General features: G+C 39.4%; 1 protein-coding gene and 2 long non-coding RNA genes across 6 annotated transcripts in view; 2 read left to right on the top strand and 1 right to left on the bottom strand.

Annotated features, from left to right (window-relative positions):
* Positions 1 to 28,157: 28,157 nt before the first annotated feature.
* Positions 28,158 to 57,500, top strand: LOC18423405 (polyadenylate-binding protein 3). 4 transcript variants are annotated; one of them, XR_016053376.1, is made up of 7 exons: positions 28,158 to 28,299; positions 28,460 to 28,562; positions 35,430 to 35,500; positions 52,771 to 53,310; positions 56,466 to 56,657; positions 56,753 to 56,880; positions 57,033 to 57,500. XR_016053376.1 is itself a non-coding variant. In XM_011628296.3 (6 exons), the coding sequence occupies exons 1-6, from the start codon at positions 28,180 to 28,182 to the stop codon at positions 57,067 to 57,069; spliced, it is 651 nt and encodes a 216-aa protein (XP_011626598.1). In that variant the 5' UTR covers positions 28,158 to 28,179; the 3' UTR covers positions 57,070 to 57,500. The 4 variants fall into 4 exon arrangements, 2 of the variants coding, with proteins under 2 accessions (XP_011626598.1, XP_006828070.1); XR_016053375.1 differs by having other exon boundaries at positions 57,078 to 57,500; XM_011628296.3 differs by lacking the exon at positions 52,771 to 53,310.
* Positions 57,501 to 60,191: 2,691 nt separating this feature from the next.
* On the bottom strand, positions 60,192 to 65,285 carry LOC148782347 (uncharacterized). Its single transcript, XR_016053377.1, has 2 exons — positions 64,884 to 65,285; positions 60,192 to 60,748 (listed from the first exon to the last, which is right to left on the bottom strand). It is a non-coding gene; the product is annotated as an uncharacterized LOC148782347 (long non-coding RNA).
* Positions 65,286 to 69,773: 4,488 nt separating this feature from the next.
* LOC148782348 (uncharacterized) overlaps positions 69,774 to 72,089 on the top strand; it is a 12,455-nt gene continuing 10,139 nt past the window's right edge. The window contains exon 1 of the long non-coding RNA XR_016053378.1: positions 69,774 to 72,089. This exon is cut by the window's right edge and continues 5,370 nt beyond it. This is a non-coding gene — a long non-coding RNA (uncharacterized LOC148782348).

A 72,089-nucleotide genomic window follows, 5' to 3' on the forward strand; every position in this document is an offset into this window, starting at 1 on the left:
AATACTGCTAGATGACGAGACTACCATGACAGTGTTTGACTTAGCCTCCCTTGGTCAAACGAGAGAGAAAGAAGAACAAGAGAGAGAAGAAAGAGAAAGGGAGACATGCACAGTACTACTAATACTGTGCAAGTGAGAAGAAGAGAAGGAAGAGAGAGAGAGAGAGGAAAAGGAGAAGAGGGGAGTAGTGAGAAAGAAGAGAAAAAGGGGAAAAAAGAAAGAAGGGAGAGAAGGAAGAGGAAGAAAGGGAGAGATAGAAGAAAGAAGGGGAACATGGACGGCGACGAGCTTCCGTCGTCCATGACAGAGGAGAGAGAAGAGAGAGAAAACATGTACTGCAATGGGCTTCCGCCGTCCATGACATAGGATTAAGAGGAAAGAGAAAATATGGACAGCGATGAGCTTCAACCATCCATGACAAAAGAGTCAGAAGAGAGAGAAAATATGGACGACGATGAGCTTCCACCATCCATGACAGAAGAGTCAGAAAAGAGAGAAAACATGGACGATAATGAACTTCCACCGTCCATGATAGAGGAATCAAAAGAGAGAGAAAACATGGACGGTGATGAGCTTCCACCATCCATGACACAGGAATAAGAAGAGAGATAAAACATGGATGGCGATGAACTTCCGCAGTCCACGATAGAGGAATAAGAAGAGAGAGAAAACACAAATGGTGATGAGCTTTTGCTGTCCATGACATAGGGATAAGAACAGAGAGAAAATATAAATGACAATGAGCTTCTGTCATCATGACATAGGGATAAGAAGAGAGAGAAAATATGGATGGCGATGAGCTTTCATTGTTCATGACGTAGGGATAAGAAGAGAGATAAAACATAGACGGCGATGAGCATCCATCGTCCATGATAGAAGGATGAGACAGGGGAACTTTGACAGAGGCCCGGCCTACCACTTGGGTTAAGGTCCAGCTCACTGTCTATGTCCCAAAAGTAGGAAGACATCACACCTGGTGATAGGCTTTGCCATGCATGAACGGAGAAGAAAGAGAGAGAATAGTGAAAGAGAAGAGAAGAGAGGAATAAGAAAGGAAAGATAGAAGAGAGAGAAGGAAAGTGAATAAATAGATTAGGAAAGAAAGAGGAAAAGAGAGATAAACGAGAGGAGAGAGAAAGAGATAGATGAGAGGAGAAAGAAAGAGATAGATAAGAAGAGAGAGAAAGAGAGATGAGAGGAGAGAGAAAGAGTTAGATGAGGGAAAGAGAAAGAGAGAGATGAGAGGAGGAGAGAAAATTACCTTCATCAATAGGTATCAAACCTTTTCTTCTCTTTCCTATCTTTCTCTCCAAGACGTGCCCATGGTTTCAACGCAAAAAACTCTCAAATTTTATTGATGAGATTGAAAAATCAAGGGGTCCTTTGACAATTGTGTTTAACATGTACTTATAGAATTGGGTCCAGACATGGGTGTACGCCCAAAAACTCTTTAAATTGATGATAATTACAATTTAATTGAATTAAAAGAAATTCTAAAAATGGGTACAAAAGGATCATTTTGCTCCTGCCCAAGAATACATGAAATTTCAAAACAGTCTCTACTGCTGCCCTATAACTTGTGTGATCTTCCATGGATGATTCGGGATTGCTCCTACGTCCGTTTGGCCGAAAGATGATTGCTTTCTTGCCGGACTCGGCATGACGATCCATTTGATATCAACTTCGAGCCATAGATCGTGTTTTTATGCCACGATCATGCAACTCAAAATTTGCATAGATCTTAAAACCTTCTTATCGATAGTGTACTTGTTTCTTGATATTTTTCTTTGATTTCTTTTCTAAGTTGCACTAAGCATGCCGTCACGATCACGTTGCAATGAACACAGCTCAAATTCGTGTCCAGACAAAGATTTCGTCGTCTTAGGTTTTTAGCCTGATTTTGAAATCCGACGGTTAGAATCTACATCAATTTTGATGCCTTCATGTGCCAAATCCAACTGTTCATCGTACGTAAGGTTCGTACCAGACATAGTCTTGGACCTTACGTACATAATGCAATTGGTTTCATGTTGATCGGGTACGCGAGCATCGGGATATGACCGCTCGAGTGAGGCATGCTGTTGTTGAATTTTCTGCAACTATCTTCACAAATTGTCAACTTCTCTCTAGTTTTTCTCCCTACTCGGGTATCGTCACGGGACATGCTACATATCAAAATGCTCGTCTTGACAAGACGAACACGCTGACCAATTTTCAGCGTGAATCGACTCAGAACAAGTGAGATACAGGTCTTTGAAGTTGCTGCTCGGGACCGTGCACACCGATGTCTTTTAATGGAGATTGGTGTAGGGAGGACGCACGGGAATAGCGTGCGACCTATGCGTTTTTAATGTTTCACCCTTAACTTTGTCCTAGAACATCTGTTTAAGCCGAAACTTGACTCCTATAGGTTTTCGACGTGCCAGATCCAATGGCGATGGTCCCATAACTATTTGATGCACTGAAAATAGAGTTCTAGTCACAGGGTCCATTTCAGGGTGCTAGAGGCTGATGTTTCTGAAATTATTTCTTTGTCTGTGCTTCCTTAGACATGTCAGATTACGACGAAACTTGGCAAGTGGCTTTTTGGAGTGCTTAGGAAGATTCTGACCTTTTCTGGGGAAATTCTGAGACTGTTAAGAATTCCATTGTATGTCAAGGCTTTATTGACTGACTTCTCTTTTTATTTCGCATCAGGACCCAAGGTGCTAAAAAATGTGTTCAAATAGCTTGCCCTATCGAATGTTTTGCTTTGAGAGAAGAGAGAAGGGCAATATTTGAAAATTTTCCTTCGGCTTTATTACTTTTTTCTTCCTAGCCATGGGATCACGTGAACGTCGAGGAGATCCACGCAATGTTGTAACTAGGATGCTCAGAAGTTTGGACACAATGTACAGGTCCATCCGTGGAGACTTTAGGGGGAGAAGATAATTTTTTTAGGGATCTTATCAAAATCCTCACCATCGTGTGGACTGTTTGTGATTCTGACAGCTAAGTATTTTGTACGAACCTTGTTGGTCAGAATCAAGCCCATCTAGCAGTCGAGTGATGTTGAAGGGCATTTTTTCCATTTCGTCTGGGTTTTTGTATCCTCTGGTGTTGGTCCACGTTTCGAGGATTTTTCTTTGTTATTTGTTTTGGATGATCTGTTGTAGGGCCTTTGCTTGGCATCCGTCTGCGTTGTGCACTAAATATTCCTTGGTGGGCAGGGTACCTTAGTTTATCGAGGTGACCGGCTTTGGGTATAACCCTGTTCACTACTAGCAGTTTCAAAAATCAAGATACCTCTCTTCTTTGTCCGCATCATAGGTCCAAGGTCATGGCTGACTTGGCTTTCTTGGGGCGTCTTCAGCATTTTGAAGTGCGTTAACGACCTGATGGGAATACTGCTTTTCTTCATGAGACTTGTCTTGCCTTCTTGGTGAGTTTTCTATCTTTCGAGTCCTTTTTGCAAATGGACTCAAACTGTCGGAATCTTTCCTTGAAGCTTGTATTTTTGGGTCCTAGTATTGTGACACTAGGGATTTTTCTCTTTAAATATGGTGATGAAGCCGCCTATAGAGGTGAGTGCTGCATCAACCTGTTTATTGATCCAAAGTGCCCTTTGCAGATTTTAACTTGGACTTGGGAAGCGGCACCATAGAGACGGCTTTCACCAACTTCCTTTTATTTGGAGCTCTTTTACCCATGATCTTTCAGCCATGTCCACCCTTTTCTTCCATTTTTACTATGGCGCCCTTTGAGGTTTTCACCATGCCCGGGTTTTTATTTTCACAAAACTCTTTTACTCATGATTTCATGACCATGCCCATCCGTCATTTTTACTCATGGTGTTCCCTTGTGCAGGTATACACCATGCATGTTATTCTCACTTTTTTCTTTTGTGAAGGGGTGTTTATGGTCATGCATTTGGGACCTTTGCGAAGCCTTTTATCATCATACGACCAGGATGTGCACTACATTTTAGGGTCATACAGCTGGACCATGGTGGAGATGGGTGGTAGTCTGTTCAGGCCATCGAGTGAGTATGGTGGTGGTGTTTACTCACTTTGCGGAGATGGCACGAGGCTACCTATGAAAAGTTGATTATGCATGAATGGTGGGTGAAATGTGGTGACCCACTAGCTGACGGCGAGTATGAATGGCAAGATGGCTTGTCGTTTTGTGAGCAAGGGTGATGAAAAGATTCACTGGGTAATTAATGAAGGTGTTGCACGCACATGGATGGGTCGGTTAGGGAAGACATGTGTGAAGATGCACGTAAAGGGCATGTGCACGCGTGTGTGTGGGGGTGTATTTTAAGGTCATGCCTCCTAGACCTGTGCAAAGCAGTCTAATGCCATGCGGCCAGGATGTGCACTATGTTTTAAGGTTATATAGCTCGGACCGTGGTTATCCAATTTAGAGTCCTGCAACTAGGACCATGCAGTTTTGGGTCGTGCAACTAAACCTCTGCTATAGTTTAAGGTCATGTCGTTTGGACCATGGTGCTAAGCCTTTTAACATCATGCGGCCAGGACGTGCACTACAGTTTAAGATCATATAGTTTGAACCATGGCTTTGAATTTTAAGGTCAAGCAGCTAGGACCATGCAGTTTAAGGTCATGCAACTAGACCTCTGCTACAGTTTAAGGTAATATAGTTTGGACCGTGGCTGTGTAGTTTAGGGTCATGCAGAATGGACTGTGGTGGGCTGCCATGTAGTTGAAGCTCCATGGGGAATAAGCTTGTGGATGGTAATTTAACTCCCTGAGGATAAAGTAGTGTAAGCCATATACAAGCAGAGGGCTTAGATGGAGCTGGTGACCCAATAAGGAGTGGCTAACAGAAGTGGATTTCATTGGGGATTAGGGTGTGAGTGTGACTCCCAAGGGCAAAAAGTGAGACTCCATGGAGAATAAGCTTTATAGAAGGTGATCCGACTACTTTGGGGATAAGATAGCAAAGAAATGAGAACTTAGTGTCAACAGACCCATGGGGGTTTAAGAGCTAAGAATGTTCTTAACTCCGCTGAGGATAATGAGTTGCAATATGGGTGTGACTTTACTGGGGCTGAGGGACAGTGACCCACTCCTGACTCTATTGGGGATGACAAATCATGGCCTGAAAACAACTCTACTGGGGAACATGAATCACAGCTTGGGTGCAACTCTAATGGGGATGACAAGTCAAGGCTTGGGTGCAACTCCATCGGGGATAGTGGTAAGACACACATGTTGGTCACTAGGTTCTAGCACGCGCAGCGCTAGCACATGCGTGGCACTAGCATGGGGTGGTAACACACATGGCGCTAGTGTGCGGAGTGACAAAGCACGTGTCGGTAGACTTGAAAACACAGCCGGTGCTGGGCACAGCTAGTGTTGAGCTTTCGATAACACAGTCGGCGCTGGGGTTTTGAGAACACGGGCGCCATTGTACCTTGAGGATGCGACCGGCGCTATGTCTTTGAGAACATAGCAGGAGCTTAGGCTTTTGAGAACAAAGTCAATGCTAAGTCACTGAGAACACATCCAATACTAGGTAAGGCTTAAGTTTTCATGAGCGGCGGTAAGCCTCCGTTCAGGCCTTAGGTCAGAGGCCAACCCAGTCCAGCCCATCGTCGTTAAGCCTCCAAGGGCCTGACTGGCATTCCTTGTTTGTGGGGGGCACTTCAGGGAAGATTCGCCTATATAAGGGGGTGAACCTCATTTTTACCGTTTTACCGAAGGTAAAACGACTAAGGAATTTTGTTTAACAGTAAGAGAGAGCTTCTAAGAAGTATGGCGAGCAACGATAAACTTTGGTTGAAAAGAGGAAACACCGACAGGAAAGCATAAGGGCCTTCACGAGGGTTGTTGTGGCCGGAGTCGAGGGAAATAGGGAGTTCATTTAGAGTTTGTCATGATTCCGACAATGGTTTTGGAGGTTCCAGAGAAGGAGAAAAAGGATGGTAGTTGTAGTAAGGGCCTGCTTGGGAACTTCCACCTGTTTCTGGTAGCTTTTCGACAGTGTGCAGAAAGGGCAAAGGTTTTGCAGTGAATTTTCGATGGGAGAGGGGAGTTTCCAGTGGGAAATCGAGAGGTCGCAGGGACGTGAACATTCACTTGGAGACGAACAATTGCTTGGAGGTGAATGGTTGTGGGGAGACAAAGGGGAATTGGATCCGTTGCAATAAGACAAGGGGTCTCGGGAAGGTGCACAGTCACCGGGGAAACGAAAAGTCACCGGGAGGTGAATAGTCATGGAGAGGTCACCTGCAGCGAACGGTTACCAGAAGGTGAAGAGTGGCGGTAGTGAGGGGTCTTGAGGACACAGTCGGTGTTAGCCTTTAGGAAGCGCAACCGGCACGGGGTCTCAAAAACATAGCCGGTGTTAGCCTTCTAGAAAACGCAACCAGTGCTGGGTCATTGAGAAACATAGCCGGCGTTTAGTCTTTTGAATACACAGTCGGCGCTAGTCTCGTGTAACGCTAGTCAATGCCTTTGTCGCACGCGGCTAGCAACATGACGCGCCTAGTTTTAGTCGTACGTGGCTATTGTTTGCTTGATCCTTTGATGAACAGCTGTGAATCGTGTTCTGCTGTGATCGTGCACTGCGATGACTTAGGTTGGCAAAAGGCAGTAACCAATGGTGAGGCATGGTTTATGAAGCTTGTTGTAAGTCAAGTCCTCCAGCACAATTTTGAACTCCATGTTGTTCTATGGAAGGGCCTTCACTGTGACAGGGGTATTCTCTCCATCATATGTCAGTTCCTTGCCAGAGAAGTCTGATTTGTATGTCTGGTATACTCCATCAAAGCGCTTCCGCCTTTTCCTATTATCAGGGCCACTTTTGGCCTGTAATTGTCCTCTCCTCCTCATATGCAAGAGCGATGCTTCTGATGGCGAGATTAATTTTTAGCCTGTAACCGTCCTCACCTCATATGCAAGAGTAATGCTGGGGTCAACCGTCTTCTTTTCCTCAGATGCAAGACTGACATTCCACCGTAACTATTTTCTTTGCGAGAGTAATACGGCATAATAGATTTGTAACCTCCCTAATAATGGGCTTTTTTGGCTTGTAACTCCTTTGAATGCAATAAAAAGATTTAAACGTTGTTTGAACTGCCTTTCTTGTCTTCTTTTTAGTGTCCTTCTTTACTATTGCGCATTGAGTCTTTTCGAGTATAAATCATGGGTAGTATTTCTTTAAATGTTGCCCATCGATAAGTGGCATTGCTTCCTCTCCATCAGGATGTGTCAGTATGTAAGCTCCATTTGGCAAGACCTTCTTGACTATAAACTTCCCACTTGGGTTCAAACTTCCCACTTGGGTTCAAACTTCCCTTTGTGCCGCTCACGCATGACAATTGGCCTCGTGACAGCTAGGACTAGATCCCCACGAGTGAATGAGCGAACCTTGACTGACTTGTCAAAGGCCCTCTTCATTCTCCCCTGTTGAGTTTGAGGTTCTGTTGAGCCTCTAACCTCTTTTCATCGAGTGCATCCAATTCTTGATACCGAAGTTTGACTCTCTCATCTTCGGTTAGTCCTTGATGTATATCAACACGCAATGAAGGGGCCCACAAGGCTTCAGGAAGCTTCTTGTGCCAGTTCTTTTTCGTCTTTGATACTGATTTCCTTAAAACGTTGCACAGGGTCTTATTGAAAGCTTCAGCCAATCCGTTGGCTCGAGGTTGGTACATAGTTGAGTACTTTCACTCGAAACTGAACTGGTTAACCAAGCGATCAATGTGATGACTTTTGAACTTAGGACGTTATCATATATAATCCGATCAAGCACTCCAAACCGATATATAATGTGATGTCGCACAAAGTTAGCCACCGTGGTCCCAAGAACTTTCTTGAGTGGGACCACCTCAGCCCACTAGGAGAAATAATCAGTTGTAGCCAGAATAAAGATATGGCCCATTGAGGAAGGAGGGTCAATAGGCCCTACAATGTCCATACCCCATTGTGAGAAGGCCCATGATGCCACTATAGGGTGTAAGGGCTCTGGAGGCTGATGAACAAGGCTCAAGTGTATTTGGCACACCTGGCACTTCTTAGCATAATTTATGGAATCGGCAATCATCGAATGCCAATAGTACCCCAATCTGTGTATCCGTACATAGAACTTAGGGTCGAACTGATGCAAACCACAGATGCCCAAGTGTACTTCTTCCAACACCTTATTTGCTTCTAGTGTGTCCACACATCTAAGAAAAGTATCGTCAAATGACCGTCTGAAGAGAGAATCTCCTTTTGTAGACACCCCATTTTAAATCTAGAAAATTCTATGATTTCCTAGACCTTTAGGATCATACTTAACCTAGTAAACCTAAATCTATAGTTCACACAACCTATCTTGTGACCCAGAACCAATCTGCCTGCCTGGAACCCTGCAGAAACCATGTTTCGACCCAGAATCATGTAAATTCTATATTTTACAAAAACAATCATTAAAAATAAAAAAACAATTATGTTTTGACCCAAATTTTCTCTAAGAGCTTCACAAGAGGCTGAGAAACACACCTGAAAAGAAAAATTTAATTTGGATCACTCTAGAGTTGGGCGGCACTAGCAGTGTCGCTCAGCCTGGACTGGGCAACATGCCTAGTGTCACCCAGATCCGAGACCCTCAAAACGTGTATTTTTTAATAGATACTTGTTGGTTACGTGAGTATATCCTTCCCATCCGATTTTGACCCCTATAAAGCCTCTTTTTGTGGCCATTTAACGGGGAATAGAGATAAAAAACCTAAGCGAAAATCAAAAACCCTAGAGATAGCTTTAGAAAACCCTAGCCTCCTGAAACCGTAACCCCTAAGCCTGAGAAAACCTAGACCTAGGGCACAACAACCCTAGATCAAAATGAGACCTAGGGCACAAAAACCCTAGATCTAACTCTTCTACACCAAAGATATGCTGGTCAACATCCAAATCAAAGAGGCAAAGAGGGCGCTAATGCTGATACGGGCGAGCCCTCGAAGGCTCAGAAGTCTCAGGCCATCTGGCCCAGTTTGGTATTGTTTCTTCACTTTTCCTTCTTATTATTTTTAGTGTTTTCATATTATTTTGATCTTATTTTATTTAGTTTGCTTTAAAAATCTTGTTTTAGTGTCTTGGATCATGCCAGCACTGCCGCAGATCTGCTCGTTTCCTGGCAGATCTGGCCTCAGATCTGAATTCTATTTGTCCACTTTCTTTACCACTTATTTTACTGCATTTTCATTAGTTTAAGGTGTTAAGATCCGAGAGATCTTCATCGGAAGATCTGTCATATATTCATTGTAAACAGTTTGGCACCCACCGTGGGGCGTTTCGAGCTTGATCCAAGCACCAAAATACAATTTTTATTCATTATTTTTCACTATTTTAGGTCACAAAAGGTCCTAGAAGTCAGTAATAACCAGGATCCAAGGTTTCATTGCTGTGAAACCCTGATTTTTCTGGGCGACATCACTAGTGCCGCCTAGATCTAGGGCGACACTCCCCGTGTCGCCCAAATTCAAAAGTATCATAATCTTCTAAAACTTTTCATATCTATTCTGGGGTCTCTTTTGTGATTGTTCACAAAATTTCAGAGCAAAATAAAATTTTTAAAATACCAAAAAATATTTTATTTTTCTGTTTGCAGTATTCTACTTTACTCCGTTTTAATTTATTTCATCATAAATATATTTTTTTCCTGCTTCTTCCAAGTTTAAAGTAGTCTTATTTTATCAATATTAACAAGAAACTCATAACAAAAACATAAATATATATATATATATATATATATATATATATATATATATATATATATATATATATATATATATATATATATATATATATATATATATATATATATATATATATATATATGCTAGTGTTGCCCACTCTGTAAGGCGACACCAGTAGTGCCGCCTTGGCGACACCACCCATGTCGCCCAACTGCAAGTGTCCCAAAAAATTCTGGGACCCCACAGGCTTATTCCAGGGACCTTTTTCTCCATGTTGACCAAGTTTTGACCTAAAATAAATTTTTTAAAAATATAAAAAAAATATTTTACTTTAGATAGGTCTATGTTGTTTTTGACTTTTTTATTTTATTTTAGTTTGTTAATTTTGACTAAAACCATGTTTTCCCTACTTTCACCATTCTTATTTTAACTATGTTTCATCAAAGTTAAAAATATAAAAAAAATAAAAAATAAAAAAAATACATTGAGGGTTGCTTACACCCTCCCTGAACCGTGTCCCGTTCGAGTCACCCTCGACTCGGGCCGCGCTCGACTTAGCATAGATTGTGTCTGGTCTCACTGTTTTGACTTCACCTTCTTAGGGGTTTCTTACCCCTCCATCTACACTGTGCTTCGAGTGAATTTCTCTCACCTTGAAGAGTGCATCGCTAGGCACGATCGATGCCGAGCTCTCACTTATTTCCTTTATTGTTTGTGTGCATTGTATGCTTGACTTTATTTAAATTTCATGCTTCTTTACACACTCCAGCACACACTGGACTCGGAGTGCCCAGGAAACCAGCAAATTAATATTTTGAAAACCCCCAAAATTCGCGTTAACGGCGTGAGGCGAACCTAGCTTTGAGAGTCGAGGTGGTTGGGATTCGTGTAACTTTAATTGTAAGCGCCCCTCCGTAATCCTTTGCCAGGAAACAACTCCGCGTATAGTAGGACCTAGTGAACATCCTATAACAAGAGGCCAGGACCTTTGTGGGTACCTATATCGGCCTAGCCATATTTCAATAATTAGGAACCCACTCTCATGCCAAGCCTACCTATAATACTATTCTAGATCAAAAGTTTTTGTGCGCTTGCTTGCTTATTTTTATTGGCTAGTCTTAGATCTCAGTCCAGACCTGCTTTTGGTCTAAGATGAACCCTCTAGGTCCAAGTTCAGGCTTGGACCCAGTTTAGCTCAAGTCCGAACCAGGTTCACACCCAGGTCCGAACCTAGGCCCCCTTTTGGTTTGAGCCAAGGGCTCGTGCCTAAACCAACTTTGATCCAGTCCGGGTCCATACTCGGTCTGATTATCACAACCCTTTAGGTCCAAGCCCAGGCTTGCACCCAGCTCAGTCCAGGCCCGAACCAGGTTCACAACCAGGTCCGAACCTAGACCCACTCTTAGTCCGAACCAAGACTCGAATCCAACTAGTCTAGATCTTAAACTAGGTTCTAGCATAGGTCTAGTCATAGAGTTACCTCTAGATATAGACTAGGCCTACCTTAGTTCAGGGTCTAAACCAAGACCAATTGAGTCTAGCAAGTCTAGGTTCCCGTCTAGTCCTAACCTAAGTCCCAGTCAAGGTTTCAACCTTAAAGTACGACTAGGTCTGCCCTAAGTCATCAAGTCTAGATTCTAGAACCCAACCAAAGAGAGTCACCATGTCAGTCACTCAAGGCGACTGTGATGATCACTCCACAACCTATTCTAAGCCTAACCTGCCCAAACCAAGGGATCAGTATGCTGCAATCCCTTGGAATTATCAACAGACCTTAACCCAATCCATTATCCAAAGCCCAAGTCTTCAATTAGAGGAAAATTCCCAACGTTCCACTCTTAATCTTGAGATTTGTGTGACCCGAAAAGCTGGTTCAGCTCAAAAAACTTTAATAGTCAAGGGGTCCGACCGGGTGCCGTCCTACATGGGCTTTTAGGCAACTAAAGTAGAAGTCAAGTGAGGGAAGAATTCACGCAGTATCTAACGCCAATTACCACAAGTCGAACGAGCAACGATCTCAAAACCAAGACCCACCTAGGTCTAGGGAATCCAACCCAACCTCAAGCCACCATAGTACTGCTCATGATGTCCTGAACACTGTACGAAGCCGAGGTATCAACCTAGACCAACCCTTAGGCAAAATAGGCATCCAAGCTGCCCTTAAAAGTCTAGTTGACCTAGGTTACACTATTCATACCTCAGCTTACGGGTTGAACCCAAACCAAGTTAGTGGTATTGGTCAACCCCTAGCACAACCGAGTTAGCTGATTCTTCAATCGGTCCCTCTAGTTCATCTGGTCCAATAAACCATGCAATTTCATCAACCTGTGGCACCACCTATGGGTTAGTATGCCCCTCAGGCACAAATGTATCAAACCACCCTGGTGACTGTGGCTCATCAATCTCAGGCTCTTGCAAGCCAACATTTACCCCAAATCTCAAAATACCAATCTACACTTGGGAACCCATCGACCGGTGGGCCTTCTGTCATGCCAAATACCCAACAAGAAGGCACCTTAAAAGAGATGCATGATATGCTCGTAAGAATGGGCATGCATGAAATTCTACCCCTAAAGGCCTATGTTCAAGAGACCCTTGGAGGCATGGAGGACCTTCCCCTGGGATTTGTTGTCCCAAAATTTAGAAACAAGCTTAATGGGAAGAGCAATCCAGATGCTTATGTCAATGTGTATCTCCTCTCCTTGAGAGCTTTGCGAGACAGGCCTAACTAACTGAAGGCGATATTTTCGCAAACCTTTACCGGTGAGGCCTTTAACTGGCATCGAAGATCAATGTCTGCTCAACCGCACATCCCTCCAGATGAAATGTTCAACCTATTCGTCTCTCACTACCGCAGGTCGACACCAAGATCTCTCTCCTTGAGCGAGCTCAATGCAACGAAGTAAAATCCAGGAGAATCCATTGAGAGATTCTACGAGGCAGCAATTCAGGTCGTAGAATTCCCACTGACAGACCCAGCCAAAATCTCTATGGCTTTGAAGAATGCTGCTCCTGAATACAGGACCTTTTTCAGCTAAGGTCTTATCCCCCATTCCTTCGACTCCATGATCGAGCGAGTGGCACGACATGAAAGGGCTAAAGGGACACCTTTCAGTGCCAAGCCCAACAATAAATCAATAACGACTCCCCAAAATAAGAGCAAAAGCAATAACAAGGGGAAGGCTTCCGGTCAGGTTAATGAGATTGTCATTAATGGACAGGCTCAAGGTTCTGCTACTCAACATAACAATCAAAATCAAGACCCAAGGGGTCAGCATAGAGCCAACGCTCAAAATAATAACCAAGCCTAGAGGATAATTACACTCCTCTTAAAGACCCACTAGAAAAAGTGTTGGAATTAATTCTGGCTCGAAATATGGTTTATCTCCCGTCACCAACTGAACCACCATTTCAAGTCACCGATAAGAGCAAGTGGTGAAAATGGCATCAAAACCATGCTCATGATACTCAAAACTTCATATATTTGAAACCGGTGATTCAAAGGTTAATCAATAGTGGGGAGAAAGAAGAAGAAGAGAAAAGGAAAGAAGAAGAAGAGAGGAGAGAGAAAGAGAGAAGAAATAAGAGGGAGAAAGAGAGAAGAAATAAGAGAGAGAAAGAGAGAAGAAATAAGAGAGGGAAAGAGGAGAAAGAATTTGGGATGGTAGCAGACCCTATTGTCCTAGTGAAGTGCGAGAAGAGGAGAGAGAAAGAAGAGGAGAGAAAGAGAAGAGAGAGAAAGAGGGGAGGAGAGAGAAGATCACATCAATGGGGCCCAGGGGTACCAGCCAAAGTTTTCTCTCTCCTCTTTCTCTCTCCAAAAAAAGAAAACGTGACCCAAAGCTGAGCACAAGCCAAAAAAATTTAATTCATCAAAAGTTTTTTAGATGTTCTCATCACGTGTATATATAGAATTTCAATCCAAACATAGGTGGATGCCTAATTTTTAACCTAATTGTCAAAAAATGGCATTGAAATTATTTAAATAAAAATAAGAAAATAGGGGTAAAATGATGATTTTGCCCCTTGCCTATAATTCCATAAATTTCAATTTAGTCCCTATCATGGCAATGCAACTCTTACGATCTTTCGTGGCTTGTTCGAGGTCTTTTTGGCCTCTATCTTGCTAAAAGAATATTGCTTTCTTGATCAGGTCGGGGAGACAGTCGTTTTGGTATGAATTGCGAGCCGTGGATCGAGGTTTTAGGCCGCGATCATGATATGGGAAAAATATGAGAAACGTGTAATCTTTGATTCAAGATTACGCCCATTTCTTACTGTTTTTCTTCGATTTCTTCTGTGCATTTTGACGAGCATGTCCTCATGAACATTTGGCAATGAACGTGGCTCGATTTAGTGCCCGAACGACCGTTTTCCAAATTATGTATGTTGACAAGAATTTAGTCCGGTGGCTGGAAAGTGCAGCAAGTTTATCCCTGTCGTGCGGCGAATCTAACCGTCCATCACGAGCGAGGTTTGGCTCGGGTGAAGCCCTTAACGCTGTGGTCACAACAGATATGGTTTCAGGTCTATCCGATGTGTGAGCATCATGATGTAGCTGCTTTATCAAGAAGCACGCTTGCTGAAAATTCTGTCACTTCACTTTGAATTGTGATCTTCTCTCTATGTTTTCTCTCGGCTCAGGCTACACCAGCGGGCGTGCCATATATCAAATCAAGCGAACCGACGAGACGAACATGTTCCTAAATTTTGGGCTCATTCCAACCTAAGATGAAGAAGATACGAGCATCCAAAGTTGAACCCAAAATCAAAAAAATCAATTTCCATTAATGGAAAGTGGTTCACTGAGGGTGCACCGTAGTAGTGTGTTACATACTAATTTTGAGTAATTTGGTCATAACTTGGTCCAAAAAAGTCTGATCAAGCTAAAAATTAATCCCTGGGGGTTTTTGAATGCTTCGAATCCAATGGCAGTGGCCTCATGATTGTTTAATGTTCCAATGATAGGGATGTAGTTATAAGGTTCATGTTCAGTGCCCTAGAGGCCAAATTTCGAAAACGGTTTTTACATCTGCACTACCTTAAACTCGTCGGATTATGAAGAAACTTGGCAGGTACTCTTAGGAGACCCATAGCCACATTTTTTAGCATTCTTGGGATATTATGAGACTGCCATAAATTTCACTATGGATCAGGGCTTATTGACCTACTGCTCCCGTAGTCCACATGCATTTTGGTACCTGCAGACCTAGATCGCAAATTGCTCTATCCTTATTGAAACCGGGGATATAAGTGTTGAAAAATACCCTCAAACACACATGACTTCCTTGTCAGACAGATCTTCATTCAAAGGGGACCCCTCAGGCAGGGGATGAGCATCCAAGAAATCGGTTAAAGCCTACCCTTTAATAGCTTTCGGCGGGACATAATTTGATGTCAAACTCCATAAGGAGCAACACGCACTTAGCTAGCCATACCAAAAAGACTAGCCTTGTCATAAGGTATTTGATCGGGTCAACCCGAGATATCAGCTGCACTAAGTGAGCCAGAAGGTAGTGTTGGACCTTCTGGGCTGCGAACACTAGTGCTAAACAAACATTTTCTAGATGGGGAAGTAATATACTCAGTGAGCATCATGGTGCAGCTTAAATAGTATAACACCACTTCCTTCCCTTCATCATTGCGCTGAGCCAAGAGGGCACCCAATGATCCGTCCAATGCCATTACACACACAATGAGCAGCTTGTTAGGTATACGAGCGGTAAGAACTAGTGGATTCAACAGATAGTCCTTGATGTCTTGGAAAGCATTTTGGTAGGACTCATCCCATTCAAAGGGGACATCTTTCTTCATAAGTTGAGAGAAAGGCCTGCAATGCCTTGAGAGGTTCATATTGATGTATGTCAAGCAACCTTAGAGAGACTTTAACTCTTGCAAGTTCCTTGGTAGAGGCATATCCTAGATGACACGTATCTTTGTAGGGTCTATTTCGATTCCTCAATGTCTCATAATGAAACCCATGAATTTCTCAGATTTTACCATGAAGGCGCATTTCAAGGGGTTCATTTTCAACTGATGCCTTCTCAACCTCCTATACACGGCCTCTAGTTCCATGAGGTGAATGGATTGATCCTTTGATTTGACCAAAAGGTCATCGACATAACACTCCACTACATCAAGGAGTATGTCATCGAATATGATTGTCATAGCACGCTGGTAAGTGACGCTAACATTTTTCAATCCAAAGGGCATTACTGTGTAACAATATATCTTTTTCGTGGTCTTGAAGGCAGTCAATTCCTCATCTTCAATGGCCATTCTGATTTGACTATAGCCAGAATACCCATCCATAAACGAAAAGGCTCTGCATGCTACAATCGAATCAATCATGATTTCGTTTAAAGGTAAGGGAAAATCGTCCTTGGATTGAGGTTACAAAAATCAATCCTAATTTGCCCATTCTTTTTCTTGATTGGCACAATATTAGCAAGTCATTTAGGGTATATCACTTCCCTGATGAATCCAACCTTCACTAACTTGTTAGCCTCTGCCTCAATCTGGGGCGTTATGTCTGGATGAAACTTTCTCTAGAGCTACTTCACCGGTTTGATATGGGGATAGATGGAAAGCTTGCGAGTTGCCACGATGGGGTCCAATCCGAGCATCTCATGGTAATTCCATGCAATGATGCCACGGTTAAGACAGTGGGAATCGATGTATTGCTTTCTTTCCTCTAGGTCTAGAGAGGAACTCAGAAATGTGGGTATGTGGTCCCCTTCCTCATCTAACTCAACTTCTATTAGCTCGTCCATTGTGGCTCAGCCCCCATCCTCCAGTTGTAGTAGGGCAGACTCCATCTCACTTTCATTATCTGAATCTTGGTCATCGTGGCTACTTACAGATGTCATGGTACATTGGACCGTCCATTTCCTTTTGTGAACATTCTTTGTGCCAGTCTTAAGAGTCAGAGTATACTCGAGCCCTTAAGTATTGAACTTCTTTCGGGATACACTTTTAACTACTTGAAAATGCACTATCGTCCCCTTTATGCCATTTAGGCCTTGATTAGTAGATAGGTAATAGTTCATATTCCTCATAAACCGGTGAGCTTGAGGACCATATAAGGACCATTGTGGTTTTGAGGCTCCGTCTTTCAAAGGACAAGCATTATACTCTTCATGTCGTCCCTCCTTGAATTTCATCTTCAGGATGAAGTTGATCAAACCATCTCCAACATGGTACAACATCTCTTGATCAACATTCACTAGGACGATGGTGGTGAGTGGCCTAGCTCCTTCTTTGACATCTAGGTCTTCGAAAGCTTTAATCAAAGCTTGCCCAATCCCTTGATATTCATTAGAGTCAGTTTCTCTTTCTGATTCTTCAGCAGAGTGAGGCGCTAGGTTCTCGAGGTTGTAAAACTTGGCATCCGCATAATGGGATTCCACTTTTGTGAATTGTTTTCGGTCTGCATAGACCGTATGTTGCTTCTCTTCGTTGAAACATTTGAAGCATTTATGCAGGGTTGAGGAGATGACACCATTGTCATGCAACCATGGACATCCCAACAACACATTATAGGAAGCCTTCATTTAAATGACCTGAAATATCGTGTAGGTCTCCAATTTGTCAGTCTTGAGCTTCAACCTGAAGCTCCCTATAGCCTGCTAGGTAGCTTGATTGAACCATGTAGCACCATATGTCCTTCTTGCAAATTCTGGACATCTATTTCTATGGACTTCAAAGTTCTTAGAGGAAGAAAATTCACAGCTGACCCATCATCGATCATTATCTAAATGATAACCACGCCATGTAAAACCCCATTAACCATCAAAGGGCAGTTATGAGGCTTTGTCCTTAGCTGCAAGTTTTTATTAGAAAAGGTGTATGACATAGCTTCAGGTAGAACTGCTGGGTTGAGTTCAACCAGATCGACTTCGGTATGGAATTCTTCAGGAGATGAAAGGGCTTGTATCAAAGCGGCCCATAGTTCTTTTGAAAGCATGAGGGCGTCATAGACACTTATGGCAGCGGGTCTTCTCCTTAAATGGGAATCCACATTATAATCGCATTTGTTTCCATGTAAATATGGTTTCAAGAGGCAACCGTGAATACCAAGAAAAGGCTGGGCCTGATAATGACTGTAAAAATTATCGCATCAGAATGTTCCCGTTATTGGTTGTATCCGCACACACCAATACAAAGTGAGCCAAATGTTGGTGAGGGGAGTCTTGCCCATCAAACTTTGGAAATTTGAGACGCTAGTACCCTGAGGGATACGACACTTCATAGACATACGGTGGGTATGGTTTTCAATACATGTCAAGCGTTTGTACACCCAAAAGGTGGAGTGCTCACAGATTCTCCATCACTAGATCACACATTGTTTCTGATGTCAAGACGATGTTGGTTGTAAGCGGAGGTAGGTGTGGTGTAGGCTCATGGGTTGACCGGTTCTCCATAGTCAGGTTTGAGGACTGCTGCCCTGAAGAGTCACTAGGGTTAAGAGCTGCCCTGACAGCTTCAACGTTTCAAGCTCGGCAACCTGCCCTTGAAGCTATGCTTCTCTTTGGGCCAACATTGTCTTAAGGCGCACTATCTCTTTAGGTCTAAGTGGGTCACTTCCTATCTTAGCCATCATTATGCTTATGACAGGGTCCCGTTCAAGTGGTCCGGTGCATCACTGTCTGAAACTGGTGCGATGAACTCTGGTAGCTTGAAAGGGAACGATAATGTAGGCAAGGCAAGATCTTTTCGTGCCTTGGCTACGTTGTGAGTGATGTGAGGATTCTCAATAGCTTGATGACGCTTTGCCTTCTTTGTATGAGGATTGATAGGTGGGGGTCCCTCATTAGATGAGAGATGAGATGTCATCAAACCAAGGGGTCATCTTGCCCCTCGGGGTTTCCTCATTTTTGTCAACCTCCTTGGTGGTCGTCCCCGTCATATTACAATGTCATATTTCAAAAAATCGTCTCCTAGATCATATGAAATCTTCTTCCAAATTGATCGGGCTCCTAGCCTTGCTGTGGTCGTGTACTGTTCACACGATGCTAGTCTGCTGAAGTGGCTTCCCTTACTCTGTTAAGGATGTATTGAGTAAGAACCATGTGCGTGTGCTCGAGGAGTATCTTAACATGTGTGTTTGGGGCGTGGTTGTACTTCCTGGATTCTGCCTGGGGGACACGAGGAGGGTTGTAATCATCTTGTGTCAAATCACATACAAGTTTGGATTATCTGAGAGAGAACGACACATGGTGATTTAGGCGGCTTATCATCACAAGGATTTTTAACTGTCGGCCAATGAATATCATGCGAATTAGGTGAGTTAGCATTGCGAAAATGCCTAACCGTCGGCATATGGGCTACATACGACGATCTAAACTGATTAGAGTCACGAGGATTTCTAACTGCCAATCGATGAATGCCATGCGAATCAAGCAAGTTAACGTCATGAAAATGCCTAACCGCTGGTATATGGGCTACATACGACGATCTAGACATATTAGTGGCACAAGGATTTCTAACCGTCAGTTGATGAGTGTCATGTGAATCAGGCAAGTTAGCATTGTGAAAATGCCTAACCGGTGGCATATGGGCTGCATACGACAATCTAGATGGATTAGTATCGCAAGGATTACTAACCGTCAGTCAATGAGTGTCATGCAAATCAGGTGAGTTACCATTGTGAAAACACCTAACAGTCGGCATATGGGCTGCATATGGCGATCTAGATGGATTAGTATCACGAGGATTTCTAACCGTCAGCCAATGAGTGTCATGCAAATCAAGTGAGTTAGCATTGTGAAAATCCTAATTGTCGGTCTATGAGTTGTATATGACAATTTAGACGGATTAGTGTCACGAGGATTTCCAATCACCAGTCGATGAGAGTCATGAGAATCAGGCAAGTTAGAGTTGCAAAAACGCCTAACTGCCGGCATATGGGCTGCATACGGCGATCTAGACGGATTAGTATCACGAGGATTTCCATCCAGAGCCGATGAGCATCATGCGAATCAAGTGAGTTAACATTACGAAAACGCTTAACCACCGGCATGTGGGCTGCATACGATAATCTAGATAGATTAGTATCATGAGGATTTCTAACTGCTAGCCGATGAGCGTTCTTGACAGCTGAGCGTGGAACCCGTATGATTAAAGGTAGGAAACATGAGCCCTAGGGTGAAGGAATGGAGGGCTCAAACGGCAGGGGTCGTGGTTTAAACCTAATAGGAATAGTGCGGCTATCCTTCTTTCACGCAAGAACGACTGGGTTCGCGGAATGTGGTGGTCGTGTTTGTCCTAAGACATTTCAAGTCATAGCATCGCTATCGGCTTTGGTCTGTGGACGCTGGTTGGGGTAAGTCAAAATCGCTCTCAACATTGTGCTGCTTGGGACCAAGTCCACCTGAGGCTGAGATTTCTACATCGTCTTAGCCTTTGAAGTTCATGGCTTGGACCCTTGTCCTGTAGTCACTGCTTTCCCACCATGTGTGCTAGCTGCGGCTTTAGGAACCTCCATGCTTCCCACATAGAAGGATGTCATTACTGCAGCCATTGTTACCTCTGACAACCTGTGATTAACACAGGGGTTCGCTAGTCAGGGTGAATAAAGAAGACACGAGAGTAGTGTAGAAAAGATTGTGAACCAAGACATATCTTAGAGAGAGATTCGACTTCCTATACTCAACTAGAGATGAAAGGTGAATTGCTCCCTAGTGGAGTCCCCAGGGATTTGGACACTTCGAAATGTGGATGCTTGAAAGGGGAATGTTTAGACAAACACTAGACTCCAAATAGAAAACCAAAGGACATCACATTTGGGGCCAAATTTACCCATGCAATTTACATCAGAAACACAAGCTTTATATTTATACCAAGCATTGAGCAACTCCAGAGGTTTAATCCTATGTTATAATTTACATCGACTGAAGAAAATAAATCAAGCTGAAAACCTTTGATTCTAGCTTTGAAACATGTACATTCATTTCTAAGGAAGAAAATACAAACATATTAAAAGGAAACGATAACATCGAGGGCATACCCATATACATGTGGATGCATGCATAGGTGTTACCTTTAGTCTGGTCTTCCTAAGAGAACGGGTCTCAAATGAGTCATAGGAAATGATTATCTCTCTCGTTGTGTCTTTAACATCATTCTCTTTTTCACTCTTAGTTTTTATTGAGGCAGGACCTCATAAAAACACTTATCTCTACTGCGCTATGTCTATCAGGAATGTGCGGCCCCTCTTCAATCGAGAAGTCCCCTTTTTATATTGCTAAATTATGGTTTTTTAAAGGGAAGACCATGCTTTTTCCATCTTTGAATGTCAACCCTCCATCTTCATCTTAGATTTATTCATTCATTTGAATTAAAGAGTTTGCATGGCATAGTCCTTGTCTTCATGATGTTGTTTACCTCTTGTGTTATATTCCATGCTGTAGATCTCACTGCTAGGTTGTTCACGCAGATACAATCGTTGGTGCTTGTCTTCAAATTTTAAATATTCGAAGTTTATGATCTCGCCAGAGCAAAATCAGGGACACATCATTGTTGTCAATCGGCTACAACTACTTCTGTTGTTCAACTTAATCCATGCGACACCTTTTAAGGGTGGTGAAGCAAGGAATCAAAAGTTCAACGGTACTGATTTTATGAGAGAATTCTCATTTCGAGGAAGAAATTTACCCTTTGACAATTGAATGTCGCATGACTCGTAAAGCTTTTAAGGCTGTAACTGTCGGACGATGATACTAATGAGTTAAACCATCATTGGGCAACTTGAAACCGCCGTTGAGACTAAGATGAGTTACGCCATCTCTGGGAAGCTTTAGACTGATGTTAAGACTGAGATGGGTTAAGCCATATCTGAGTAGCTTTAGACTGTCGTTGAGACTGAGATGGGTTAAGCCATCTCTAGCCAGCTCGGGACTGCTGTTGAGACTGAGATGGGTTAAGCTATCTCTAGGTAGCTTGAGACTATTGTTGAGATTGAGATGGGTTAAGAGAGTGTTGTTAGAATTGAGATGTGTTAAGCCATCTCTAGGTAGCTTGAGATTATCATTGAGATTGAGATGGGTTAAGCCATCTCTGGACAGCTTGAGACTGCTGTTGAGAGTGAGATGGGTTAAGTCATCTTTGGGCAGCTTGAGACTGTCGTTGGAACTGAGATGGGTTAAGCCATCTCTAGGTAGCTTGAAACTTCCATTGAGACTGAAATGAGTTAAGTTATCTCTGGGAAGCTTGAGATTGCCGTTGGAATTGAGATGGGTTCAGCTATCTCTGTACAGCTTGAAACTGCCCTTGTGACTGAAATGGGTTAAGCCATCTCTAGGTAGCTTGAGACTACCGTTGGAATTGAGTCTTCGAGAATCTTTGCTGAATCTCAAAACTCATAGACTAAGCCACACTCGAAATATCGTCAAATGGGCACACTTGAATAATGTCATTAAGAACCACACTTATTCTTGACCATCTATTAAAGACGATCATTCATCCTATGTTTGTTGCATGTCTTCAAGTGGTCGTTCTCAGTCTTACATTGTGACTAAGTAATATATTTTCCAGGCAACATATGGGTCATTCACAACCCAATATTCATCAAAGGTTCATTAGAATGTATGTAGTCTTACATAAGACAAAAGTACACCAACAGTTATATCATAGGGATCAAACAAACAAACGTGTATTTCACGCTCTAATATGGATTTTGAAATTATTGCTTCAAACTCTACAAATAAAGAGGCAAAATGGCTAAAAATTTTATTGTATGACATTCCCATATACTCAAAACATATACTTGTGATCATAATATATTGTGATAATCAAGCTACTACTGCGACAACTTGTAATTATGTATATAATGAATAATCTATACATATTGCTCAAAAAAATAACTCCACTAAAATGTTAATTGAAAATGGAGTGATTAGTATAGAATATATAAAACCAAAGGAAATTTTGGTTGATCCTTTGACAAAAGGCCTTCCAAGAGATAACAGTAGTAAGCTGTCCAAAAAAATGGGGTCAAAGTCCATTGAGTAATCATCTATAGTGGAAAACCAATCTAGCATTTTTTAATCTCAAAATCCTTGGTTCAATGTCATAAAAACAAACTATATGTATGATTAGGTTAGTCACTAGATGATAAGATATTATAAGCTCCCATTCTTAGAAAATTCATAAGGTGGATAAGTTTAGAGATAACCTATATGTTAGTAGGTTGAGTTGTACTCTTAATACTGTCTATGGACTATACACAAGTTAGAGTGCTTTATGTACAGGGGCACTCTTGATAAACACACCTATATAAATGTGAAAGTGAGGCCGCTTCCTATGAGATGAGACTCATCTCTAGAGCACTTGTGAAATCGGGATATAAGCACAATGCCCAAAATTTGTTGGCAACTAAAAGATACCAGAGTTAAGTAGTTTGTGAGTTCTACCAATTTGTTAGATTAGCAACCTAGTTCAAAGTTTTATGCTATCATGGTACTTAATGGACTTTGTAGTGTACACTCCAAGTGGAGGTTCCAATTAAAAGATACCTTCATGGTATGCATATAAAATGTTTTCTGAAATAGTGAAGGAAAATGTTAGTATTTTTTGTTTTGAAAAATACATGTACGTATTTCAAAATAATATAATGGTTTCATGTGGTTTTTATAAAGATGTATTTTGTAGAGAGAGAAAGGTATGGGTTTTTAGTCCGACATTGAAAAAGAGAGTGTGAATTGAAAAGAATGATGGAGCCTATGCGGAGCATGAGAAGCGTACGACGTGCACGTGCATACAGGCATGCGCGAGGATATGGGTGCAAGCGCAATTAGTGGCGCACTTTGCAACGCATGCTCACATCGGTACATGAGGCACCCCTCACCCAAGCACGTGATGGGTCAGGCTCGAGGCTTGATATTTTTTTTATGAGCATGGCTCATGTGGGACATCCAACAATCACTAGCCATTGAAGAAATGAAGGCTTTTAACAGTTGCTATTGAGTTAAGGGCGTATATGTAACTTATGATTGTTGGTGATGCATGTAACCACTCCTATAATAAATGAGTAACCTCTTGAAGCTCTATAAAAGGGGTCATTTTCCCATACGAAAGATACACTTCCTATGCTCTTCTAATACTTTTTCTCACATTATTCTCTACAAAAATACAGAGAACATAACTAAGCATTCATCTCTCTCTTTACTCATTTTCTCTTTTTCTCTCTCTATACAATACAAGAATCTGGTGTCTACTGTAGGCTTCAAGCTCAAGTGCAATATAGATTTAGAGCATCAAAAGAGACTTTTTTGTTTTCTTATATCTCGAGGAAGAATTACCTTTCCTTATGCATAAATTTTACAGTATCGAAGGGGGGCAAATATTGTCTTGAGATAACGCTCCTGCATGCTTGAAAACGAGAAGGATTTAAACTTCAATTTTCTTTTTTCGTATTATCTTTTTGCCCTTTTTTTTCACCCAATCGAATTCCCACTCATGCTTTAGTAAAGACTGACAACATAATCCAATGTCTCAATCCCAAATTGAACCTATTGCACATTAACTGTAGTTTTTTTAATAGAATTTATCAAAATATACATCACATTACCAACTATTTAATATTTTATTATTTTTCTACTATTTTAAGTTCCTAATTATGTGTATTTTGGAATGAATTCCAAATATAGGGGTAAAAGCAAAACATTAAATAGTTAATTTCCCTTTTTAATTTTTATTTTTTTTGTGACTTTAAGATCAATTTGATGGACCATTAAACAAGAGCAAGCATGTGTTTTCAACACACTAGATCAAGAATAGTTTCACTCAATGTTTATGAAAAATGGATCGATAATATCGGTTGCATCCCGAAAACTGATCTAGATCGGTACATTGGTGGTCCAGATCGAAGGATCAACCATATAGGCCAAACTGGCCTTAAAAAAATCAACAAATCACTAAAAATTCTTAAAAATCTAGTTCTTTAGGTTTCTAAAAAAAATGAGGCTTTTTCATTATGTACTTTCTTTCTTTTGTCAAGAATACAAAAATACTAAGAACCTGTTTCATGTTGAGCGTTTGTTGACCATTACATTAATTTTATAAATTTGTTAAAAAATACAACTCATTGCAACAAAAAGAATCTCTCTAACTCAATTTTTTTTTCATATTTTTATAATCTACAAGACCTCATGTGTCTGCAAAGATAGGGGTTGTTGCCTACCCTTTTTTAAAAAAACAAAATTAATTTGTTAAAATAAATTACTTATTTCCATATCATATTTTTATCAATATTTTTTGTTTATAGATGTGGTATTTAATTTATCTCTTATTATCTGCTTGAAAAATATAGGTTCGACATGATCTCCTTTGATTTAGCTTAGAGGTTTCTTGCATAGAGTTGGGGCATAATCATGTTAAAAAAAAATAAAAGTTACAAATATAGTTGGGAGGAAATCTCTCTCATCCCCACATTCAATCTCTAATTATGCCTCTCTCTATCTCTTTCATCCCTGCAAATGCACTCTTTATTTACTACTAAGCCCTCTCTCTCAAATATAAACGTTAGTTTCGTAAATTATGCGTTATAATAATTAAAACACCTTTAGTTTGCCAAATTTCATCACATTGAAAATTCTTTATAGCACAACGTCACCGACATGGTAAAATTTGGCCCCTATCCGAAAAATGCATGACAGTTGCTCTAGAATCTAATATTGCCATGACTAAGCTTGAGCTTTGTAAAACTTCAATAATATTGCCATGACTAAGCTTGAGCTTCGTAAAACTTCAAAATCTTTGGTAGAGAGAGAGAGGGAGATCGATACTTGGTTACCATTTTCTTTCCCATGGTTTTTTGTAAATGATAGAACTTTCATAGACACCAAGGGGCTATTTGGATACCTAGAAATATATTGTCAATAAAATATATTATTGGCGTAATACATTACCTGTAAATGGATTGTTATTGTTTAGGTAGTATTTAGATGCAACCTGAGAAATACATTATTATTGTTTGGCTATGTCTGGAAGAAATATAGGAAATGCATTACCAACATTTTACCAGCACGTGCCTATAAACTATCATTTCTTTATTTTTTGTCACAAAATTCCACTAAAATACAGAATTAGAATTTCTTTCTTTTTTGTCACAAAATTCCACTAAAATACTGAATTAAAATCATCATTACACCATTCCAAAAAGATTTCTACTAATAACATTATCACCATTCCAAAAGATTTTCTAATAATAACTTGTATTATTTTACAGTCATGACACTATTTCCTACTTATATGCAATCACATGTTTTCTAACATGACATTGGTTTCAACATGATAAGTCATTGGAACAATATGATTGGAATAACATGATTTTATTATGATAAGACTTATTTGTATTTATTTTATATAGAAGTCTTTCAAATGTCTCTCTATATAATTTCAAATAAACAATAAATTTTATGATACTAAATTCAAAATCTGTAGGGTACGAGTTAAAAATTGGGAAGAAGTTTGATTAGTAAACTAGAAAGTTTGGTAATTGCAGTATAAAATTTTGAGGTATTGGAGAAGATTAAAGAGATATGTTATTTCAATTGAGATTTTAGTAATCTCTTATGAGGATTATGTTGTGTGAAATTTTTTATTATGATTGTGTTGTGTAATTTATCATTGATTACTGATTTTTATTTTTATTATTTTTGTTTTTATCGGACACTGATGCCTTCAGATGAGGGGACGAGCTTAAAAAGGGGATCACATTATGTTGTGTGAAATTTTTTGTTATAATTGTGTTGTGTAATTTATCATTGATTACTGACTTTTATTTTTATTATTTTTGTTTTTATATGACAGCTGATGCCTTCAGATAAAGGGGACAAGCTTTTTGGGATCACCTACTTATTATGAAGAGGGAGGGCTTAGAAGATTTTTTTTAATCATAGATAGGATAGGCAAAAACGCACACGAAAGATTTCTCAAAATTAACCGTCACTCTCGTAATAGATTTTTCACCTATCACCCCATAATGGATTTCCTGATTTTTAGAGAAATCTCGCATAATCTCTTTACATTTCTTTACGATTAAGTGTACCCAAACCGTGAAAATAGCATATTTCCCTGTAATCTATTGTCACGTAATAGATTTCCAGTACCCAAACGGCCTCCAAACGTTCTGCACTTTAAGATAGAGAAATTTTCAGGTGGAGTATATACTTATAGCCCATAAAAGTTTTAAACTAATAGAGAAATTTTTAGGTGGAGTATATACTTATAGCCCATAAAAGTTTAAGTTTAAAACTTTAAAAGGTTTATCATATATTAGAGAGGTTAGATAAAAGTTAGCACTGATAAATTATAAAATACTAAAGGGAATGTATATTTATTATATTCCATCTAGTAGATGAGGAGCCATCCACATGGAATTGTGGGGCCTTTAGCAAATAGATAGAAATCTAAAAAACATATATAAAAAATGTAATTAGTTTTAAGTAATTACAAATCTAAAATATAAAACAAAAATTTATTTAAATAACAATTATATAGATAATGTGGGTCATCTAACAAGTAAAAAGTTTTGAAAATAAAATTTATAAACCTAAAAACTACATAGAACTAGGAACCGACCTTTTCTAAGTGGGAATTGGTCGGTTCTAGGTAGGATCCAATCAAAACCGGCCTATTCCTAACATTTAGAGGGAGTTGGATTAATTCCCAATAATTTGAGGGAACCAAACCAATTCCCATGAAAACTGATCTAAATCAACCTATTTTGATTTGGATCAATATGTTTTAAATATTAGTTTTGCAATACATTTGCCCCTCTCCATTTGGACAAACCTGTCAAACTAAATAAATTCCTAAAAAAATTTGACTTACCTCTCAACATAAATGTTTATATTAATCACGATTACTGCTATTCAATAATAGACAAACAAGGTAAGGTCTTTCTAAGCTCTCACCCTCAAGCGGTCTTCGTGCCAACCTAATGCCTCTCTCTTGATTATATATATTAAGTATTCGTGATCATCAAAACGGTTTAGATAGTGCCTCTCTTGATTATATATATTAAGCATTCGTGTTCATCAAATCGGTTTAGATAGTGTTTATATGTTAATTTATATATATATATATATATATTTTAACGTAAAAGAAATACGTCACATAGAATAGGGACCAAGTCGGAATGGTACTCAAGACATCGTCTTGTATTGCCCCGACCTCGACCACGATGCCTAGAGCCCATTGCTAACCCCGTCTCGCTGTCTCTCTCTCTCTCTCTCTCTCTAGACTTGAGTACCACGATCCATGAGATCTTTCTGAGTCCATGGTATAAGTTCTTAAGGCCATGGAATAAATCGATGGACGGTGGCTGAGAGAGAGAAAACGGGCCGCTGGCCTTGCATGCGTTCTCACCATCACCGTTCATCTATTAATCGGCCGCCAGTAGAAATTCATGACCAGTAGAAATTAATCGGCCGCACTATATTAGGCATTCACGGAGAGAAAGTGGAGCGAGAGAGAGAGAGAGAGAGACAATGGAGGAAGAGGAGCACGAGGTGTACGGCGGAGACATCCCAGACGAGGTCGACATGGAAGGGGCTGACAACCCCGATGTCGACATGGCTAGGGCAGACGAAGACGCCGCTGCTACCAAGGTTAACTCCCATATCTATCTCTCTTCTCCTTCTCACTTCTTCCTCCTTTCATATTTTTACAGAGAGAGAGAGAGAGAGAGAGAGAGAGAGAGAGAGAGAGAGAGAGAGTCCTCTAATGAACTGAGCTTTTCTGTTGTTTCCTCAATAACTTGTCAATTAGGAACTGGATGAGATGAAGAAGAGGCTTAAAGAGATGGAGGAGGAAGCTGCTGCTCTGCGTGAGATGCAGGCCAAAGTCGAGAAGGAGATGGGCGCTGTTCAAGGTTTCACCCTCCTCCTGCAACTTAATCTTTTTTCGTTTTTAACTTTTATCATTAATGGAGCGATGAGATGTGTGATTTCCGAGCAATTATTTGTATTATCGACACTATCTTATGTCATATTGATTGAATCGTTTTCTTGATTCAAGGATCATTTGTTTCTTTTTGTTCAGTTAATGTTAGGAATTGGGTTTGGGCTAGATTGTTGAGGGTGTTGATGGTTGCAGTACTTTTTCCCAAGTTGGAAACTGCTACTACCCTTGATAATGTTTTCCCCATTTTGTCTTTTCTTTTGAGTGATGCGTAGTTTTCAGTAATGTTTAACTTTTGAGCGTTGATGGGACTTAGATTGATATATTCTTCTCCTTGTTTTGGATTCTACTGTCCTTGCCGCCAAATTTCAGGCTTTTTTTTTTAATTGGTTTAAAATCAGCACATTTGTTCATGTCCATTTTTGGGAAACTTGAATGAGGCAGCTAAAACAACAGTCGTTTACAATCTCCATGTGGTCTTGATTTTTTCTTGTTGCATTTATTTATTTACTTTTGCATAATATAGTGGGTGCATAAAAGGCATGGAAATGGTTTTTTCTTTTTGTGGTTTCCTATACCTGGAAATGTTCTCTGTAAAGTATCTGTTAAAAGTATAGATTCGGGTGTAGTTTAATGGGGATGGGTCCCCTACCCGTGGTAGAAATGAAACTCGACGTGGCGACCCACCACCCCGATCACCTAACCTTGAGTCCTCTCCTGTGTTCTTGGATTAAATATGGTGGAAAATTTGTAGCTTGGTCAGAGAAAAAAAGTTAATAGGGGTTTAATGTCCCCATTTAGGTCCAATGGCTTTCCTTAAACATGAGGGTCTATTTGGGATCACTATTGCGGGACGGGAGATTTACATCTTTTTTGCCTTTTCCTATTAGAGACTTGTTGAGATCTTCATAGTCTTGTCATTTTCTGGGGACCATTGTTAAATAAATTGTGACAGACATTGAGCTGTACTTCAAGCATGCAATGGATGGTATGCTTTTATAAGTTTGAATTTTTACCCTGACTTCTATCTTGCAATACATGGCGTGTCTTTTGTGTGCTTATTTTTATCATTGCCCCTAATCTAACCCAAATAGATGAAGAAAAGTATCTTTGCCCAAAAATGATTTGCAATGAAGATCAATGGTATTACTTGGAAAGTATTCTATTCAAGAATGATGCAGTTCAATAGCTATGAAAATCCATATAGATAAATGTGCACACACACAGTTATATGCTTATGCATATACATACACATATGCATGCATTATCTATAGTATATGGGATTATCTAACATGCTTGTAGCATAGCTACCAGGATCTCTACTTTGGTAGGCGATCCCTTCTAGGATCTCGATTCTGTCGCTCTCGGAACGGATCTCTCAGGTATCTCGATTTTTAAATTTTGAGATCTCGAACTCCATTGATAGGGATCCTGATTCCTGTAGTTAGGGATCTTGATCCCAATGTTAAAGACCAAGACAACAATGTAACTGATGATTTTCTTTGTTTATTGCCAACTAATAACATGACTATTGCTTGCTTGCTATCAATAATGAGATCCCTACTTTAAAAAGTATACATATTCCTAAATAATCATACACTTTAAGGTTAGTAACTAGATCCCCAAAAAAGTTGGGATCAAGATCTCAAAAGGTTGGGATCAAGATCCCCAAAAGGTAGGGATCAAGATCCCCAAAAGGGCGGAATCTCGATCCTTAACATTTGGGGATTTCGATTCCTAAGATGTGTATGTACGGACGACGTTCCCAACTATAAGGATCTTCTAGCATTTCATGATCCCTCGCTTCCGATCCCGATCCCGATCCTGGTACCGTTCCTACTCCCGATCCCAACAACTATGGCTTGTAGTATGGTGAGGATTGTTATCCTATTTTTTGTTCTATGGACACTTGATGCCCCTAATATATGCAGCAATTTTTTTTTAACATGTTTATTCTCATCTTTTCATTTTTTTGTTAACAGCAAGGGGAAATTTGTTAAAAAAAAATAATGGCGTGATTTAGATGTATGTTGGTAACATGCACAACCTACCTACTGTTATCGAATTTTTCTGCCCTCGACTGTTGAGGCAGAAAAGAAATATGAAACAAAAAATATGTCAATATGACGACAGTAGGTCGGTTGTGCGTGCGTGTGTGTGTGTGTATTTTGTTTTTGTGGGGGGGGTGGGAGGACTTGTTTGTGGGTCTATCCCTTTAGTATTTGATGAATATCTTTTGCTTTTGGTTGATTGTTTTCTGGTTTTTCTCTCTCCTTTGCTCCTTCTTCCACATCTCCTTTGATTCCATGTCCACATAATGTCTTGGATGGGGGAGTCTAGAGTAGGGATTGGTGTCACTCTAAGTTTCTTGTATTATTTCATCGTAATATTTTGCACAGCAGTTTGAAAAGTTACTTCTCATCCTCATCATTTTTCATAGCCTGTTACTTTACCTTCTTATGAGATTTCTAACTTTATATTAGCAAATATGTTATTTGGTCTCTTCTTTATTGTCTAATACGATTTGGATGGATGGAGTTTTGACACTGCCTCTCATCTTCATCTCGTTATCTCCTGTTCTTAATAATATTTTAGCTTCTTTAACCCTTCTTCGGTAATCCTCTTGGACATTCTACCATTTCTAATTTTCTTGCTTTACAAAACGTGTTGAAAGAAAGATTCTGTTCAAATGTAATTCAAATGCGTTAATCTATGTTTATCTTATAATATTGTTACTAATAATAATGTTAGGGTGCGGTTTGTATAGAGCCGAGGCTCTAAACAATTAAAGTAAAGCACACCTTCAAATAATGTCGAGAAATGTGGTTTCAATACTAAAAATCTTTGTGATAGCCTTAAAATATATTCTAATCTTTAATTATAAAATTTAAAGCTTCAAAAATAGTGTAGATCGAACAGATCTATGAAAACTTGAAAATCTTGAAAATTGACGGTCAAAAAATGCATTACAAGATACACTATTTCCAAACCTTGAAAACCATTTTTTCTCATGTCCATGCATCTTGATGTCGAGATGATGAATTTGAGGATATTTGGGTATCAAAACAATTCTAGTGAAATTTTTGAGGTGGGCTGTAATTTGATTGTTTAGAGCCTCGGCTATGTATAAATTTTTTCCTTATTATTATTATTATTATTGTTGTTGTTGCCATTATCATTACTATTACTACAATGTTACCATTATCATTACTACTACTACTACTACTTTGGATTGGTAGCTCTTTAAAACTTGATGCCAACCAATTCTCGTAACCAAAACTTTGAAATATTTTTCACAAATATGACTCTACTATAGGTCGATTTAGGAAGTTAGTCAAATAGCCGAGAAGGAGAGAAGTTATTTTTTGGATTTTACTAGAAAGTCCCAAGAAAAAATTGGCTTTGAAACTTGAACTTATGATTAACTGCAAGACCCATTATATTTGAGGAGAGGCAAAAACCTAACTCCAAATTGAGAATTTTGTATAAAAAATATAATTTCTTTTTTATCAATTGGGAAGCTTGTTTCGTCTTAATTTTCATGTTGTACATTCATTCGTGTATGGTTCATCCTCACCATCCGCTTCCGAGAATCAATGACACTTTCTTTGATATTGCATCATGGAAACGAAAGTGGTAGATGTATGAAAACATTTCCCCTTTAATTTCTTCTTACCGTTTCAAATTGGCTCATCTTATTGTTTCCTACATTCTGTGCTATTTTCTATATTGATGTTCTGGTGACAAATTCTGGAAGTTCGTCAATCTTTCAGGGGGAGTAAAGATTATGCTGTTTAAAACGTTCATGGCAAATACTAACCTCTGTCTCTTTGTGATAAACTGTTTTGGGTGGTGACATAAAAAACATGGGTGGTACTATTACCTTCCTTCGCTTTAATTCCCTAAAAAGAATATTAGCCCTCTTATTCTAGGTTTTTAATATTTCTTTCTGGGCCTTGACAATAATTTCTATAAATGATGTGCTGATGTTCAGTAGTCTGTAGATTGTTTAGCTGTGTTTAGTAGGGAATTCCTGGTTTGTCACTTTACTTTTGGTTGACTTAGAGATCTTTATTTGATGACTTGGTGGAGCGTTTGAAATCTCTTTTCTCTGGAGAGAGATGATAGGTTGCCTTAGAGATGGAGTTCTGTTGGTAAATTATCTTGAAGCCTTTTTTTTCTCTTCATCCAGTGTGCTTTAAGGAGGCCAAAGGCTATAAATGTATCGCTTCTTGAGCTTGGGTGCCTTGGATCACTTACTTAATATTGCTCCTACTTAATGTTCATTTGGATTTTATTCTTCGGCTAGTTCAGAATCCATTGCTCCTAATTAATGAAACGTGCCTTTGAAAACCATGTTAGGGGATTTGTTTGACTCCAAATTTTAAATATACACTCTTTTCATTTGGATGATTAATCTAAAAACAAAAAGATTTTTTGGAAACACACTCGAAAAAGTGTCCTTTTAACCTAATGAGCATAGACCCTCCCTTCAATGAGATGATTAGATCTAGACTTTAGAGTAATTTCTTTTTAATCACAACTTTTGTATTTGGCCATAATCATTAGATGATCTATTTTGAAAAAGAGAAATAGATTTTGAGTTCTTAAAGCCTACATCTCAATGTCCACCAAATAGATGTGTTGGTCCTATGTTGGTGGAGTCACTGTGACCTTTTCTATGGTGTAAATTCGATTTTTTTTTGGGGATTTGTTATTGGTATGAGAGGGTGTGCATCCAAAATTTGGGGTCATATAATTGCCAGGAATATGTTTTTATTAAATAGCGGTTTCACGGTGACATAAAATTGCCATTTTATTTATTTTTATGTATTGGGGTTGGTTTTTTTTTTTTTTTTGGGGGGGAGGCCAGCCTGGTCTGCCATACCAATTATCTTATTTAAATATAAGGATGGAGGTATGAAAGATTTGCAGTAGGATTGGTGCTTCTATTTGGATAAAAATGTGGACCAACATTTCAGGTTGTTCTATCCTCATAAAAATAGGGACATGGTCCTTGCCGCATCCTAGATACTCAATGGTTGTACACTTGGAGGTAGAAGACTTGAATGTGAGGAGGGACCCATCTCTCTCTCTCTCAGTCACACAATCGATAATGGGATTTATATACATCTATCTCCATATGGCCCATTTGGAAGTTGTGGATAATGATGCGGTACCAAACAGCCTCATTGTCATGTGGGGCAAAACACTTTTACTAGTTTTGTCTCCATGACTCTTTAGTGCCATTTTCCATACAAGCGAGGCCGATATTTTCTTGCTATCCCAAATGTTGGGCATGTATGTAAAGCCTCCTATCAGCGTTTTACATGATCCATAGACGCTTAAGGATTAAGCAACTGTATCCTTAAATGATTGTAGTTCAAAAGTGTGAGGATAGTTATAAAAGCATACACACCCAAAACATGGGTAGGAACACATGCACAGATATAGGTATGGGGTTTGCTGGCACTCTTGATAAGGGAACTATTGGCAACTGATCGTCCTTGATCCCTGTCTTTCTTGTTCCATTTCCCTCTTCATTTTGCTTCGAGTGGGCTAGATGGCATTCTTCTTACCTATTGATATTCTCAAACATCTTGGATGAGGTCGTGGTCATGGCACAACGTGATTCGTGAGGCAGGCAATGCTCTCCCTAATGATGGGGAAGGGAATCAGTTGTGATTAGGTTGTCATTCCTGAATCCTTCTAGAGGCTCTTGATCCTCTTGCATCTGTCGCATTTCTTTCCCTTTCTCAACCCTTTTTCTCCCGAACTTTCTTTGTCACTGCTCTCTTCCATCCCGTTCAAGTTTCTTGTTACAATCCTGTTTTTCTGATCTTCAGACATTGCTTTGTCGTGCTTTTTCTGCTTTGTCACTCATAATAGGTTAATTTTTTACATCCTTTTGATTTATGTCTGAATAGAGTGCTACTTGATGTCTGCTTCTTTTCCCATAATTAACCATACCAAATAAAAAACAAAAGAAGAAATTTTTTTTGATGCACCATCTCCGACATTTTTCATTCTTTTTATGTCACTATATTCATGTCCATGGGTGAAGGAGGATCATCAGCTGCCAACAATTCCCTTATTAGGGGTGCCTAGGGAATCCCATTCCTGTATTTGTGCATGTGTTCGTACCCCCATTTTGAGTGCGTGTGTTTTTATAACTATCACATCCTTTAGAACTATGACGATTTAAGGATGTAGTTTTGTACTCCTTGAGGATGGGGAAGGGAATCTATGGTGATTGGCTTGCTTCTTGAGGCTCCTGATCCTCTTGCATTTGTCACATTTGTTTCCCTCTCGCAACCGTTTTCTCCCTAACTTCCTTTGTTACTGCTCTCTTCCAACCCCTTTTAAGTTTCCTGTCGTATTCCTGTTTTTACGATCATCAGACGTTTCTTTGTCCTTCTTTTTCTACTCTATGTCACTCATGATAGTTTATAGTTTTTTGCATCCTTTTGAGTTCCGTCTGAATAGAGTGCTACTTGATGTCTGCTTCTTTACCGATGGTGTGTTAATCAATTATAAAAAAAAAATGAAAACGATTTTGATGCACCATCTTCCAAATTTTTCCGTTCCTTTTTATGTCACTATTTTCATGTATTCAAGTTATGGTAAATCAGCTTGCCTCAGTTGCCATGTAGGGCCATTTGATTCAAGTGATATTATTTTAAATTAAATTCTTATTTCCTTCATCCGGTGGCACAGGTTAGGACTTAATATTGCTTTTTTTATTGTTATGATAATATGCTTCTTGCTTTTGTGGAATGTCGCCCGCTTTGTTGTTGACCATGTTGACTTATGCTTTGGGCTACCAACACAAATGTAGATCCTGCCAGTGTTGCTGCAGCACAAGCAAGCAGGGAAGAGGCAGATAATCGGTCGGTCTTTGTTGGTAATGTGAGTTTTGATTTTCCTTTCCATGTCTATAACTCAATAACTCGTCAGATTTTTGATGGATTGGAGGCCTTTGGAATTTTGTTGACAATGGCTCCTTGTTGTTCATGGCGTTTGGTGCTGCTTTTGTATTTGTATTTTGCTATCAATGTTGTTTTTAGCTTTCTACTCATGTATTGGTAGTGATATTATGATTGTTGAGAGTTAAAAATTTCAGTATTTGTTTTATTATTTGTTCTGATAAGCTATGATAAAAAAGATATTCTTTGTGAATATCTAGTCTCATATTTTCAAGGCAGTCTTAAGTTTTTAATTGTGATTGCCTAGCTTTTATGGGTGATGCGCTCCCATCTTAACTTGACTGGGGCCTCAGGTAAGATGGGCTAGTGGATTTTTCAAATTCCCTAGTCATTCATCTCCGGGGCCTTACTCAAACCCTGAAAACCCAGATGGTACTGGGGTTGTGAATGTGAGGGACTATAATTTGCTTATGGTTTCCTTTTGCAATTAGATATTTTTCCTAATATTAGTTTGTTCTTCTCCTTAGTTTCCTAGTACAAAAAGAGAACTGTGTAATACGTGGTAGAACTTTCTGAGAATAGTTTAGCATAAGATTCAGTGAACTGCGAGCTGATCTGCAAGGCCGTCATCTCTAAAACCGAGGTTTTGGATTATTGACTTGGATAGATGTAGAGATGATGATATTTCTTTGTTCTAAGGAGCGATGTTGAAATTACTGTTACGGTCACTAGATACAATTTATTCAGCTTCAGCTTCAGCTTCAAACATTATCTGTTTTTGATTTATGGGCCTTTTCTTTTCCCCTTTTCTTTTGAGTTATATCTAGAGTCATTGCATAAGGAAGGTCAAGTGTATGATAGGGAGGCTTTGTTTGCATTCCAAGGGGATACTGCTTTAGTTTCCATTGGATATTGCAAAGTCCAAAAGGCGAAATTTACGAAGTCCTTATTTCAAAGTAAATATTATCCTGCAACCTCTTGGGGGCCTAGAGCTGTCCCATGAGCCAGTTAACATTTTTAGGGTTGCAGGGTTGCCTCAATATTTGCTACTCATCAATTGCTTGTGATTTTACTTCATTTACATATATGCCATGATCAATGTAGGGAAGTGGTCAATTCCATACGTCTGTTTAATTTTCTGTCCATTATCACCCTCTTGTATAAACAATCAGTTGTCCAACAGTCTAGTGACATGTTTTATTGTGAGGAACTAACATGGAAGGGAAACCTCATTAATCATTGTGATCACCTTCTAGTTCATGGCCAAAACATACAAATTCTCTTGAGAGTCACACTAGCTTTGGCCCAACTGGCATTGTTAGTGCCTGAAGGTCCTGCACAACATTCAAGAATAATTTTGTCTTTACTGCTAGTACTAACTCAACCAAAACCTGATTGCTTCAATGCCTTTGTATGTTCCTTTTATCTCCAGCAAACAATATTTTTTAAAAGGTCTAGTTCTTTTCTATATTGATGAGCTTTTATACACTGTAGAATCTACTTCTGTTCAATTGTGATTTTCATCTTCTAATTCTTCACACCTCACTAACCTTAAATCATGCTGCTCTAGGGTTTGACATGGAATCAGAGCAGCAACTTGTCTGGTCCTCATGCAATTCCATGTATACAATCTACATCAAGTACTTTCAAAGAAACCCGGAATTATTACTCTTGAATTAGGGTTGACCACATTTTTACGAAGTAGGAACAGTTATCATCTACTGTAAGGATTACGTGCGTATTACAATCCTAAATTTTTTGATGTTCTCATCAATCTATGTCCACTGATATGCATATAGACGGTTATTCCATTCAAATCAAGGCCTAAATACCTAATTAGGGTTTTGTGATAGACTTTGAGGACTCCTGCAAATCTCACTGGTGCGAGGCTTTGTTTTATCTGACCTAGCCCTCCCTTATTTAGTTCAACCGTGTTGTTTCTCCCTAGAAATTTGGGGAGGAATGGAAAGTTATTGTGGTTTTCGTGATTGCCGACTTTTGTGTGCATTAGAGGATATTTCTTTTGAAAGTCGTGTAGACTGTCATTTTAAGGGGTTTCTGATTGATTCAGATGTTCCCCACAACCCCATACATCTCCAATCTAATTCTCTTGGTATTTAGATCCCTAAGAATCATGATTTGAGGAATTTTTTATTGACATGCATATCAAAATGTAAGTAGTTAGCTTTTCGTGGTTGATAGACAATTACTTGGCAAGTTAAGCATGACTGATATAAGATTGATAATTCTCTTGTACATGAATGCATTTTCGATTTGTAGTATATATTTATGTGGCATGATCATGTAGAATTGTTTCTATCTTAGGTCATATAGAAGTTAACTTTCATGATGTTTGGGATTCTTGAATTAAATCATGGGATATGGTGCTTTTCTATTGGCTGGTAGGATTGTGGATGCTTTTTATCTGCATCTGGGTTGACTGCTTGAGGTGTGAGATGATGGTTTCCTTATTGGTGCCTAGGCTTGTGAGTTAAGATGTTGGATTGTTGAGTACTTCAATGTGCTCATGGCTCGTAGTCCCACAAAACCCACATGGTAGCGTGTGGCCTTCCCCATTGAGAAGTTCCTTAGATTTATATGCTCATTTCTTTAGAAGGTTGGATGGATCTAAGTAGGAAATTCCCTAGGAGTGAAATGTCAAGGCATGATGTCAGATTCAACATTATATGTGAGTTGGAGGATTGAAATCAATGGAATCTTGCGAGTACAGCTTGATTTAGTGGATTTCAGGATTGCTGTAGTATATATTTTTTCTTTTGATAGGTATGAATTATTTCATTAAGGTATAATTCATTTACAAGTGTTCATTCACAAAATTGTCCCATCCTATAGACCTTTAAGAAACTACAAAAAATGAGACATCAAGGGAAGTTCTATGGACCCCCTTGCGTGCCAAATGATCAGCCATTGCATTGGTTTCCTTCTATGAGTTGTGGAGAGAGACTGACTGACTGCTAATAGAGAAGTTCTCTTCAAAGTTTCTCATTTTGAGTCTTCTTTTCTTCCCCCCTCCCCCCAAAAAAAGAAGCCTCCATGGACATGACGATTCCTTCTTCGCCCATGAGATGATATTTTCTGAAATCGCCTTCTATCTCCATCTCCTTCAATTCTACTGGTTTTGAATTTTGTTGGCCTATTGATAGCACCCACACCTCCACGTCAGTTGCATCATGATGCAGACTACTTTCCTAGGGCTTTAACTTTGACGCACAAGTTTGTTCTGGGTGAACCAAAGCTTAATCAAAGAGCTCTTTGAGATCTATGATCTTATCTTTATGGGCTTTTTGGACCTTTGAAATTTCGGGCTTCAAATCATGTTTGAAAGCCTGATGGAAAAATCAATGACGAATTTTAATTTTCATTAGTGTGTTAGGTATCTTTCTTTCCATTACTGGGTTTTAGAAGGCTAGGGTAGGGAACATAGTCAATCTTCTACTCTAAAAATAAAACATAGTCAATCTTCTGGAAAGATCAAACATTTAGAAGATTGTGGTCTCAATGCATAATAAAGTTAAGAGTCTTCAAATCAATCAAGTTGAGTAATAAAAATTGATTTTTCAATTTACTGTGAGAGGCCATTTTCAGAGTAGAGATTCCTCCAACTCGTTTTGTAGAGAGTGATTCTTCAACTCTAACCTAGGATTGGAAGAGTCTCTCCCTAAGGTTAGAACCCCCATATTTTTTTGGTGGAGAGATTCCTCATAACCTTTGTGGGTTGGTGGTGTACATGCTTGGTTTCCTTCTTTCCCCTCTTGTGTAGCAAATCCTCTTCTAAAATTCCCCACAACCAAGTTTGTCACTGATTCAAGTGCTGCTATAAACAATCTTGGTTCAACTTTCCAAATCTCAGCTATATGCCCAACCCTCCCATGGCACTCAAACTTTAGTTTGAACCCAAGATTGGGCCTTATTGAACCCTAGGATCTCCATCTCATTATCCTCGTCTTGCTGGACTTGCTAAACTCTAGCAACTTTAACCTCTATTAAATGTCACACCCGAAGTTTACTAACATTTTTGAGGTGCAACAAGCTATTCTTATATTATATATATATAGAACAATATTCAGAATTTCTACTTATGTATTGCACCAATTGGATTTTTCCATTTTTTAAAATTTGTACAAGATCTACTCACAACTAATATTAACAGTAAGGTCCATTCAGAAGTTTCCCAATTGTACAAAGTACACTTTCAACTTATGTTAACATGAAGGTTCATACATTTACAATTTTGATGGAACAAAAGTTTCAAAAATATTTGATCCTGATTACAATTTCTCCCAAGCTACTCCTGCTGTACAACGCATGATGAGGCTGCCATTAGTATGAAAAGAATTCACAACAGTTTGATGAGCTTGAATACTCAGTAAGTGATTGTCATTATCGTAAATTCATAATTGGAAAATGTAATAGGTTTTAAAAGAAACAATATGAAGAGGAATATACATGAAGAATGGTTTTAAGTTCAAAAACACACAATTTAATATAATCCCAAGGATTGAGCTGCATACAAACACTTTGACAGAAATGCATAATTCGGGAGATTTCACAAAATACCCTACTGGTGTCCTAAGTAGGTCACCTATATACCCCACCAGCGTCCTGGATGGGTCCACTTAATCCCTACAGGGCCAATCATACCTCACCGACGTACCGCATGAGTCCACTTAATCCCTACTGGCGTACTGGATAGGTCCACTTAATCCCTGCAAGTCCACTCATACCTCACTGACGTACTGGATGAGTCCACTTAATCTCTACCGGCGTACCGGATAGGTTTACTTAATCTTTACAGGTCCAATTATACCTCACCGGTGTACCGAATGAATCCACTTAGTCCCTACCGGCATACCAGGTAGGTCTACTTATACTTAAATTATCTCTGAAACTTCTTTAAACATCAGAAAGCAGCAATATCATACATTGAAAATATCTTTGAAATCCCTAATGTGAATTTACTTGAACCAATTAATAATAATAACTTTCATTGAAATATCTATAAGTAGCCAGTCAAACATTTTGAGCAATAATTTTGGAAAGGTAGCAGTTCGGAAAGACATTCTTGAAATGTAACAAGATAGACAGTTTAGTATCAATAGAAGAACTCTTATGGGAACTCAAAATTAAATACGGAATTATCACAATTTATGGGAATGCAAATACGCAAATAATCATTTCACAAGAATAGATAGCGTTCATACGGACAAAATACAGTTAAATATAGAAATGCGTGAATCTTACAGTAGTGGCAATAGTACAATCAAGTGCAGAAATATCAGTTCTTTGAATAATGATTTTATAGGAGAATGAAGTCATTTGCACATGAATTTTATAGTGTTTAAATATTCAAAACAATAAAAGGAAATCTCACAATTTTACTAAAAGAGGAATTACCAGTTCTACTTTGCTAGAAAATGAAATCATTTATGCATAACACTTGTAAAAGTGATGTACAAATTATCATAATTTTATTAAAAGCGTATTAATTTCAGGAAAATGAGGTTACTTACATTTATAGGTCACGAGATGGGTATATGGCTACTGCTATCCGAGTTCGACCGAGATTATTGGCGTTCAGCTAAAGGTGTAGGACACGAGGCCAAATGAGTTTTCTTTTTATGGGGAGAGAATATGTTCATAAGGGAGAGGAAATATTACATAGTCATTAAAATAATAATATCGTTAGGAGAAAATAATACTTCGTGAGTATATTATTCAAATTATGAGAGGATGATGCGTGTGGATGTCATGAAAATGAACATACTATCATAATAATATAATAAATGAGAATGATATGGGAATGAAAACTGTACTCACTCATACAGTAATACAAAGTGAACATTATCTAAAAAAAGATATGGCAATGAAAATACTATTATGGGAATACTCTGGGATTGACAATGATATATTATATGGGGATGATATGAGAATAATATCATGTATGAGGATGGTATGAGAGTGAAATATTACAATTTATACATGCATGATATGAGAATAAAATACAATGATATATGGGAATGAAATCATTATATTATAATATATGAGAATGCCATGAAATTAAGACTACTATTATAAGATGTTAATATTTTATAATAATGAGAATATTATTACGATCATTATGAGAGACATATGATGAGGGAGAGAGAATAATGAAAAATATTAAAATTATGCTTATGAAGAGAGTATGATGAGGGAGAGAGAATAATTGAAAACTATCAAAATTATACTCATGATGAGAGTATGATGGAGAGAGAATAATGAAACTATTAAAATTTTGCTCATGATGAGAGTATGATAACGGTGAGAGAATAATTGAAAACTATTAAAATTATGCTCATGATGAGAGTATGATGAGTATGATGAGAGATACGATGAGGGAGAGATGGGAATGAAAATTATTAAAATTATGAGAAATTATGAGAGCATGATGAGATGATAATAAACACTTATTAAAATTACGCTATTATGAACATGATGAGATGATAATAACCACTTATTAAAATGACACTATAATGAGAGCATGATGAGATGATAATAACCACTTATTAAAATTATACTATTATGAGAGCATGATGAGATGATAATAACCACTTATTAAAATTTTAAAATTACACTATTATGAGAACATGATGAGGGAGGGATAGAATAATTGAAATTTAAATGAGTGAGAGAGAGAGGGAACTTACGTAGAGAGAGAGGAGCTCCTATTTGAGAGGACAGAGGGAGGACCGACTGATGCTTTGTTTAAAGGGCCAAAGGGGTATTTATATGGGTAGGACTCAATATACACTTGACACATGGCTACTATGTATCATTTTTCTTATTTGAATAATAGCCACCATGAGACATTTCATCATGATGATGGCCATCATGAGACACCTCATATTTCATTTTCCTTCAATTTATAATTTTTTTTTTTTTTTTTATGCAAAAAAACGTGCAAGTATATTTGTGGTCACATGGTGTATTGTAACCTCATGGACCATCATTTAAATTTATGCCTTTATTCATTTATTTATTTGTTTATTATTAATATTATTCTTACTATTATTATTTTTATTATCTCTATTATTGTTATTATTCTTATTACTATTATTATTATTATTTTGTTACTAATATTACTATTTTATTTTATTATTCTTATAATATATATATATATATATATATATTCCCAAAAATTTAGGGTCGTCACATGAATGTCAAATTTGAATGGACAAATGATTGTGAGGAGAGTTTTCAAGAACTAAAAGCCCGATTGACTTTAGCGCCTATCCTAACTTTTCCTGAGGGAAATGGGTGATTTGTGATTTATAGTGATGCTTCACTTCAAGGCTTGGGCTGCGTATTTATGCAACATGGAAAGGTAGTGGCATATGCATCTAGACAGTTGAAAGAATATGAGAAAAAGTATCCAACTCATGACTTAGAATTGGCTGCAATAGTATTTGCGTTGAAAATTTGGAGGCATTATCTGTATGGTGAGCAATTTGAAATATATACAGATCATAAGAGTTTGAAATACCTCTTTTCCCAGAAAGATTTAAATATGCGGCAGGTAAGATGGATGGATTTCCTAAAAGACTATGATTGTACAAGCCATTATCATTCAGGGAATGCTAATGTTATGGTAGATGCTCTAAGTACGAAGTCTACTAGAGTGCTAGCTCATCTAATGATTTGAGAAATAAAGTTGTTAAAAGAGATAGTGGATTGACATCCGACTCCGCCCCTTAATGGTAGGGTAGGTATGGTTGCGAACATAAGGGTAGAACCCTAATTTGTTCAACTGGTTCGGCTAGCACAAAAAGGGGACCCTCAGCTCATAAAAATTATAGAAGAAATGAAGTTGGGAAACAGAGACGAATTCTCCATAAGCAGTGACGACTTATTAAGATTCAGAGGTCGGATCTGCGTTTCGGATGATGAAAATGTGAAGAAAGCTATCTTGGAAGAAGCACATCACTCCTGTTATACCATTCATCCCTGGAGTACCAAGATGTACCAAGACCTGAAGAAAACCTTCTGGTGGAATGATATGAAAAAGGAGGTTGCACTATTTGTTTCGAAGTGCCTAACATGCTAGCAAGTAAAAGTTGAGCATTAGAAGCCCGTTGGGTTGTTGCAACCCTTACCTGTGTCGGAGTGGAAATGGGAGCACATTTTTATGGACTATCTCCGGCTTGCCAAGAACAAGTTCAGGGCATGACAGCATTTGGGTCATTGTGGACTGGCTGACCAAGGCTGCCCACTTTCTATCGATCCCCACGACCTACACTTTAGATTGACAGGCCCAGTTGTGTATCAAGGAAATAGTGTGGTTGTATGGAGATCCGGTTAGTATTGTATCGGATAGGGACATTCGGTTTACCTCTAGATTTTGGGGTTGGCTGCAGTCAGCCATGGGAACGAGACTCACCTTTAGTACTGCCTTTCACCCCCAAACTGATGGGCAAACAGAGAGGACTATCCGGACCTTAGAAGCTGTGCTAAGGGCCTGCGTCATGAACTTTACAGGAAGTTGGGATGGCCATTTACCCTTGATAGAGTTTGCCTATAATAGCAACTTCCAAGCTAGTGTTCAGATGGCCCCATATGAAGCCTTGTATGGAAGGAAATGCAGGTCATCTGTCTGTTGAGACGAGGTTGGTGAAAGAAGGCTTTTGGGGCAAAAAATCGTCTAGATAACCTCAGATAAAATAGCATTAATTCGGAAAAGGCTTAGAACAGCTCAGAGTCTAGAAAAGAGTTATGCCGATAACAGATGGAGAGACCTTGAGTTTGAGATAGGTGGTCGGGTCTTTATAATAATAATAATAATAATAATAATAGTAATAAGAATAATAACAATAATAGTGATAATAAAAATAATAGTAGTAAAAATAATATTAATAATAAATAAATAAATGAATAACGACATAAATTTAAATGATGGTCTGTGAGGTTACAGTACACCATTGGACCACCATTATACTTACACATTTTTTTGCATAAAAAAAAAAACTTATAAATTAAAGGAAAATGAAATATGAGGTGTCTCATGATTAGGGTGAGGTGTCTCATGATTAGGGTGAGGTGTCTCATGATGGCCATCATCATGATTAGGGTGAGGTGTCTCATGATGGCCATCATCATGATTAGGGTGAGGTGTCTCATGATGGCCATCATCATGGTGGCTATTATTAAAATAAGAAAAATAACACATGGATGTCATGTGCCAAGTGTATATTGAGTCCTACCCTTATAAATACTCCATTATTCCCTTAAACAAAGCATCAATTGGTCCTCTCTTTCCCCTCTCAAATAGGAGCTCCTCTCTCTCTCTACGTAAGTTCCTTCTCTCTCTCACTCATTTCAATTTCAATTATTCTCTCCTTCCCTCATCATGCTCTTATAATAGTGTAATTTTAATAAGTGGTATTATCATCTCATCATGTTCTCATAATAGTGTAATTTTAATAAGTGGTTATTATCATCTCATCATTCTCTCATAATAGTGTAATATTAATTGGTTCAAATGAATTCACGTTAAGGATTTTCATGATATTTTAAATGTATGATATTGCTGCTTTTTGATTTTTAAAGAAGTTCAAGAGATAATTTAACTATAAGTAGACCTACCTGGTACGCCGGTAGGTATTAAGTGGACTGTTCCGGTACACCGGTGAGGTATGATTGGACTTGCAGGGATTAAGTGGACCTATCCGGTACACCGCTAGGAATTAAGTAGACTCATTCGGTACGCTGGTGAGGTATGATTGGACCTGTAGGTGTTAAGTGGACCTATCCGGTATGCTTGTAGGGATTAAGTGGACTCATACGGTACGCCGGTGAGGTATGATTGGACCTACAGGGATTAAGTGGACCTATCCAGGATGCTGGTGGGGTATATAGGTGACTTACTTGGGACGTTAGTAGGGTATTTTGTGAAATCTATTGAATTATGCATTTCTGTCAAAGTGTTTGTATGCAGCTCAATCCTTGGGATTATATTAAATTGTGTGTTTTTGAACTTAAAACTGTTCTTATGTATGTTCCTCTTCGTATTGTTTTAATATGTATTCTTTTAAAAATTATTACATTTTCCAATTATGAATTTAGGATAATGACGGTCACTTATTGAGTAGTTAAGCTTATCAAACTGTTGTGAATTCTTTTCAGAGTAATGGCAGCCTTATCATACGTTGTACAATAGGAGTAGCTTGGGAGAAATTGTAATCAGGATCAAATATTTTTGTAGCGTTTGTTCTATCAAAATTGTAAATGTATGAAGCTTCATGTTAACATAAGTTGAAAGTGTGCTTTGCACAGTTGGGAAACTTGACCTTCCTTTTAATATTAGTTGTGAGTAGATCTTGTACAAATTTTTAGAAATGGAAAAATCCGTTTTGGTGCAATACATAAGTAGAAATTTCGAGTATTGTTTTATATATATATAGTATAGGAATAGCCTGTCGCACCTCAAGAATATTAGTACACTTGGGGTGTGACATAAATACTCTAAATCTTCCTCCCATAGACCTAGCCTATCCTACCTCCTTTGGTCCTCATATCATGCCCATGCCCTCCTACTCAGTATAGGAAACATCAGTCTTTCCTAGACCTTGCTGAACCTTAATCTTAGCTAGATAGCCCACTGAGGCTTGGCCATACTTGTATAAGAAGTTACCACTTGGTCCTATGTCAGTTTTGGTATTGGCACATGTCGTCCCTTGGGTGCAGTGTTTCAAAAAGCGCTAGGCGGCACCTACGTGGTCGGGGACGTCCAGGCCGCCCAGCGCTTAGGCGGGCGCCCAGAACCTGGGCGGCTCAGTAGAAAATATTCTTTTTTTGGGTTTTCTCTATTTAAAATAGCCTCTAATGGGTTTTACGTTTCAAATGAACCTAAAACCCACAATTTTTCCCCATTAGTATTAAAAAATGACCCAAAAATACCCTCAAGGAGCCGCATTTCAGCCCTTGGGTGGGGCGCAAGTCCTTGGCGGCCGCCTAGGCACTGGGCGGTCCGCTTTTTGAAACTATGCTTGGGAGCTCGCTTTGACCTCAGCCATGTCAACCGAAATGGATTGGACCTGTGACTCTCATTCAAACTGGCTCTAAGATCGACCAAACTGTTAGTTTTCTTTATATCTAGTCAGCTACCAATGCAACTATCCTTTCAACGTGGTTGCATTGCTTGCTGACTGCAAATGAAGAGATCCCTACTTTAAAGATTATATATAGTCCTATGCTAAATATATTCTTAGAGGTTGGAAGTGAGATCCCCAAGAGGTTCAGATTGAGATCTCATAAGGTTTGGATTGAGATCTCCAAAAGGTTGAGGCTAAGATCCTTGACATTTGGGGATATCGATTCCCAGCATATGCATTGTATGGACGACACTCTCCACCAGAGGGATTTTATAGTCTTTCCCGATTCCCTGCTCTTGATTCTGATCCTTCTGCCAATCATGCTTGTGATATTGACAACTGTGCTGCTACCTTTGAGCCCTCTAGTGGCATCCTCCTTGGCAGAAGCATTAGCAATGGTGTTGGCATCCCGCTAGATGTGCCTGAATCTGACTCAGAGTGGCCTGCAATGGTGATAGATGTTGTCAAATAGATGGTCTAATCCCCTCAGGCATTGTTTCTTTAGAAGCCTAGATCATGTCATTTTTTAAAGTACATTCAATTATTAGAGAGTTGCCCCAAGAATGTTCTATCCTCTTCAATCCTTTGAGCAAGGCAACCGATTTGGTCATTGTTGAGTTGACAACTCTCATGCACCCTTAGAAGTATTCTAGAGTAGAATCCTAGGCATCTTTAAAGATGCCTCAATACCAGCAGGGTTTGGGTTTCCGATAGAATATCCATCAGCATTTTGCTTGATGGAAGTGTGGTCTCCATAAACGCAATCTTGGGGTCTGGTCTCAGATGAACGGAAGGATGGTTTTCCAATTCGTCTAAAAGTCCACTAATGAGAAGGGCTCGAGGACAGGGATGCCTTTGGCCTAGAAGATGGTGAAGTACCTGATATGCTCGATGGTTCCCCGATGATAGCTACCTTTCCTTCAAAGGTTCTGCTATTTCTCGCAAGCCAAGTATCCAAATAGTGGCTAGCCCTGAGGCTCTCCATAAAAATAAGCCCACTGAAAGGTACGACAGAGAGTTAAAGGCCTGGAAGAGTCTTTGGACTGAGTTCAAAGACCCAACACCATTCAAAAGATTGTAGTAGGTCAGCCCACATATGCCTAGTGACTTGGCAGTGGAGAAACAGGTATTTCTTTGCGGCTGTTTGGGTGGGTGAAATTCTCCCCTATGCAGGTTTTCTGCTGTGAGACCCCTATTGGATAGCTCTATCCAGTGTGTGTGTGTTGGGGGGGGGGGGGCGGCGGGCTGGTGGTGAGTAACCTGTAGAAGGACAAGATTGAGAAGAAATCCAAGTTGGCAGTTACATATACAAACTTGTCTTGTCCTCCATGAGGTTGTTGGGAAGATCAAAACATCCCCCAGAGGGCTGTAATTTCTCGAGATTCTGAGTCTTTCAGAGGCCTCCTGGGTATGGGATTCCACATTGTAACCCCTCCAATCTCATCATAGCAGTAGTTTATGGTAGAATTTGCGAAGTTACCACTCATAAGATATTGGGGACTGGGTTGCGTAGTTTGTTATCTTTTATCTGTAAGTCCTTTGAGAATCTCGTTCTGCTTCCACTCTTGATCCTATATACTCCCTGCTAATGAACACTCCTAAGCGCGAGATGCTCTAGCAGTCCTAATTGCCTTCGGGAACCAGCCTGGGTGATACAAGCCATATTTGTGGCGGATTACAGATTGCCAAAGCTGGTCTTGCTCTATAGCAATCCATCGCCTCCACCTTCCTAAAAGGATTCTATTACAGTCTCCGATTTATGTATCCAAGTCACCTAAGCTTTTTGGGTTTGTGGACCTTGTTCCAGGTTGCTGGATGAAATTTATGTGATTCACCTGCACTTTAGTAGAGGAAATCCCAAATCATATGTTGGCATGTGGTATAAGGACATTTGGAAAATGGGTTTTCTAAGATTGCTTTGATAAGGGTGCTAACCCAAAAGAGATTTCATGATGCCAGCCTACATTCAAATCTTTCTACTATTGGGTCTCACAACTGCTTCCATGGTTTCCCTAGGTAGAGACGGGGTCTGATGTTATTCGATGGGATTGCATCAACTCGACGTCATAACCTCTTTAATAGATTATGAGCCAGTTGATATTCCACTTTAGTGGATACTTCAAAACATTTGAAGTAGAGCCACGATGCGTCTACTTGTTGGGTTGACGCTCACAGAAGACGAGTGTGTCACCTGCATACTGAAGGTGGGTAATTTCAGGGCCATTCTAAAGAGATTTGAATCCTCTGACGGTGCTCTGTTGGAACAATCTTGAGATTGATTGGCTAAACACTCCTGCTACAATCAAGGAGAAAGCGGACAAGGATTCCTTCTGCCTTAGTCCTTCAGGATGGAGACCAGAAAAGAAGGGGGAGGAAATGCAACCGTTCATTGAAATGCAACCCTTCATCCACCTCCATTTTTCTCCTAAGCCCATTTTAAGTTGGACCCTTTCCAAAATGAACCAGTAGATATGCTCTTAAGCCTTCTCCTAGTCTAGTTTGATAACTAGCCCCACTTTAGTTTGAGGAAGTGATATTGTCCATGACTTCTTAAGCTGAGAGGGCAGAACTTCAGTTAAGAATTTGTATGAGCTATTTGGTCAGCTGATAGGGCGGAAATCCTTAAACCCTTTGGCATCTTCCCTATTGGGAATCAAGGTGATGAGGTGTTCATGGCCTCGTGGAATCTCCCTCAGTTAAGTTTATTGAAGAAAGCGAAGATATCAGGTGCTAAGGTATGTCAACATCTCTTTGAAAAAGGCGATTGGGACACCATCTGGCCTAAGGGCCTTGTTCTGGCCTAGCTTGATTATCGCCCGAAGTTTCTTGTTCTCCGAGAAAGGCCTTTCTAGCCAACAGGCCTTCTCTCTTGGTAAGGACAAAAAGGTTTGGTTGTCCATCTGAAGTCTGGTCGTGATACAAGCAGAGAATGGTTTTTTAAAAAATCTCATTATAGCCCTATTAATCTCATGCTGCCTTTCAAAAATCCTATTTCTAACTTTGCTATCGGTTATGATGTCAGCTTTGCCCCTATGGTTTGCGATCTTATGGAAGAAAGTAGTACTTTGTTACCCAGTTTCAGCCATTTTACCCTCGACCTTTGTTACCAAAACGTCTCCTCTTGCTTGAGAGTCGTTTGAAATCTGTCTCATCTCCATCCTCTTCTCTATCTGCTTGGTTTAGGTCCTAGATTCTTCAAAGAGGTCTAGATCGCTAATTTCTCTCAAAGATTTCCATGATGTTTGTGAAGTTTACTGGAAGTCCTGCTCCACTGCTGCAGGGACTGTTTCACCACAACCTATTCTTCTCGCTAATCTTCTTGGTGAGACTTGAATCTCCAAGATCTCTGTTTTTTTTCAATACCGACCTTCATGCCTAGGAAGACGTCGGTGACCATCATGACCTAGTAAGTTACCCTGGATTGTTGGGCATAAACTGTGTAATCATGTTCCCTCTAGTGAGCCCGTCTGTTCATTGATTTTCTTTTATACTCACACCATTCATTCGATGGAGTGGGAATCTGTCCACCTCATGGTGGTCCTTGATGTTTGAACCTGTAGTCATGTTTGCCCATTGGACATACATATCCATTGCCTTCACTTTATCATTTTCTACATAATATTAAAATTATAATATTCAGTGTTTCAAAATTCAGAAGGCACTGCCTAGGCAGTCAAGGGTCCCGGCCGCCTAGGTAGGAGCTTCATGGGTGAGGTGCCCCAAACGGAATCTAGGGGTGTGTAGGTTTGGGTTTGATACCAAATCCCTCTAATTTTTATTTTTTTTGGAAACAAAACTGAATTAGCTTTTTTTGTTTGTTTTTGTTGTGCATACATATTATTCATGTTTGTTGTGTAAGTGTTTATCATTTGTAATTAACTTGTGAGTTTGATATTTGAATTATTAGAAATACAGAATATTGAAACTTGTGCAAACTTGAAACAAAACAATTCGTCATGCATCATTAATTATTTGAACCATAGGCCTCATTAGGTCTAATGGATTAAATATCCGATTATAGAAACAAAGCTAGGTCTCATAAGACATGTGACTCCACTCCCGAGTCCCGTAAGAACCATACTGTACATCATCTTGATCATCACTATACTCTGCATCTGATGCAGAGCCATCATCCTTAGATTCACGTCCCTCCTTAACATTATGCTCTTCATCCTCTATCTCCTTTGAGGCGTCGTCTTGCACCATATTGTTTGTCTTCAAGCTTTTCTTTGAAGATCTAGTGGTTTGCACAAGGCTTGTTGTGGTTCCTACAGCTTCACAAACTTGGCCCCAACTCAAGTGCTATCCAGAGAATATGTGATCTCTTCAGCATTGAACAGCCACTGACTAAAATCATCTATATCTCTCACAGCAATGAGGTCATCGTTTATTCTCTTTGGTCAAGTTTGTTTCTCATTTTCACTTGGAGCTGTTAGATAATGCATGAATGTGTGATCTTGAAATAATTCTGAAAGTTATGGCATATGAGTCCTGATAGGGCAATGTGAATTTAGAAATCACCAACTCAAATGAGCTAACGCTATGCTTGCTACCCGATATTCTACATATCAGATTCAAGTTAGCAGCACTAAAAGGAATTACTACTTGGTGGATATCTTCAGTTTTAGCATACTCGACCCCAATCTTCTTTCTTGATGCAGTTCTCTCTCGCTTTAGCATTAATTGGTAGTTTCATAAAATCCAATGGCCCCCTTGTGTGAAGGTTATTTTGACCGAACCCTGCAACCCCTTAACTCTTGTTGAGCCCACCTTTGCTTGCCTTTCTTGCCACAATGGTCATATTCTTCCTCTCCAAACACTTTCACTGACCTGACAATCTCCTATTATTTATTCTTTTTGTCTTCTATATTTTTTTGGTCTGCCTATAAATGTGCTAACATTATTCTGACATTGGTTGTTGTACACTCGCATATGACTACATTACCTCTAATAATGTTCAAATATTTCTTTTCTCGATATTTACTGGCTTTATAACTACTACAAAAATTCATGGAACCTTATTTTATTTTTTAATCGGCCAGACATGCATTTTTCCAACCGGGTCATTTAGTTTATTTGAACCGGAAGATGACCTACTCACCAAAAGCAGTAAATTAATATTCAAACCTGAAAATTTCACAAAACCAAACCCCAATTTTTTTGCACCTATCCGAGGGCTTATTTCTACCCTTGGGAGAGGAGTTGAGGGCACCCGCCTTTGGCCAAGTCTCTACGTGGTGCCTAGGCCACTTAGGCAGGCACGTTGAGGGACCCTGCCCAAGGTGCACTGCCATACCAAGCGGGATGATTTAAAACAATAGTATTTCATGTTTTAAGCTTCATGGAAGCTCACTACCTTCCTCAAATCATTGATTGTTCCTTCCTTTTTGATTTATCCTACTGACCATGTGTAATTACTCCATCACATTGAACTTCTGTGGTTAACATAGCGTATAGGATCACTTCCAGCATGCAACATAAGGAAAGCAAGAAGAGCCAATAATTTTTTTTTTATCAAGATAGCATATAGCAATGATTCCTCACTGGAACATAAGGAAAGCAAGAAGGCCCAATAATTTTTGTAGTACCTAAAAATGTTCTTGTTTGTCATTTTCCAATTAGGGGCAACTATTAGGCTGACTGGTTCTTCCTCCACAAGGAAAGCGTAAATCACATAGGCACAAGGAAACAACAGTGTTGGAAAGATAACATGAATTGCACCAAGTTAGATTAGAACATCATCTTTCAATCAACATTAATTTTCATTTCTCGTGTTTTGGCTACTTTTCACTTTCTTGGCTATTCATCTACTTAGTTGCAAAGTGACACTGCATCTTCTATAGCAAGATAATTATATTTGTATGAGACATTAGGTTAACAAATTAGATTCACCTGTTTTGCTTTTATATATTTACGTCTTTACTCTTGGTGTGCTCGCTTTTAAGCATGTGACCATGGTTCTACAGATTAGAAGCATTTCTTTTAACATGTATGTGTTGACCAGCATATTGTTAAATGCTATTGCATCTTTGCTCTTGGTTCACATGCTTTCAAGTTTAAGACTCTATAGTCATATTTTGATTAGATGTCTCCAAAATGGTCGCAGGGTCCATTTCTTCAATATTGGTGTAGAGAATGGAATTGTAGTGAAATTGAGGATGGAATGAAGATATGTGCCTGAGAGAAATGATCCTAAGAAAATCTTCTCAGAATTTTCCGCTTGGAAAACTGTAGCAAAAAGCCCACAGAGGGCCAAGGCAAAAAATAGAAAGCTAGTAAGAAATCGTAAGAGGGAATAAATAAAAAAAGGAATGAAAAAAAAAATGATGCAAAAAAGAAAAGAAAAGAAAAGTCAAAATGAGAAAAAAAGTTGAGAAAAAAGTGATTGTGTAAGAAATGCAAGAAGGAAAAAAAAAGAAAAAAAAAGAAAGAAGATTTCTCAGACAGGTGTAAAGTATGAATCCAAGGTCACACTCTGGTTCTATAATTTTGATTTATTTTAATAACCTGGAAGTGCCTCAGCTCTGCCTTGTAGCTTGAAGTATGAGCCATTTCTTGAGGTTCAAAAAGCAGAAAACTGAGTTGCGGGTAGAGTTGAATAAGAGTGATCATTGAAGTTTGGTTGCCACTTACCCACTTGCACTTGGTGAGAGGTTCTCAAAGATTTGCTTGCAAAGTATATTGTTTATTTTCTTATCAGAAAAAAATATAGTGTTCACTTTTTTTTATAAGAAGCAAACTCCGCATTTGATATTGTGATTGCAGATAGTGGTGATTCAATGAAGGTTTGTCCATTTTATGCTTTATAATATTAATACGCTATTTTCTGATGCAAATACCTTGAACTATACAGTCTATGATCTTGATGATATATGCCTTAGAAGTCATAGGCTGTCATCTTTGGTCTTGCCTTTTATGGGGCTTACAGATTGCGAGTATAGAGTTTCTTAACTTATTTTTGTCCAGTTCATTGGCAAGAGTTTAGGTCTCTGTACTATGGTAGTTTGGTAATCAGGAAAATGCTTGTTTCCTGAATTAATCAATCTTAAGCAAAATAAGTTTTTAGGGGGGAGAAAAAAGGATTGTGAAGGAGGGATCTTTGCTAGAGATAGAATGAACCAAAGGTCTTTCTAGGTTAACCTGTGCACATTATGTTATTTATGTACTGGTTTGCTGTGACATTGAGATAAGTGCAGTCTTTGGCAGTCCAATTACTAATTTATCAGACGATAGACTATGACGTGCTCAGGATGTTCGTTGCTACATTATAGAGAAAATTGGTAGAACATGGGATTTGACCTTGTAAAATGCGAGGGATCATTGCATGTAAATATGACTTGATTAATGCTTGACATTTGATTTTGGGAGCATCATCTTTACCTAATTTCTTATGCTAAATCTTATTGTGTTTATGAAAGTGAGCTTTTAGGGACTGCTAGGATGTAGTATTAAATGCTTTCACTTGAAATTTGTTTGGCTTATCAGATTTGGGTGATTAGATTGTGGTGCTATGATGTTTATCTCTATGATATGTTAGTTACGGTTTTAATACAAGTTTACTTGCCATATTTTCTTCTTTGAAGTAGAATTTATAGTATGGAAGTGTTCGTCGTCATTGTTTGATTGTGGGGTTTAAGTTGAAAATTAAGCCAGAAAGTGCTGATTCTCTCCTCATGGTTAGAAAATCAATTGTAGCATATATGTTCTACTCATGAGGATTTTAGTACTGCCATCCTTTCAAATGCTTAAAAATGTCGCTGAAACAAAATGCTATGTGCATGTGTCCTTTCTGCTTTGCATAAGCATTACTGAACTACAGCAGTTGATCTGCTTCCCCGTTGTTCTCTTGTAGGAAACGAAATCCCTAGAATATCAAATTCTGAGCAGTATTGTTTTACTTAGGCAAGGAATATTGATTCTTTATGGGGCATGGTTTACCTGGTTGTGTGTAGTAATTTTTGGGAGGGAGATATGGTTATTGTTCTTGCTGAGCAAGCGATCCTCATGTTGTATCGTTCTATTTATTTTTTGTGCTGAGACTTTATTGTATTGCTTTTCATGTTCATTTGGTTTTGACATATTTATTTGCGTCTTTGGAGCATTTTACATTTAGAACAGACTCCACAAAGGTATTTGGTTAATGGTTTTTCTTATGTCTCTGGTGGATGTGCTGGGAGGTATATGTTCACGAACATGGAATCGGAGATGACACACATAACCATCATATATTTTGTGTTAGGTTGCCTACTGTATCATTATCTTAATTTAGCAGCAGGAGTCTGAATAGAAACCTGGTGGATCATCCACTGTAAAAGGCTTCTTTGATTGAATTGGGTTAATTTTTACAGCAAAGTGCTATCTGAGCATTTCTTTTTCTACCATTTTCCTTTTTGAGCTTATGCCATCTAAGCTTTTCTCAGAGTTCCATGTGAAAGGATTTCTTGGTTTTCAATGAAGCCTAAATCGATTGGATTTTAGGAAAACAAGGAAAGCAAAATAGATATAAACGTTTAAAACTATAAAATGCATTAAAAAATTTGTCCAACTTCATTTAGCTGGTTTAATTAGTTAAAACTGCCCGGTCCTACTGACCAAAACGAGCTGAATATTAAACCTGGTTTTTACCATGGACCATCGAGGCACCGGTTGGCAGTTCAATCGGTGGACCACCTATTAGGTCTAGTGTTGATAACTAGCCTAAGTGGATTCATGATAGTAATAATTTTCCCTTTTGATAGAGAAAATGCTTCGAGAACATTTTCATTTTTTTGGAAATGAGTTTTACAAAATTTTTTTCTGGAATTGGAGTAATTTTTTGAATTGCATTTCCAGAAACGTTTTTATGAATTTAGGCTTGATGAATTTAAATGACTGGTGAAAAGATTGTGAAGGATTCAGGGGATGAGTTAAACACGAGATTTGAGTAGCTCATAAACTTTGGTGCAATTATCATCGAGGTACATAACATGGCAAGTAGTGATGCTTTTGGCGGATTTTGATCGCGAAGTTTTGTTGACCTTTATTGGGTATGTTTACTTGCATGGTACTTTGGGTTATCATCTACATTCAAGACTCATTAAGTATTTTGTTCGTATTAACTCTGGAGATAAAGGGTGATGCACTCAACGCCTTTATAAAAGGTATTTTGCCAAAAGTAGGCTGAGTTTTTTAAGTATAATTTGTTTCATATTGAAAAGTATCGGTAGACACCCGGGTGACAGTGAGCTTGATAATAAGATGGCAAATATGTGGGCACGATTGACTGTTGTAATCAGTGAAGGCAGGTGGTGTGTTGGGTGTGAATATGATACACAGGTGGTGTGTTAGGTATGATATGAGAGGCATTTTCCTTGCTTGAATTTGTCCTAATTCAAATTGTTGTTATTGTTTGTTTTTTTTTCTCTTTTTGAATAAGTGATAAATATATCAACTACTAGTTTATGGATTATAAAAAGCCCATGAGATGTGGAGAGTGGCATCCCACATGTCGGGTGCTTAGAAACATGTTTAAAACCAAAAACGAAAGAGGAACCATGGCTTAGAGAAGAGAGAAATAGTGAGGAATTGCGAGGGGTAGAGAGATGAGAAGAGGGAAGATACAGTAAAGAAAGAGCGAAAGAGATGGGGCAGGGTTGGGGAAAGAGAAAATGGCAGAATTTGGATGGAGAGAGAGAGAGAGAGAGAGAGTTGTTTTAGTGGCACTGGAAAAATGTACTGCATGTTTGTATTTAGTTTTGTATTTAGTGAAGGCCTCTTTTATTTCATGGTTTTTGTTGCTTATAGTATGTGTAATTGCGTTAGGTTGATTACTCGTGCACTCCAGAAGAAGTCCAGCAGCACTTTCAGTCCTGTGGGACCGTAAACCGAGTTACGATCCTGACAGACAAGTTTGGTCAACCAAAGGGCTTTGCGTACGTTGAGTTTGTGGAATTGGAAGCTGTTCAGAATGCTCTCCTTCTAAACGAGTCTGAACTACATGGTCGTCAATTGAAAGTAGGTCAACCAATTCAAGAGACCTTTGGCTTCTATTCTTTTATATGAATTAGAACTCAGTCGCATTCTGAGGATGGCTGGCACGTGCATTGCAGGTGTTGGCAAAAAGAACCAATGTTCCTGGAATGAAGCAGTTCCGTCCTCGACGCTTCAATCCATATCTTGCTTACCGGTCCCGGAGGCCATATATGCCTCCATATTTCTACTCACCATATGGATATGGGTATGTAGTTAGCAAGTGTTTTCATGTATGCAAGCGAGAGAGAGAGAGAGAGAGAGAGAGAGAGAGAGGACATGGGTATGTAGTTTGCAAGTGTTTTCATGTATTCATGAGAGAGAGAGAGGTTCACTGAGTGAGCTGCTTTGATGTTGCAGGAAAGTTCCTAGAGGTTCACTGAGTGAGCTGCTTTGATGTTGCAGGAAAGTTCCTAGATTCAGGAGACCAATGCGTTACAGGCCCTACTTTTGAGGCGGCCTAGGGCAGATCATTGTGTTTATCCTTTCATAAAGGACTGGTGACATGATATTGTTGCTAGAGCGGATTTCTTAGGGCTTGGTGGATACAGCTTGCTTGGATTTTGAAGCTACCACCTTGTGTCAGCCATACCTCTATTCTGTAGATGACTATGGACTAGTTATGCATTCTTTTACAACCTAACCGAGGCCTTGATAAATAGAGTGAACTCCCAGAAATGGCTTGCTTTTATAATCAGTACTAAGTCTTGTTAATTTGGTGGGTCTATAGTCTATAACAAGATAGGAAGACCCCCTAAACGGATTTGTATCTTTTTAAAAGTGAAAGGAAAAAAAAAAGAGAAGGGATAGAGTTGGTGGTTCCCATGATATTCCCTCTCATTATATATGTTCTCCTGCCTATGTTGTCGCATTTAATGCAGGGCCAATAAACATTTTCTCATATTCCTTAAGATGGAGATTTCATGAAGAGTTGTATTTGTCTTGCTATATCTTGATTACATGAAGCTTTGCTGATCGAAATTAACATCGCTTGCTGAAAGTTTTCCTCTCTTTGAAAATCTCTTTTTTTCTTATGTTTTTTATAAAGTTTGTCGAAGTTCAAGGTCGCTGCATTCATTTATGCTTTTAACATGGTACTTGAAATCTTGTGATTCCAAAGAAGGGAATGTATGCATTAAGGTCACGAAGGTAAGAAGTGACATCAAGCAGCCGGAGATGTATACCTATGGCTGTCCTTGAGTCAAATAATCCCCTTGGATTTTGTGCGGAGAAACTGCGTGGTCATGCAATTTCAAAACGAATATCCTTGGGTTTCTATGGCTTTCGTGTATAGAAGGCAGTGTTTGTTTGAAACTGCCAATCCTCAATGGTAAATGCTGGTGGCTGTGCGAATTGGATATTTGGTATTTCATATAGTATATAATGGGATTGTTTACAAAAAGACCATTTATATTTGTATATAGAAATCACAATCATTTGTCTTTTAAATTTCAAAATGGATGATTGTAACATCCATTAGATACAATTCTAAAAAAAAGTCTTACAAACTTTGTCAGTTACCCCCGATTATCAAATTTCACATCTAATGAGTTAGAATGATTGTGATTTTTTATGTACAAAAGATAAAACACTCTTTTGGTAGATAATTCATAATATAATATGCATAATTTATAGTAAAAAGCTAAAATGGTTTATTTTGGTTAGTGCATTTTTTCTTTATGCGACCAAGGAAGTCGAGAACATTATATATTGCAAAGATTAATTGTATAAATTATTTAATTTTTATTTTGTTTTTTATTATTATTTATTTTTGATAAGAGTACTGCAATTTTATTCATATTAGTTGAAACAAAGGAATTACAAATCAGGTGCTGAAGAAGCAACCAAAGAAGAAAGGATGCTCGCTTAGCCAAGGAATCTGCCGTATCATTTGCTTCACAATAAACATGGTTGAAAGCAATCGTCTGGTATCCGTTGAGATCTAAAATTTCATTCCATGCAGCCCTCAAATTCCATGGAGGTCTCCTAAAACAATTATACCAGTTTATAATATTTAAAGAATCCCCTTATATAATCTAGCATGATTTGTCTCATTTTTCTTTCTCGTAAAATCTTAGGACGTAGTAAAGCCAACAATTCAGCTTTATTAGCTATGGCCTCCACACATGGGCCAGAGTATGAGTGCAAAACGAGACCATCTGAAATGGAAATAACCCCTCCAAATATGCCTTTGTTTTATTTCATCATATTTCAAATATGGTATCCATCGTTGCATGCACCTAAGGTGCTATGGATTTATTCCCTGTGCTCAATCCAACAACCCAGGGAGTGCAAGATGCCCACCAAATTGGTCTTAGGAGTATTGGGTTCCATGTTGATTCTGGGACACCCGTGGAAGAATTGGTCCTGGGGAGGGGGGAAGTGGGGTGTTAAGACAGGCATGTAAAACCTCCCCCATGACACTAGAAGTCCCAGCATCGCCCAAGTCTGTTTAGCTTCTTCAAGTGGGGTAACCTCATGCACACATATATTGAAATTTGGTATGAAGACATTCTAGTAATTGGGTCAGAAGCAGCGTTTTAAAAAACGCCGAGTCGAACCGGACTCGCCCGGTTCGACTCGGAAATAGTGAAAAAGGAACCGGATCGCCCCGAAAATCGGAAATCGTCCGGTTCTAGAGAGAACCGGACGATTCTGTACAGTGAATCGCCGATTCACTGTACGGAATCGGCGAGTCCGAACAGTGAATCGGCGATTCCGTACGGAATATTTTTTTTTTTTTTTTTTTTTTTTTTTTTTTTTTTTTTTTTTTTTTTTTTTTTTTTTTTTGGTAATCCATGATAGATTTTTTTTGTAATCCATGATCGAATTTTTTGGTTTTTTGTAACCCATAATAGAATTTTTTGTAATCCATGATCGAAATGTTTGTTTTCTTTTCTTGTAATCCATGATCGATTTTTTTGTTTTTTTTTTTTTTTTTATAACCCATGATAGAATTTTTTGTAATCCATGATCGAATGTTTTGTAATATATGATCGAAATGTTTGTTTTTTTTTTGTAATCCATGATTGAAATGTTTGTTTGTTTTTTTTTAATCCATGATTGAATTTTTTGTTTTTTGCTTTTTTTGTAACCCATGATAGAGTTTTTTGTAATCCATGATTGAATTTTTTGTAATCCATGATCGAACTATTTTTTTCTTTTTTTGTAATCCACGATTGAATTTTTTGTTTTTTTTGTTTGTTTTTTTTTGTAATCCATGATCGAATTTTATGTAATCCATGATCGAATTTTATGTAATCCATGATTGAATTTTTTGAAAATTTGTGATTTTTTTTGTTTAATCCATGATCGAATTTTTTTTTGTAATCCATGATAGAATTTTTTGAAAATTTGTGATTTTTTTTTTAATCCATGATAGATTTTTTTGAAAATTTGTTTTTTTTTTTTTTTAATCCATATTATTCAAAGAGAAAACGAGAGAGATGATGATTCTGAGGCCACCCTATCCCAACCATATTATTCACATATCGAGTCCCAACAGCAACAGTGTAGGGATGAGCACGAAATACTGTAAATTAAATGCTGAATGGCGGTTCATGCAGGGAAAGAACATATCAATATTTGCATATACATTCAAAAACATGAAAATTCTTAATGGAGTACCCTCATTTTTTATTGAATTCCTAAAAACCAATATTTATAATGAATTTTAATAATTTTTTCGGATTTTTTTGAAGCTTTATTCTGACCGATTCACCCGATTCCGATCCGGATCGCCGATTCGCCGATCCGGATCGCCGATTCGTCGATCTGGATCGGTTTTTGAAAAGCCCGATCCGGGACACCGATCCGGTTTTTAAACCATTGGTCAGAAGGGAAGGATGAACCTCGCATCGTGTCTTCGGTTGGAAGAGCAGGAGGAACTCTGCTTCATTTATGAGTTGAGCCTCTAGGACCCTGGCTACGATCAACGGGGGATGGGAGAGAGTATCAACCTCATCGGCAACATTGAGACTGGCGAGTGAAGGCCGGGGAATTTCAAATAAGGAATAGGCGGAAGGAATTCTTGCAGAAATCCAGGAGTTCCATGTGAAGATGGTTGAGCAAGAAGCCTCGCAAAAATAAAAAAAGAAAAAAAATCGTTAAGACAAATACCTAAGAATTTGACTTCATCTATCTTAGGGACCTAATCCAGGAAATCCTTGTGAAGATGGTTGAGTAAGACGCCTTGCAAAAAACAAAAAAGCAAAAAAATCGTTAAGACAAATATCCGAGAGATTGACTTCATCTATCTTAGGGACCTAAATGGCGAACAAAGGACCTGTGTCAGAAGAGCGCTATGAATTGAGCGATAAAATCCTTAATAATGCCTCTATGCTATCAGACACTTCAAATTGTAGAAAGCCCTCTTGATACAGTTGAGAGGAGGACCCCTCTTCATGAATGGTGATTACGGGTATTGGATTATCATCAATTACGGGAGCTTTTCCCTTAATTTCCCTTAATTCATCTTTCTCAATAGGCTCAGACCTCAAATTTCCCATGGGATCCTTTGTTGCAAAGTGGCTTGAAGGGAAACCTTCATCCAATCTGAGGGAGACGGGGATGCCCATTAAAGCATCAATAATGCCTTCATCTTGATCAGAGAATGATGCGGATCATAAAAAATGAAAGATACTTCTCCGTATGCCTCGGTCCTAAGAGCTGGGGAAGAAGGTGTTGGGGAAGAAGGTGAAGGAGTGTCTAATTCAATTGTATAGATTTCTCCAACCTTCTTCATCTTCTTGGCCTTGGTTTTACGGTGTAGGCCAGGACAAGAGGTAGGCCCTTTTGTTGGGCCGCCCCTTGGAACCCTTGTTGAAGGAATGAGCGATGAACTCAAATGTGGAACTCCAAACTCTGGCGCCTCATGGGTTATGTCTGAAGATTGCAAACCCTTGGATCTCTTTGGTAATCCCTTAGAGGTTGGAGGTGAAGGGCTATTTTCTTTCCTCTTGCTTCTGCCCTTTAGGCCTATATCGGAATTTTTGGATTTTGCAGCATGAGCATCAAATTCCGTTGAAGGAACTTTGGCAGCTGAAGGGCTCTGGTTCTTCTTCTTGCCCTTGATTAATGGTTCATATTCTGACGTCCCCGTCAAAGGGGATGTGCTCTTGGTCTTTCTGGTACTCTTGGATTTTTCTATGGAAGTAGGAATTGCAGGACGTTTAATGGACTGAGCAGTTTTTGGGTTGGTTATCCGATTAATGTTTCCAAGGAAAGGGTCTGGATACCTCTCTTGTGCCCCTAGCTTGTTGGCCAATAGATCTGCCAAATGATGATAGAAGGATTCTCGACTCCCATTCATGTCCTCTTTCGTGATCTCAGCATCCACAGGATGTTCGATGCTAACGGTGTTGCAAACAAGCAGAAAGTGCATTCCTGTAGCCTAGTTACCAGAAATGTCATTGATATGTGGTTTGTAATGGGTGACTGATTTCCCTTCTTGCCGAAACTTGCGCATCTCTATCACGAGTTAAAGGTAGTAGTCCCTCTTAACCATTATACCAAAGGCAATAACAACATGTTGTGAATACACTTTTTATGTAGTGAGGGACGACGAACTTGCACATGCGGCCTAATAGTGTGCAAGAAATCCAGGCAGTTTTGACACTTGTTGGACCAATTTTCTCCTCTCTTGAGGATAAAATATACTTGGTAGTTCTGATCTAACATGTGCTACCTCACAAACTGATGAGGGCTATATAGCTTGATCAACTTCCTGACATCAATTCTGAGATGGACGAGGGACCCTCGGATACCAAGGAAATACATTTATCTCCCGATGGGTAATCCGATCTTCATAAATTTGATATTGATACTCGTCCACAAAAAGATGATCTCTTGGGCCCCAATAGGAAAAGGCTTGGCTCGGAAGAAGTCGCCACCACAAAAAGGATTCCTTGCTCTAATGTCAAAATGGAAGATGGCCCTGCGTCCCATTAGACGCAACAAGAATGGAAAGGTGATGGAGTTCGTTTCAGGTGAAAGTGAATAGGTGCCAAGAAATAAGCACCTAACCCCCATAACTATAATGGATGGGGAAGGGAGCTCGGGCGTTTCCTAGAGGTTTGACAGCACCTGTTGCTGCATTAAGCCTGTTATAGATGCTGCATAAAATAAGCTGGGCTAATGAATACCTATAGCCCTCTGCTATATTGCAAGCTGCATTAAGGGACTTCAGCTTGATCACATGACCTAGAGAATTAGGGAGAGAATGGCAGAGAGAGAGAGAGATATAAGTGGCCAAGTTGACGGTGTCATCCAGCTTGGTAGGATGAAAAGACATTTCTTTTTTGAGAATGGAAGGTGTCATGCTTGAGTTGAAAATGTCATTCTTTGGGTCCTTTTTAATTTTCCTGATGTCAAAGAAGATCCACATCTGAAAGGTAACCTTGTTGTCTTTGGAGAGAGCGGCGCACTCTGGCCTCCAGAGGCTGGGATAGGATTTGACCCAGAAGATAACTTCATTTTCTAGGGTGAACTCTTCATAGCAATCTTCAAGAAGAGATAGACCGTCGATAAAATATAAATCAACGAGGGATATGCCACCCCTATCCATAATCGAAGAAATTGGTGTTTGTCTCAAAACACCAAGTTTCCAAATATGCCCTCACCACATGCACACAACAGTCGTAAGGGAACGCTGAACATCCACAGGCACCTAAAAGTCCTGCAACCATGACTGTCTCCCTGAATTGGGCGCATATCTCTCGGGTCCAAGAGTAATATTCATGAATCTACCCACTTTCTCCTTCTCACTTGAATCCTAAGTAATTCCACTTGGCTAGAGATCTTATGCGTTAGGATTGGGAAAATTCTGTTTCCATGTACATTTTTGTGAGCATAATGAAGCAGGAGATTGCAGTGGGGAATACCATAGAAAGAATGCTGATCAAACTTGCCACATTCAATAGATTCAACTAGAAAATTGATGGATAAAGGCCATTTGAGATCCTTGTTGAAGTTGCCATCATCTTGACACATGGGTTTATGCCAGGCTAACTCGATCTCGTACATTTTTCTTGCTGATTCTCCCCTTCCTTCGGGAATGCTTTAGTGTGCATGATGTTTGCAAAAAGGAAGAAAAAGAGCTTCATGTTAGTTAAAGCTTGAACTCACTCACATTTCTAATATATAGTCTAGGGTTCCTAACCTACGGCTGATGCCTTCGCGGCTCAAGTCGAGGTTCGATCCTTAGACTCATATTTCTCATATGCAGCCTATGGCTTTGACCGACGACTGATGCCTCTGATGACTTAAGTCGAAAGTTCTACCTTAGACTCTTGTCTCTCATATGCAGCCTAAGGCTCTGATTGACAGCTGATGCTTTTGATGGCTTAAATTGAATGTTCGACCTTAAACTCATATCTCTCATATGTAGCTTAAGGCTCTGACTGACAGTCGATGCCTTCGATGGCTTAAGTCGAAGGTTCGACTTTAGACTCATATCTCTTATATATAGTCCTAACCTACAGCTGATGCCTTCGTAACTTTGGTCGAGGTCCGATCTTTAGACTTACATCTCCCACATGCAGCTTAAGGTTCCTAACCTACGGTGGATGCCGTGATGTCTCAGGTTGAGGTTCCAATCCTTATACTTGTTTCAGATGCATATAGGTCTGCAGCTTTTAACCGACACGACGCCTTTATAGCTCATAATGGAGGATTGAAACCCTAGACTCATGCAATAATCTTAAGGCTAAGGTTTAACCGACGAACTAATGAAATCAGAAAAGCCTAACCGACGGGAGACAAAATGAATTCATCTGTCAGCAAAAGATTCAAGACCAAGTAATTGATCGCACAGGCCATTCAACATCAGACCGACGCTGGTTAGAGCAATCAAGCAAGCCCACTTTTGGATTCTTGCTTTTTCTTAATCGATGCCCCATGAAGAAGACTTTAGCCAAATTTTTTATGAAATCCCAAGGAATTTTACAAAATTTTGGCAAAGCTTCCGCATGAGGAATTAAATCTAAAAAATCCCATGAGCCAAATCAATCGAAATCCATAGTCGGGGCATAGCCTAGGAGCAGTGACTAAGATCAAAAGGGTATTGGCTAAGAAATCAGTGAGCCTTGTCCCTGTCATGAGCATAGGCTCAGGAATCAGGTTACGACCAGAGGATGCAAAAGATGATGATAAGAAAGAAGATAGAATAAAATAAAATATGCCAGAAATTAAAAGGGGAAAGGAAGTACTTACAGTTATGATGAATTCCTGCTGGAAAATTGAAGTATGACGAAGAAATCGAAAGCGTTGAAATCCACATGCTTCACTTGCGAAGATTAGGTAACCAAGGTTTCTTTAAACTTTGAAGTTACTAGATATAGATATGGAGTCTGGAGGTTGGCTGGAATCTTTTCGAAATCACAGGGATGACGACTGTGAAGATTTTTGGTCAAATAGAAATCAGATATGGCTTGACAGAAGCATTATTTGGAAATTTATAAGAATCACAGAGGCTTGTCGGAATCATGGGGGCTTGCCAAAATAACGGAAGGACGCCAAAGATACAGAGAGCCGAAGAGTTTCTTTAGGAAGATGATGAGGAAGATGGGAGTAAAGGAGAGCCCAACACTTGAGGCGTCCTTACCTCGATACCTGCTTAGACCTGAGGCGGGATAATGATGACTGTTGGTATTTTTACCACAATACCCCTTCATGCAAGTATAAAAAAGTTTTAAATGTCGGAAATTTTTAGAAATAAATTTATTTATTTATTTATTTTTTCCATTGTCAAAAAATTTTAGATATAAAATTATTAGAAATAAATGTGATATTTATGCTTTTAGTAAAATTGTGAGATTTCTTTCTATTGTTTTTGAATATTTAGACATTGTAAATTTCATGTGCAAATGACTGCCTTATTATTTGAAAACTGATATTTTTGTAATTAATTATAGCATGGTCTGTGAAATGTTTATTTACGAATTGACATCCCATAAATTGTGATAATTCCGTATTCTTGAATTTCTATAAGAGTTTTTCTATACATATTAGATTGGTATTTATGCTAGAACGTCTTTACGAACTGTTACCTTTCTAAATTTGAGCGTAAAATATTTGACTGGTTATTTTTGAAATGTTATTGAAAGTGACTGTTATTAATGGTTTCAGTAAAATTCATATTAATAATTTTAGTGATATGTTGAGTACATGATATTGCTGCTTTCGAATGTTTGAAGAGATTTAGAAATACTTTAAGTATGCAAGTGGACTCATCCGGTTCGCCGGTGAGGTATAAGTGGACCTATCCGGTACGTCGGTAGGGATTAAGTGGACTCATCCGGTATGCCGGTGAGGTATAAATGGACCTGCAGGGATTAAGTGGACCTATCTGGGACGCGGATAGGGATTAAGTGGATCCATCAGTATGCTGATAGGGTATATAGGTGACCTACTTGGCAAGCCAGTAGGGTAATTTGTGAAATCCTTTGAATTATGCACTGCCGTAAAAATGTTATATGCATTTCAATTATTTGGATTATACTTAATTATGCATTTTTTAAAGCGAAACTGGTAATGCATTTCTGTTAATAGATCTCCTTTTTGAAAATATTGATATCTTTCAACCATGATTATTTTTAGGATTATGATGATCACTTACTGAGTTGCCAAACTCATCAAATTATGGTAAACATTTTTTTCAGGATAACTGCGATTTCATTTTGAGTGCTCGTCAGGATCAACTCTGGAAGATATTGTAGTTGTGCTTAAACTTTCTTTTGTTACTTTGTAAGAATTCGCCACTATAAATTTGTCCTATCAAGAGATGTATATATGTTTTGACTATCACATCTTAAGAATATCAGTATTGTAAATTCTTGGGGCGTGACATCCTTAGACTGTTGTTCAGGGGCATTACTCCTTGAAGCGGATCAATTTGCTGATTCAGCTGACCTTCCTCTTGATAGAGGAAAGGGTTCCTTTAGCATGTTCAGCCTCTTCGCGATAGAAGTCTGACATGTTTTGATGATGTTCCACTTCACAACAAAGCCTTGTTACCAACTCTTAAAGGCGAGTGATCTCGGCGAACTTAGGATCTTTCCTAAGCCCAGCCTCTAATGGCATCTCAGGGACTTCTTCTTCACGATATTTAGAAGAGGAAGAGGCTAAACCTACATTCCTAAAGGCCGCAGGGCGTTTATGGTTGCTCTCGCCCTTTGTGTTACCAGAGCCTTTGGGTTGCTTGTTCACCAAATTTTGGCTCAAAAAACATTTCTTAAAAATATAAAAAAAATATTTTGTCTCAGATAGGTCTGCTCTATCCTGGCTATCTGATTTTATTTTAGTTTATTATTTTTCATCTAAGTCATGTTTTCCTTGCTTTCACCATGTAATTGTGACTCACCAAGGTTAAAAAAGATAAAATAAATAAATAAATAAATTTACATCAAGGGCTACTTGCACCCTCCTGAACCGTGTTCCATTCGAGTCACCCTCGACTCGGGCCATGCTCGACTCAGCACGGACCATGCTTGGTCTCATTGTTTTGACTTTACCTTCTTAGGGGTTGCTTACCCCTCCATTTATACTATGCTTCGAGCGAGTTTTGCCTCAACGTGCGCATCGCTAGGCACGATCAGTGCCAAGCGCTCACTTATTCCCCCCTGAACCCTATCCCGTTTGAACCGCCCTTGACTTGGGCTGCGCTCGACTTAGCACGGACTGTGCCTGGTCTTATTTTTTTTTATTTTACCTTCTTAGGGGTTGCTTACCCCTCCATCTTTACTGTACTTCGAGCGAGTTTCACCTCAAAGAGTGCATCGCTAGGCACGATCAGTGCCATGCGCTCACTTATTGCCTTGCTTGTTTTGTGTGCATTGTGTGCTTGACTTTATTTTTGATTGGGTGCTTCTTTACACACTCCAGCACACACCGAACCGGGAATGCCCGGCAAACCAGCAAACAAATATTTCGAAAACCCCCAAAATCAGCATTAACGGCATGAGGGGAACCTAACATTGAGAGCTGAGGCAGTTGGGATTCACGTAACTTTAACTGTGAGCGTCCCTCCGTAATCGTCTGCCTTAAAGCAACTCCGCATATAGTAGGACCTAGTGAACATCTTATAATAGGAGTCTAGGATCTATGTGGGGACCTATATTAGCCTAGCCGCATTTCAATAGTTAAGAACCCACTCTCAAGCTAAGCCTACCTATAATATTAGGTCAAAAGTTTTCGTGTGCTTTGCTTGCTTATTTTGTTGGTTAATCTTAGATCATCCGGACTCGCTTTTGGTCTGAGCTGAACTCTCTGGGTCTAAGTCCAAGCTTGTACCTAGCGTAGCCTAGGTTCGAACCAGGTTTCACCTTGGTCCGAGCCGAAGTCTCGTTTCTTGCTCATCTTTGATCCAGTCCAGGTCCACTCTTGGTCTAATCATTAAAACTCTCTGGGTTCAAGTCCAGGCTTGTACTCAGCCTAGCCCAAGTTCGAGCCAGGTTAACACAGGTCTGAACCTAGGGCCCCTCTTGGTCCGAGCTGAAAGCTCGTTCCTAACTCATCTTTGATCCAGTCCAGGTCCACGCCTGGTCTAATCATTAAAGCTCTTTGGGTCCAAGTCCAGGCTTGTACCCAGCCCAACCCAGGTCCGAACCAGGTTCACAACTAGGTCCAAACCTAGGCCCCCTCTTGATCTGAGCTGAAGGCTCGTTCTTAGTCAATCTTGATCCAATTCGGGTCCACATCCGGTCTGAGTTTTAAGACCCTCTAGGTCCAAGTCCAAGCTTGCACCCATCTCAGTTCAGGTCTGAACCAGGCTCACACCCCGATCCGAACCTAGACCCACTCGTGGTCCGAGCCAAGACTCGCACCCATCTAGTCTAGATCTTAGTCTAGGTCCTAGCATAGGTCTAAGCTTAGAATTGCCTCTAGAGCTAAACTAGGCTTACCCTAGTTCAGGGTCTGAACCAGAACACATTGAGTCTAATAAGTCTAGGTTCCAATCTAATCTTAGCCTAAGTCTTAGTCAGGGTTTTGCCCTTAGAGTAAGGACTAGTTCTGCCCTAGGTCGTCGAGTCTGGATCTTACCTAAATCTAAATTCTAGAACCCCGCCAAAAGCAATCACTATGTCTTTTCCACTCACCTGTCCCTCGAAAGACAAGGAGTGCCAAAGTGGGGCCAAATTGTTTAGAGCGCAAAATCGAAGCAATCTGCGGATGTAGATCACTCTGATCTGACACTGTAAACTGATAAATGAAATGAAAAGTTACGGTAGAGAAAGCGGGAACAATCGAATTCAGTTATGAGGCCTGATCTGCCCAGAAATGAGTAGATCTGCTCTCAGATCTGTGGTAGAGCCAGCTTGATCAAAAGCATTTAAAATATGATTCTAAATCAAAATAACCAAATTCAGATCAAAATTAAGTGAAGAAAAACAAAAGAAATAATAGTAAAAGGAGAAGAAATGATACCGGACCATGCCGGATGGCCCGGGTTGAACATGAAAGCGGTTGAAGCTGGACGAGAGGTAATCGTTCGTGAAAACAATTGGCGTTGGTGCCATTAGTTGGTTGACCATACCACACAACTCATCCGGCTGTGTGTTGCTTGGGATGTGTGTCTTGGTGGGGACCTTTTCGATTTGGGCCTTATATGGTGATGAGTTGGCGAGTAGCTCCAAGATGGATATTTGAGCTTGGATCTTCTCGAGATGAGTCGATAGATTGTAGGTGGCTGCAAATCCTTGAGATTCTTTATTCGGCTCGTGATATGCGGCTCATGTTGGTTGTTTGCATTTTGAGGTGTTTCCCATTCTTTCATCGAGAGTGTCGGCCATCAGTTGAATGGGTTTGAACACTTGGCCTCTTCGGGTTAAGGAATCAACCTCGCCTGCCTAAAGCTTGATAGCGTCGGGGCTAGCAAGATTAATGGGAGACTTTGGGCTGTTAGCCCCTTGTTTAAAAGATGACGCCTTTTCATTGGTCCTGACCGTATCGATTTCTAGCGTATCATCTTTGTCATATTGATCCCATTTGGGTAGGTTGTCGAGGTTCGGAGATGAAGGGCTTCCCATCAAAAGGCTCAAATGATCTTCTTCAGGCTTTTGAAAGTGATGATCACAAGCAAATATAGATTGGTTGGGATCATCTTCTTCATCTCCACTCTCAATCATGTGAATGACAACGTTCTCTTTTGCATTGTCTTGAGCTCCCGATTTTTTGGTCGTTGTGACCATATTCTTAGGGAGAGGGTCTGTGAAGATACCCATCTTTTGATTAGGCTCTTCGACAGGTTGATTTCTAGGTGTGACAATGATGTCCCTTCTATTGATTAACCCTTGAATTACCCTTTTCAAACATATGCAGTTTTGGGTATCATGTGCATGGTTTTGATGCCATTTACACTACCTGCTCTTGTTTGTGACTTGAAATGGTGGTTCAGATGGTGACGGTAGATAAACCATGTTTCTTGCCAGGAGTAATTCCAACACTTTTTCCAACGGGTCTTTGAGAGGAGTGAAATTATCCTCTCACCTTTGGTTATTAGCGTTGGCTATAGGTGGACCCCTTCGGTTTTGGTTCTGATTGTTGTGCTGAGTGGCTGAACTTTGAGCCAATCCGTTAACGACAATCTTGTTAACCTGACTTGAAGCCTTCCCCTTATTATTGTTTTTACTCTTACTTTGAGGAGTCGTTATTGGTTTATTGTCGGGCCTGGTGCTCAGGCGTGTGCCTCTCGCCCTTTCATGTTGTGCCACTCGCTCGATCATGGAGTCGAAAAGTGGGGGATAAGGCCTTGGCTGAAAAAGGTAATGTATTCATGAGCAACATTCTCTAAGGCCATGGAGATTTTGGCTGGGTCTGTCAGTGGGCATTCTACCACTCGAATTGCCATCTCGTGGAATCGACGGATGAAATCCTCGAAGGATTCTCCTGGATTTTGCTTTATTGCACTGAGCTCGCCCAGGGAGAGAGACCTTGATGTCGACCCGTGGTAGTGAGAGACGAATAGGTTGAACATTTCGTCTTAAATGATGTGTGGTTAAGCGGACATTGTTCTCTAATGCCAGTTCAAGGCCTCGCCGGTCAATGTTTGTGAAAATATGGCCTTCAGTTGGTTAGGCATGTCTCACAAAGCTCTAACAGAGAGGAGATACACTTTGACGTGAGCATCTGGATCGCTCTTCCTGTTTTATCTCTAAATTCTGAGATAACAAATCCCAAGGGAAGGTCCTCCATGCCTCCAAGGGTCTCTTGAACATAGGCCTTTGGGGGTAGAATATCATGCATTCCCATTCTTACTAGCATATCTTGCATCACTTTTAAAGTTCCTTCTTGTTGGGTGTTCGGCATGACAGTAGGCCCATTGGTTGGTGCGTTTCCATGTGTAGATTGGTAAGTCGAGATTTGGGGTATATGTTGGCTTGTATGGGCTTGAGATTGATGAGTTGCAGTCACTGAGGTGGTTTGATACACTTGCGCCTGAGGGGCGTACTGACCCATGGGTGTCACCACCGGTTGCGAAAATTGCATGGTTTGTTAGACAGGATGAACTGATCGATTGAAGAATCGGCTGACTCGATTGTGCTAAGGGTAGACCTATGCCACTGACTTGATTTGGGTTTGACCCATGAGCTGGGGAATGAACAGTGTAACCTAGGTCAATCAGATTTGTAAGGGCAGCTTGAACGCCCATCTCACCTAAGGGTTTGGTCTGGATAGATGCCTCTGCTCCGTACAGTGTTAAGGATGTCATGAGTGGCACTACGATGGCTCGAGGTTGGGTTGAATCCCCTAGACCGAGGTGGGTCTTGGTCTTGAGACCACTGCACCCCAGAGTTATCTAGGTTCGAGTTGTGGGAATTGGCATTAGATGCTGTATAAATTTCTTCCCCCACTTGACTCCTACTTTGGTTGCCTAAGACCAATTGCAGGATGACTCTAGGTCAGACCCCATGACTATTCAGAGTCTTTCGGGGTGAATCAGCCTTTCGGATCACACCAATTTCAGGATTAGGAGTGGATGCTGGGGACTCTGTCTCTAACCGAAGACCTGGGCATTGGATAATGGATTGGCCACTTGAGGTATGTCTATAATTCCAAGGGATTTCAACATACTGGTCCCTAGGTTTAGGCAGGTTAGGCTTAGAGTCGGTCGTGGAGTGCTCATCATAGTCGCCTTGAGAGACTGACATGGTGTAGACACCCCATTTTAAATCTGGAAAATTCTATGGTTTTCTAAACCCTTAGGACCACACTTAACCTTGTAAACCCAAATCCATAGTTTCAATAGCCTACCTTGTGATCTGGAACCAGTTTGCTTGCCTGGAACAAGGCTGAAACCCTGTTTTGACCTAAATTTTTGTAAATTCCCTATTTTACTAAAAACATCATTAAAAATAGTAAAAAAATCCGTTTTGACCCAAATTTTCTCTGAGAGCTTCACAAGAGGCTAAGGAACACACC

The sequence above is a fragment of the Amborella trichopoda genome, chromosome 4 (assembly GCF_054954075.1).
Source record: "Amborella trichopoda isolate Santa Cruz 75 chromosome 4, AtrichopodaSantaCruz75HAP2 v2.0, whole genome shotgun sequence".
Classification (NCBI taxonomy): Eukaryota; Viridiplantae; Streptophyta; class Magnoliopsida; order Amborellales; family Amborellaceae; genus Amborella; species Amborella trichopoda.

Coding starts and splice junctions, on each gene's coding strand:
- LOC18423405 (XM_006828007.4), top strand. CDS start 28,180: ATGGAGGAAGAGGAGCACGAGGTGTACGGCGGAGACATCCCAGACGAG. Junction 28,300..28,459: donor AAGACGCCGCTGCTACCAAG/GTTAACTCCCAT, acceptor CTTGTCAATTAG/GAACTGGATGAGATGAAGAA. Junction 56,658..56,752: donor TACATGGTCGTCAATTGAAA/GTAGGTCAACCA, acceptor CGTGCATTGCAG/GTGTTGGCAAAAAGAACCAA.